This window comes from Bufo bufo, chromosome 9 (assembly GCF_905171765.1).
Source record: "Bufo bufo chromosome 9, aBufBuf1.1, whole genome shotgun sequence".
NCBI lineage: Eukaryota > Metazoa > Chordata > Amphibia > Anura > Bufonidae > Bufo > Bufo bufo.
Window position 1 is genome coordinate 63,161,861 of NC_053397.1, and position 66,756 is coordinate 63,228,616.

The 66,756-nt window shown below is 42.7% G+C and overlaps 1 protein-coding gene across 1 annotated transcript; it reads left to right on the plus strand.

Annotated features, from left to right (window-relative positions):
• Positions 1 to 15,126: 15,126 nt before the first annotated feature.
• Positions 15,127 to 59,126, plus strand: LOC120978901 (calcium-activated chloride channel regulator 1-like). The gene is made up of 14 exons (XM_040407319.1): positions 15,127 to 15,285; positions 22,798 to 22,935; positions 26,545 to 26,695; positions 28,809 to 28,917; positions 37,837 to 38,014; positions 38,103 to 38,327; positions 38,885 to 39,109; positions 48,437 to 48,617; positions 51,436 to 51,542; positions 51,694 to 51,915; positions 53,487 to 53,757; positions 57,354 to 57,521; positions 58,375 to 58,614; positions 58,690 to 59,126. Exons 1-14 carry the CDS (start codon positions 15,127 to 15,129, stop codon positions 59,124 to 59,126), a joined length of 2,811 nt encoding a protein of 936 aa, XP_040263253.1.
• Positions 59,127 to 66,756: the final 7,630 nt, after the last annotated feature.

Below are 66,756 nucleotides of genomic sequence, written 5' to 3' on the forward strand. Positions count from 1 at the left end.
TTCGGTCCGCCCCCTATACGTCATCATTGAGCAAACTTTGACCCTGTACCTCACAGTCAGCAGACACATTCCAGCCAATCAGCATACCCTCCCTCCCAGACCCTCCCACCTCCTATCAAATAACAAGGACAGCATCTATTTTAGGGACAGCATCCATCTTAGATTCATTCTGAAGCTGCGGTGTTACAAATTTGACTAAGTTGTAATCGCAATGCGATTAATACAGGTTATATTAATCGCTTAGCGAATTCAACTTGCTGGGTTCCTAATGGTTGTTGCATTGCTAGAATATACTGAAGATTGAGAATATAGTGCTATATTCGTTATATTTGTCAATTCTAGCAATACAACCATTAGGAACTCAGATCTAAGTTGTAATCGCAATGCGATTAATACAGGTTATATTAATCGCAATTGCGAATTGCGAGTTCCTAATGGTTACAGTGGCGTTGCTATGGCTGGTGTCACCCGGTGCGGTAGAAAATGGTGTCACCCCTGCCCCCCCCCCCTTCCCCGAAGCCATAATAAAGAGATAAAGAGAAAAAAAAAGAAGTCACTAAGTCAGCTCCAATCAGATATCTGCATAGAGCCAGAGTCTTGGTCTATGTGCAGATATCTGATTGGAGATGACTTCTTATTTTCTCTTTTGCACATAAACGTTTAAACTATATTCCTTAGTAAAAATGACCAGTCCACGCCATGTGGGTCTATATTTATGAGGGCCCCCCTGAGCAAAGATTAGTAAATGTGGCCGTCTCTATAATAATCCACAGTAATTTATGAATGGGGTTAGGTTTTTAACTTATTATTATTAAAATAATTTGGTCTATAAAGTCAGAGCCGCTCTACCTACCTCCTCCTCCCGGCACCAGAGACTCCTGCAGGGCAGCTGCCGCGGCGCCCCGCCGCTCACCAGGCTGCAGTGAGTCACCCCCCCGTCCCCCTTTACCACGTGACGGCGCGACCAATACAACCATTATGAACTCAGACCTAAGTTGTAATCGCAATGCGATTTATACAGGTTATATTAATCGCATTGCGAATTCAACTTAGAGCTGGGTTCCTAATGGTTGTATTGCTAGAATATAACGAAGATTGAGAATATAGTGCTATATTCATTGTATTCGTCAATTCTAGCAATACAACCATTAGGAACTCAGATCTAAGTTGTAATCGCAATGCGATTAATGCAGGTTATATTAATCGCATTGTGAATTCAACTTACCACACTCTGCGTCAACTACGTAATTTTCCATGGGAGTTTTTCCATGGATCCCCCTCCGGCATGCCACAGTCCAGGTGTTAGTCCCCTTGAAACAACTTTTCCATCACTTCTGTGGCCATAAGGAGTCCCTGTGGGTTTTAAAATTCGCCTGTCTATTGAAGTCTATGGCGGTTCACCCGGTTCACCCGTTCGCAAACATTTGCGGAAATTCGCGTTCGCCGTTCGCGAACGGAAAATTTTATGTTCGCGACATCTCTAGTGGGAAGGCCCTTCCACATAAATGGGCATCAGTACTGATTTTTTGGCATCAATTTTGATTCCTGATATTTAACCAAGATTTCTTAAGGATACTTGGACCCTTGTAAGGGACATATCTGCGTCTCCTGACAATAACAGTATATCATCAGCATACAACATTTTTTCAGAGTGAGATCCATATCCAAAAACTTTAATTTTCTTATTAATTATTATCATCACAGCTAATGGCTCTGTTCTCAAAGCGATCAACTAGGGTGACAGACGACAACCCAAGATTGGTAATTCTGTACTGTACTCTTCAAAATACTGTAGTTTTCAATTAACTAGTCCAGTACTTTAATAGATAAAGGCATCTCATAGCAATCACAGGTCATTGTAATAATATATTCTCTATTGGATCATAGCAGGAAGAAGCATGAGGAATGCAGTTCCAGAATGAGATTAACTTTGGTATGGAGAAACCAGCACTTACTCAGGTGCACGCTGCACGAGAGAGGACGTCAATCCACAGCAATATAAACAATGTATGTGATTAATCCTCTTGAGAATTTTCTTTTAACTTCCTTCTTATCACAGAGTGAAGCCGAAATACATCTTGGGTGGTTTTCTATTTGGATCCAGTGGCATAATTTAGATGGTACTCTACTGAAATTATTCTATACCTGTGACACAAATGAGACCCCATGATCTAGTTGTCTATCAAACAGTCTTCTCCAGTTTTCGTGTCTTGTACTATTAATAATATAGAAAAAGACAAACCCAACTTCACAAGTTACTTAGAAAACTCTGCATAAATCTCAGGTTACATTAACTCATAGGCTGGTTTTGTTGGAAATGGTACAAAGAGGCACATACTTTTACCGTTTGTAAAGAGGGTCACAAATTTATAATAAATTCTAATACCATAATGGTACCTATTTATTGAGTTTGGTTGTGTTCCATCCACAGCAGGTCAGTCTTTCAGTGACATTGTGACTCATGTCTGTGTTGCATGTCTGTCACATTTCAGCTTGTCCCAGGACCTACGATCATTCAGTGGGCACCTTTTGCAATCCATCTCATCATAGCGGTCTCTCCTGAAGCCCATCGTAACAGCAGCTCGTAGCATCCTACTTGACTCTGAAGATGTTTGGTCTCTTTCTCTAACCTGACTCCTTCTCATGATCCACACTCCTTTAAACTCACCCCTTACAGCAGACCAGGACATTTAAATATATACGTAAAGTATCCTTCACACGTCCATGACGATGTGCGTGACAAGTTGGTCTGTGATTCGTCTATGACAATGTCTGTGTTTGTTCTATATGTCCATTTTTTATGTCTTACATGTGTCATACATTCCCACATGAACTGATAGCTAAAAAAGGATTTCCCACCAATGGTCCGTGAAAACCACTGACAGAACATGGATGTTAGCCAGGTTCTGTCAGTGGTTTTCACAGACCCATGGACTTCAATGGATGTGTTTGGTCTGCATCATCTCCATTGTTTTCCCACCGACCCATTAGTTGCCTTAACAATATTTGAATTATTCCAGACTTTTGACCAGTCTAAAGACAAGGATTTCCTTTAATGGAGTTACTCCACTAGCAATAATTCTCCACCAATTACCCTATTTGAATTGTACACAACCAGGGCAATACAATACAACACAGCAGCAAACAAATTCCAAACACACCAAATTCAGTGGAACTACAGATTCCAAAAAACACAGAAACACACTAGACTATGTGTAACTACAGGTTCCAGAATACAAATTAAGCAAGAAAAAGATCATAACAATAGAATCTGGTGGAAAATGCACATGGAAAACTCTATGTCTGACAACCAGAATGAAATGAGACTTGGATATAAATACTGAAGACTCAACAATCAGCACTCCACCTTTATTAACTAGGCAAGTGTAGACGATATACAGAAGACACAACCTTTAGGTATATGTGTTTATTTTATATCAATATTTATAGCAGGAAACATCAGTAATTCCAATTGATCAAATATAAAAAAGTGCAGTGTCCATACAAATCAGTACTTATGAGTCCAATGTACAAGAAGACAGTTCCTCCAGAGGTAGAGAGATAGCATGTCCACCTGGTTCAGCATGTCTCTCTACCTCTAGACAAACTGTCTTCTTGTACATTGGACTGATAAGTTCTGATTTTTATGGACAGTGCACTTTTTTCATATTTGATCAATCGAAATTAACGATGTTCTATATGCCATTTGAGGGAAGGATTTGGAGAATCTCCGGTCACAATAAAGCAGTATTCTGTTCTCTTGAATTATTTATTTTGTTGATTTCAAGGCTAAATGATAACCAGAACCAACTTCAGATGCAAGGCAGCTGCGTAGTAGCTGCCCAAACAAAGTTAGTGACTAGGTGAACATGAAGCAACAGGAAGACACTTGTTTTTTCGTAACAAATCTAGAGGATGGGGTAAAATGATCTACTTGGTTCCAATCACTGGAACCCCCATCAATCACGAGAATGCAGCTCCTGTAGTACTCGGCAGTCCCATATAAGTGAAAAGAGTAGTGTCCATGCATGTGCACTACCACTCCATTCTCATGCGGCACTTCAGGAATTCTGTTCTCCTGATCACTGGGAGTCCCAGAGGTTAAACCCTAAGACCCCTTTCACACGAGAGAGTTTTCCACGCGGGTGCAATGCATGAGGTGAACGCATAGCACCCGCACTGAATCCTGACCCATTCATTTCAATGTGTCTGTGTACATGAGCGGTTTTTTTTCACACATCAGTTTTGCGCTGCATGACAAATGCAGCATGTTCTATATTCTGTGTTTTTTCAGGCAGCCCTGGCCCCATAGAAGTGAATGGGGCTTCAGTGAAAAACGCATTGCATCTGGAAGCAAGTCCGGATTCATTGCATTTTTCACTGATGGTTCCTAAGAGATGTTGTTTGTAAACCTTTGTTTTTTTAACACGCGAGTAAAAAACGCATCAAAACGCATTGCACCCGCATGGAAAAATACTGAACAACTGATCCAATCGCAGACAAAACTGACTGAACTTGCTTACAAAATGGTGCGGGTTTCACTGAACACATCCGAACCTAATCCGTCACACTCTTGTGAAAGACGCCTAAGAAAGTATATACAGTACAGACCAAAAGTTTGGACACACCTTCTCATTCAAAGAATTTTCTTTATTTTCATGACTATGAAGGCATCAAAACTATGAATTAACACATGTGGAATTATATACATAACAAACAAGTGTGAAACAACTGAAAATATGCCATATTCTAGGTTCTTCAAAGTAGCCACCTTTTGCTTTGATTACTGCTTTGCACACTCTTGGCATTCTCTTGATGAGCTTCAAGAGGTAGTCCCCTGAAATGGTCTTCCAACAGTCTTGAAGGAGTTCCCAGAGATGCTTAGCACTTGTTGGCCCTTTTGCCTTCACTCTGCGGTCCAGCTCACCCCAAACCATCTCGATTGGGTTCAGGTCCGGTGACTGTGGAGGCCAGGTCATCTGGCGCAGCACCCCATCACTCTCCTTCATGGTCAAATAGCCCTTACTTTCAAAGTTTTCCCAATTTTTCGGCTGACTGACTGACCTTAATTTCTTAAAGTAATGATGGCCACTCGTTTTTCTTTACTTAGCTGCTTTTTTCTTGCCATAATACAAATTCTAACATTCTATTCAGTAGGACTATCAGCTGTGTATCCACCTGACTTCTCCTCAACGCAACTGATGGTCCCAACCCCATTTATAAGGCAAGAAATCCCACTTATTAAACCTGACAGGGCACACCTGTGAAGTGAAAACCATTTCAGGGGACTACCTCTTGAAGCTCATCAAGAGAATGCCAAGAGTGTGCAAAGCAGTAATCAAAGCAAAAGGTGCCTACTTTGAAGAACCTAGAATATGACATATTTTCAGTTGTTTCACACTTGTTTGTTATGTATATAATTCCACATGTTTTAATTCATAGTTTTGATGCCTTCAGTGTGAATCTACAATTTTCATAGTCATGAAAATAAAGAAAACTCTTTGAATGAGAAGGTGTGTCCAAACTTTTGGTCTGTACTGTACATTTGTTAGTGTAATATCTCGTTTCAAATTTTTTCTATGAGTAATGTTAGTGCTGTAGTGTAATTTTATTGTCTTGAGACTTAAAAAGAACAAAATTTAATTTTCAATAATGACTCATCAGAAATTGATAGGTTGTAGGTAGCTGGATATCATTGGTTCCCTATGTCCCAGAAGGGTATATCTTGCTCCAGACATTTCCCATATTTTCATTTTTTTATTTTTTTTAAAACAAAATTTTTATTTATGTAAAATTGAGTAAGATGTCGCACTAAGAACACTCAAACGACACCAGGTGCTCCTGTAAATTGAGGCCACTCACTCAATTTAGAAAAGCATATACGTATATAGGTGAACAGGGCACTCAAGGATAGCTGCGACCGTGTATTTAAGGCAAAGATGAGCTTTATTGATAATATAAATATATTTGATGCATATAACAATCAAGAATGCAGTAGAATAAATAGGTTATTAACAAATAAATATAATGAATATTCGACAGAGCAAAGGCTATTATTCGATTAATCAGCAAATATTCAATAGTCCAATATTGTAAATCTTGGATCCAATGATTGTGAACATCCAAAGACTTGTTTGCAATAAGTCTATTCGTTTTTTACTTTCATATTGAGACAACAGTCATATGCTTTGCAGTTATTCAAATAGTCGCGGCGGCGTCCCGCCAAAGCGACGTGAATGGCAGCAACTCACTGCTGAAAAGCTTGCAAGCGAATTAAGTCCATTACCTTTGTATCGACCAAGTGTTCGTCCGAAATAATCACAAGAGCCTTCAAGTGTACTTACTCCCAGGATCTGCCTTTAGATATTTGTAGCAGTATTCAATCAGGAGATTAAAGCCGGCTCTCTGTTCGGTTATGGTCGATTTAATGGTAAGGTAGGTTTTTCAGTACAAAGATGGGGTGTAGCACCAGACGCGTTTCGGGGTCCAACCCCTTCCTCAGTGGTATGCTTCACCCCATCTATAACCCCTCTTTTATACTGGATGTTACTTGTTTAACTTGGTCTCAATCCAATCTTCATTTCCTGTCTGTCGGTACTCAGGTGTTCCACATTGTATCACAATCACAAAGAGAGATGTCAGATGTGGAAACTAAATAATACTTTTGCTGACTTTTGCAATGCATCATATTTCTGCAATTTCACCCAGTTATATACTTTAAATTTCTACATCCATTGATGCAAAAAACGCATCTGGACACCATGCGTTTTTAATGCGGTTTCCATGCGTTTTTCGCATTTTCACTTAAATAAAGATATAAAAATAAATTTTTATATCTTTTATGTCTATATTGACAGTTTTATAGAATTTGTGCATTTTAACATATTTATTTAGGAGTCATTTGGTAGATTATCATCCTGTCTATATTTCCCTTTTAAAGTTGTAATAGAGACTTTTAGTGGTATTTGATATTGTTCTTAATGTTTTAAAACTAAGATATATTGTGGATGGGCAATATGTGCCTTTATTTAAGTGAAAATGCAAAAAAAAAAAAAAAAAACGCATGGAAACCGCATCAAAAAACGCATCAAAAACGCATGGTGTCCATATGCGTTTTTTGCATCAATAGATGCAGAAATTTAAAGTATATAACTGGGTGAAATTGCAAAAATGTGATGAATTGCAAAAGCCAGCAAAAGCATTTTTTAGGTTCCACATATGACATTTTATTTTTTATCTTCCATATATGACATTTCTTTTTGTGATTGTGATATAATGTGGAATACCAGAGTATCACAGACAGAAATGGTATTTGATATTGTTCTCAATGTTTTAAAATTAATATATATTGTTGATGGGCAATATGTACCTTTATTTAAGTGAAAATGCGAAAAACGCATGGAAACCGCATTAAAAACGCATGGTGTCCAGATGCGTTTTTTGCATCAATGGATGTAGAAATTTAAAGTATATAACTGGGTGAAATTGCAGAAATATGATGCATTGCAAAAGTCAGCAAAAGTATTTTTTAGTTTCCACATCTGACATCTCTCTTTGTGATTGTGATACAATGTGGAACACCTGAGTACCGACAGACAGGAAATGAAGATTGGATTGAGACCAAGTTAAACAAGTAACATCCAGTATAAAAGAGGGGTTATAGATGGGGTGAAGCATACCACTGAGGAAGGGGTTGGACCCCGAAACGCGTCTGGTGCTACACCCCATCTTTGTACTGAAAAACCTACCTTACCATTAAATCGACCATAACCGAACAGAGAGCCGGCTTTAATCTCCTGATTGAATACTGCTACAAATATCTAAAGGCAGATCCTGGGAGTAAGTACACTTGAAGGCTCTTGTGATTATTTCGGACGAACACTTGGTCGATACAAAGGTAATGGACTTAATTCGCTTGCAAGCTTTTCAGCAGTGAGTTGCTGCCATTCACGTCGCTTTGGCGGGACGCCGCCGCGACTATTTGAATAACTGCAAAGCATATGACTGTTGTCTCAATATGAAAGTAAAAAACGAATAGACTTATTGCAAACAAGTCTTTGGATGTTCACAATCATTGGATCCAAGATTTACAATATTGGACTATTGAATATTTGCTGATTAATCGAATAATAGCCTTTGCTCTGTCGAATATTCATTATATTTATTTGTTAATAACCTATTTATTCTACTGCATTCTTGATTGTTATATGCATCAAATATATTTATATTATCAATAAAGCTCATCTTTGCCTTAAATACACGGTCGCAGCTATCCTTGAGTGCCCTGTTCACCTATATACGTATAAAATTTTTATTTAGATCTGGCATTTGGCAGTATTGTACAGATAGCAATATAGCACATACAATGGTCGATACAGTACAAAGAAATAGGATTTGAATATGCAATAGAATGACAATTCAACATCGAGCAATGCATGTTAAAGAAAATTCTGCCTAGATCCCTTTTTTTTTTTTTATTACAAACAACAACCTCCCACCCTCCTTCCCTCCCCCCAGAAGAAAAAAAAGAAAAGACAAGTCAAGATCTGAAGCATAAAAGCCAAACAAGTGGAGTGTTATATCAAAAGATGTCATTTATTATAAAATATAAAAATTGGAGAACAACAGGATGTTATACAGTTACACGTGTAACTGTATAACATCCTGTTGTTCTCCAATTTTTATATTTTATAATAAATGACATCTTTTGATATAACACTCCACTTGTTTGGCTTTTAGTTTACTCTGGATGTGGTACAAGTGGTCACTATAGCTGTCTAAGTTGACAGAGCTGCCTTTTTGTAGGTTAAAAGATCTGAAGCATCTTGCATACATTGGAATCTCTACAAGATAAATCTAAAAGATCTCAGGCATAAAGAAAAGTGGTTTTGTTATACTTGACTTCCTTTTTCCTATTCCCGTTGAACAGTGTCAACCTTCAAACTTACACATTAGCACTACAAATAAGCTAAAACACCTCAGATTATACCAATAGATCTCCCAAGCTGCCTGCTACTCTGGCTTTCATGTACCATGATGTGTCAACAAATGGTTTCATAACCTCTTTTTTCTCATATAAGGTGAGTGACTTGTCAATAAATGGCCTCCACTTATTAATAAAGGACTGTATGGGTGATTCCTTGTTGCGCTCCGCATCCAATCTATCCATGTACATGAGCACTTTTACTGTGCCAATGACTTCATCCACAGTGGGCAGCTGGGGCTGTAACCATTTCCTCAGTATACATTTTTTTGCCGCCAGCAATAGGACATGTGGCCCCTTGGTGCCCACTATGGGTGAGTCAGCGTCCTCCTGGTCCCTAGGAATGAATTGGAACACGCACTGTTGGGGTATATCTTTAACTTCAATCTTCCAAGTATCTTTGACATATGAACATATTTGTTCCCAATACATTCTCAACTTACTACATCCCCAGATCCCGTGTAGAAGATCAGCTTTAAACATACCACATTTGGGGCAGTGTCTCAAGTAATGCGCAGGCGCATTGTCATAGGACAAGTTATAGGCATAGGTTGCCCTGTGTATTATTCTGAAGTGTGTTTCTCTCCAATGCTCGCTGCTGATGGCACATCTTATCTTATCCATCCCCTCACGTATTTTAAAGGTAAGTTTGTCATCGGTTACCTGTTTCTCCCATTCTTTAAAGACTGTTTGCGCAACCCCTTCCAGTTTAACATTCATTAGTTTTCTATATAATATGGAAATAGAATCCACGCTGCTCGCCTGGTTCATTAAACTAGCAAATCTAGTTATAGCTGTCTCAGTACCCAATGTATTTGATTGGGCTGCGCAGAATGCCCTTATCTGCAAAAACTGTAGGTATTGGTTTGGGGATATGGAGTATTTGGACTGTACTTCGTCCCAGGGTAGTAACTTTAATCCATTAACAGTCAATAAATCTCCTAGGGTCCTAACGTTTTTCCTACGCCAATTTTGAAACAGGCTATTAGATCTCCCCTGAGGGAAAGATGGAAGGGACCACAGTGGCATGTAGGCTGAGATATAGATAGGTAATCTATATAATTTTCTGACATGTTTCCAAGTCGCTATTGTGTCCCTAAGTATCAGAGCTTGTTTGGCACTCTCTGGAAGTAGCGAGATTTTGGTATGTAACAGAGCATGTAGGTCAAAAGGCGCCACTAATCCTTGCTCTAACGCCCTATCAGTGTAATGTGAGGTTCCCCATACCCAATCTCGAATATACCGCCATAGTGCTGCCAAGTTGTAGCCCCAGATATCAGGCAATTGTAGGCCCCCCTCCCATTTTAGAAGGGAGAGTTTCCTATATGCTATACGCGGTCTCTTCTTCTTCCACAGGAAAGCTACAAACGCGGACTGTAACTTATTAATGTCTGTGTGTTTCAATAAAAGCGGTATCGTTTGCAGCGGGTATAAGAGCCTAGCAAAACTTGTCATTTTAATGAGGCTTGCCCTCCCTAATAGGGTCAGCGGGAGTTCCTGCCATCTCTGCAATTCTTGAATAATTTTAGCTATGAGTGGGTCATAGTTTAACTTGTACATCATGGCCGGGGATTTTCTTATTTTAATTCCTAGATATTTTATATAGTCTCGCGCTACCGTGATCAGACCTTCCTCATACCTCTCTCCTAAACCCTTCCCCACATGCAGCAACTGACATTTCGTTACATTGATCTTATACCCCATGAAAGTACCCACTTTGTTTAGGGTATCAAGGACTCTTGACAAATCCTTAGTAGGGTTACGTAAAAACAGCAACATATCGTCCGCGAAACATGTCAGTTTAATTTCCTTATTCCCCACCTTTATTCCTTCATAAACATCCGAACTTATCAGGTGCCTAGCAAGTGGTTCAAGAGCTATGTTGAACAAAAGTGGGGAAAGTGGGCATCCTTGTCTCGTGCCTTTCTGGAGTTGGAACTTATCTGACAAAAAACCCGGGAGACAGATCCTAGCTTGCGGGGCGGTATAAATTCCCTTGGCAAACGCCCTAAAGGGGCCTTGAATTCCTATCCTATCTAGGACTAGATCTAACCATTGCCAGTTAACGTTGTCGAAGGCCTTTTCGGCATCTAAGGCATCCTGAGGAGCCAATCTTGGACTGCCAAGACTGTTCGTATGTTAATTGTAGCTGATCGGCCTTTCACAAATCCAACTTGGTGGGAGCCAATGAGTTTGGGGAGGATGTTAGCAAGTCTGTTGGCCATTATCTTTGCTAGAATTTTTAGATCCTGATTTATCAAAGAGATTGGTCTATAAGACCCCGGAAGAGTGGGATCTTTCTCCTGTTTGGGTATCAGTTTAATATGTGCCAAGTTACCTGAGGGCATTACCGTATGTGTTTGGATAATGAACTGAAATAACAATAGCAAACTAGGAACTACCTCTGGGTCCAGGGATTTATAAAACTCCGCTGCGAAACCATCAGGTCCCGGGGCCTTCCCATTTTGCAAAGACTTTATCACCAGGTGTATTTCTTGCTTCGTGACGGGAGCATTAAGCATTGACCAGTCAGGCTCCTCAATAGACGGCAGAGAGACCGAGTCCAGGAAGGAACGGCCCTCAGTAATGTCACAAGGGTCCTGGGTATATAACTGTTCATAATAGCTTTTAAATATCTCTAGTGTGATTTTTGGATCACTAGACAGATCTCCCTCACCTGTTTGGAGCCTAGGAGGTGGCAATTGTGTTCTCTTCCCTTGTGCAAGCCTAGCCAACAATCTACCTGACTTGTTCCCAAATTTGAAAAAATATGCTGAAGAGTGGTCTGCATGGATCCTTTCCAATTTTTCTGAATAGTGGTCATAGTTATGTTTAGCCGTAACCCATTTAGTTTTGTGGGCCTCTGTGGGGTTCTGTTGGAACTCTGTGTAGAGCGCTCTAAGATTATTAGTAGCTTCTAAAAATTTGGAACGTGTGTCCTTTTTTTGAGCTATCGTGTAGGAGATGATTTTTCCTCTTAATACAGCTTTTGCTGTGTCCCAAAAAAGGGAAGGGTTGTCCTGATGTTGCCCATTTGTATCTTTGTATTCCCACCACCATCCTAACAGCTTAGATTTAAAAGTTTCATCCATGGCTAAGTATCCCGAAAGTCGCCATAGAATATCTTGGCCCTTTGCGGTGACTTCTCTCAATCTCAATAATACCGGTGAATGATCGGAAATCACCATCTCTTCTATCTTCACCTTACTTACTTTGGTGGTCAATAAGCTGGACCCTAGGAAGTAATCTATCCGAGACCAAGCACATTGAGAGTGAGAGAAGTGTGTATATTCCCGTTCCATGGGATTGCAATGTCGCCAGATATCCGTTAACTTGGTCGCGTCTATCATACTGGGAAGCATGGACGTGGTCTTTTGCTTATCTGCTTTGCTAGCCCTAGTTCGTTTTCTATCTTCAAGGACCGAGTGTACCATATTAAGATCTCCTCCAAGTAACACTAGGTCATTGGAATCTTGCAAGATTCGCCATTCTAGATTCCCAATGAAGGGACCTGCTTGTACATTTGGAGCATAGACATTATAAATTGATAATGTCCCTGCAGGGGTTTCAATGGTTAGGGTTACCAACCTCCCGCTGTCATCCGCTTCTGTTGTCAGTATCTTATAATTTAGTTTTTTATGCAGCAACACTAACACACCTGCCTTTTTCCCGTCAGATGGGGACCCTATCACTTCTCCCACCCATAACTTCTGCATTCTTTTAAAATCTGCCGCTCCTAGATGCGTTTCTTGTAACAAAGCAATATCCACATGTAATTTTTTCAAGTGACGTAAGACCATCATTCTTTTATGAGGAGAGCGTAGCCCCTTAACATTCCAGGTCACTATATTGACCATCTTGATACTATGCTAATTTCTATCACAAGGTACGAATAGAATATCTGCAGTGCTATAAAATCCGTCTCCCTCTCTTCCCAACTTGAAAAACAAAATAACCCCTTTATTACCTAGGGTGATTGCGAACTTATAACTTTCTGACTTCACTTTTTTCTCGTCTATCTAGAGACTTCGCTATCTCTTGTCTTCCTGTGCTCAATTCCAACAATGGGTATACAATCCCTAACCGCTATCCGGAAGAACCTTTGCTCAGTACCCATAAAAAACTCTTTGGAATTATGTTATTTCCCGACTTAATACCTAGACAGGTGATCAATATACGGTTCCATGTCAAACATCTGGCGGCGGTTTAACGGGGTAGCTTACTAACATCCGCCAATGAGAGCCATGGAAGTCGTCAGTATCATAGATAAATAACAGATAGAACAGTTGCCATAAATGTGATAACTCACTGACATGACTACCAATTACAGGTAAGATCAATTATTCCCAGAACAGGTGCATAGCGCTTTAGTCTCTCCTGGAACGACGATCTTCAAAGTTCCGATTCCCTCGTCGGCGTGGTGATCTCGGCCTTTGTGAGGTTGGCCTGTCTCGCTGTGACGATGGTGGCCTTCCAGATGGTGTAAGCGAGTCAGGCGTCCACTCTGCTGCATCCTCTACTGTTGGCATATTTACACTTTTCTCGGCCTCCTCTGGTGTCATGAAAGTTTCTGCGGAGCCATCATCCGTAAACACTTTCAGAATCGCCGGGTATAGCAAAGCGAACTTTCGCTTCTTCCTTGCCAGATTTGAGCAGATCACTGAGAAAGCCCTTCTCCTTCTGGAAACCTCAGCGCTATAATCACCAAATAGTAGAACTTTATAGCCTCTAACATCGACCGGCTTCCCTCTCTTCTTGAAGTGTCCCAAAATGTCAGCTTTTTCTGCGTAGATCAGATATTTAACAATAGTGGGACGAGGCCTTGCAATATGATCACCGTCGTTGTGCTCACCATTTTGGTCCGAACGCATCGGGCCTACACGATGTGCCCTTTCCACAACACAGGGGCTGCGGATGCCGAGGGCCTTTGGTATGTCCACCGCACAAATTGACGCAAGCTGGCTGGAAGGTATCGACTCTGGTAGGCCAATAATTGTTATATTGCTGCGTCGAGACCGATTTTCCAGGTCCTCTAGTTTGTCGCGGAGACCCGAGGTGGACTGCAGCACTGCCTGTAGTTGCCTCTGGGACTGGCCCAGGTCATTTTCTAGCGAGCTGATCTTGTCTTCCAGCTCAGAAATCTGGGATGAGTGCCTAGATACATCGGGGCCTGCAGCTGCGACAGCGTGGTTTCCACTGCAGCCTCAAGCGCAGCTTTAATGTCTGGGGCTAAAAGTTTAGCAACTTCCACTGCCAAGGCTTTACATCCTACCCCTAGTCCTTGCAATACCTCGGTCTCCTGGTCGGGGTTCTCCGCGTCAACAGCCGGTTCAATGGCCTTCAAGGTGATGGGGGGAGGCTGGGATGAGGATCTGGCTGAACGCATGAGGAGATCTGCAGCACCCGCCATCTTGTCTTCCCCTGCTTCGCCCTTCGCGTGCCTGCGGTATGCCGGGCTTCCCACACTGGCACCACTTCTGGTCAGGTATTTCTCCATCCACTCCGGAGGAGATATAAGGCAAGTGAGTGGGGTTTGCACCCCTCTGAAAGATGCTCGTGGCTTTGTAATCGGTTCTCTCTTCCCCTGCTGCTTCACATACGAGCGCCGGAACCGGAAGTCCATATTTTCATTTTGACGTTAGTGAAGGCTTAGGCCTGTTTAACACTGGCGTTACCCATTCCAGAAGGCGGTTCCGGCATGGAAACAGCATGCCGGATCTTTAACTACCGTGTACAGCCATGCGCTGCCTGAAGTCCGCCCGACCCCATTCACTATAATATTAGTGACTATATTATATATACTTTTGCAAAAGTAATCTAACATTAATTATCCTAAAATTTATCCTAATGTTTGAGTGGTTTCTGACTCTTCCTATTGACCAGGAACTGCTTCAGATGTCGTAATATTATTATGTGGAATGCACGTTTATGGTGCCAACAGGAAGACATAACGTACTGAGCTTTTCCCTGTCAAATTATGAATCATCTCAAATCACTAGGACGTAAAGATAACCAATTTCAGACTACTATGTCATAAGCAAAGTCAATGCACAATTATTGATAAGTCATAAGAGTATATAAACGTTGCATACAAGGAAACAGTATTCATACCACATTTTACACAGTTCTCGTAATCGTTGACAATGGCACCAAGAAATATTTTTGCATTAGTTTTAGTTTTTTACTTCTTTGCCAAAAGTGAGTGTTCCATAGTAAAGCTCAACAATGGGGGATATGAAGATATAGTTATCGCCATCAATCCTAATGTCAAGGAAGATCTGCTGATCATTGAGAATATTAAGGTAAGAATTGGAATTATTTTAGATTTTAGTGTATGGTAAACATGATATTTATTAATCTTAACAAGCTGCTCATTTATATCTCTTTGGATTAGAAGGACAATGGAGGCCATGGTGTAAAAACAAAAACAGTTCAGTCATATTGTTTTTGCAAGCTAGCCTTTTTCTCAGTAGTGCATTTAAGCATCAAGTGAGCATCCCAACTCAATGATTGCTTGTCTTTGATTTATCAGTGCAGTTCACATGGATAAACATAGGTGATAAATATTGATAGAGGCCCAAACACTATTCAATGGAACACGTCCCCACTCCCTATGAGTATCCTTTTTAATGGGAAGGATACTCATAGTTAGTGGGGCACATTTATACTCTGTGATGGTGGAGGATACTCAAAGGGAGTGAGGCATATGTATACTCCAGAGTGGGGCAGTATACATATGACCCACTACCTACGACTCAGTCTATGAAAGATACAAAAATAATCAAAGAGAATGAATACTGTATCTTCAATATAGTTGTACTGAGTGACCCATACACTTGGCTACCACTACATACGTTCCCTCACATTAAAGCCCACAGACACATAGGAAAAAAGTCAGCCAACCTTTCTCTTACATGTATGGGGGCCTCCTGAATCTTTACTGACAGATTAATTCAGGATCAGATATGTTGAATTTCAACATCCAATTTTTTGCTCTGGCTTGGATAAGACCCCACCAGAGGTGACTGGCAATGCCTTAAGGCCCTTTACACTGCTCAACTGAGCAGGCGCTTGTTGGGAAGGAAGACAGCGGGATCTGCTGCCAACAAACTATGATTTAGGTGACCACATGAAAGATCGAATTATCAGCTAAACAAGTGTTTTGTTCGTTCATCGGGTAATCTTTACATTAGCAGATTATTGCTAACCAGTAGAGAGGAGTGAATTTTTCAAAATTTAGATTCGGCCGGGTCGCCGAATTTTTTGAAAACATTCGGTTTGATCCGAATTTACTTGCGGCGGATGGGAAGGAAGACATCCTGTGTTGCACGGAGATGGAGAGGGTCTTCAGATTCCTCCCGCACTATACGGACGTCTCAGAAATGAACCGCTGCTCCCGACAGAATCTCCTGGGAAGGTCATGGACCGTCCTGGTCATAGTAACATAGTAACATAGTACATAAGGCCGAAAAAAGACATTTGTCCATCCAGTTCGGCCTGTTATCCTGCAAGTTGATCCAGAGGAAGGCAAAAAAAACCCTGTGAGGAAGAAGCCAATTTTCCTCACTTTAGGGGAATAAAAAATTCCTTCCCGACTCCAATCAGGCAATCAGAATATCTCCCTGGATCAACGACCCCTCTCTAGTAGCCATAGCCTGTAATATTATTACACTCCAAAAATACATCCAGGCCCCTCTTGAATTCCTTTATTGTACTCACCATCACCACCTCCTCAGGCAGAGAGTTCCATAGTCTCACTGCTCTTACCGTAAAGAATCCTCTTCTATGTTTGTGTACAAACCTTCTTTACTCCAGACGCAGAGGATGTCCCCTCATCACAGTCCTGGGGATAAATAGATGATGGGATAGATCTCTGTACTGACCCCTGATATATTTATACATAGTAATTAGATCTCCCCTCAGTCGTCTTTTTTCTAACGTGAATAACCCTAATTTTGATAATCTTTCAGGGTACTGTAGTTGCCCCATTCCAGTTATTACTTTAGTTGCCCTCCTCTGGACCCTCTCCAGCTCTGCTATGTCTGCCTTGTTCACTGGAGCCCAGAACTGTACACAGTACTCCATGTGTAGTCTGACTAATGATTTGTAAAGTAGCAGGAATATGTTCTCATCACGGGCATCTATGCCCCTTTTGATGCAACCCATTATCTTATTGGCCTTGGCAGCGGCTGCCTGACACTGTTTTTTGCAGCTTAGTTTGCTGTTTATTAAAATTCCTAGATCCTTTTCCATGTCAGTGTTACCGAGTGTTTTACCATTTAGTATGTACGGGTGACTTGTATTATTCCTTCCCATGTGCATAACTTTACATTTGTCAGTGTTAAACCTCATCTGCCACTTATCTGCCCAAGCCTCCAATCTATCCAGATCGCTCTGTAGTAGTATACTGTCCTCTTCAGTGTAAATTACTTTACACAGTTTAGTGTCATCTGCGAAAATTTATATTTTACTATGCAAGCCTTCTACAAGATCATTAATAAATATATTGAAGAGAATAGGGCCCAATACTGACCCCTGATGTACTCCACTAGTAACAGTGACCCAATCTGAGTATGTACCGTTAATAACCACCCTCTGTTTTCTATCACTCAGCCAGTTACTTACCCACTTACAGACGTTTTCTCCCAGTCCGAGCATTCTCATTTTATATACTAACCTTTTATGTGGTACAGTGTCAAATGCTTTGGAGAAATCCAGATATACGACATCCATTGATTCGCCGCTGTCAAGTCTAGAACTTACCTCCTCATAGAAACTGATTAAATTAGTTTGACATGACCGATCCCTCACGAAGCCATGCTGATATGGCGTTATTTGCTTATTTCCGTTAAGATGCTCTAAGATAGCATCTCTCAGAAAACCTTCAAACAGTTTACCCACAACAGATGTTAAACTTACCGGCCTATAGTTTCCAGGCTCTGTTTTTGGACCCTTTGTGAATATTGGCCCCACATTTGCCATGCGCCAATCCTGTGGGACATTCCCTGTCAGTATAGAGTCCACAAATATCAGAAATAAGGGTCTGGCCATGACATTACTTAATTCCCTTAGGATACGGGGGTGTATGCCATCCTGTCCTGGCGATTTGTCTATTTTGATCTTTTTAAGTCGCTGTTGTACTTCTTCCTGGGTCAGACAGGACACTTTTAATGGGGAATTTATTTCAACATTCAGCATTTCATCTGACAGTTTATTTTCCTCAGTGAATACATTGGAGAAAAAAATATTTAACAGCTTTGCTTTCTCCTCGTCGCTCTCTGCGAATCCTCCCTCATTACTCTTTAAAGGGCCGACACCTTCAGATTTATACTTTTTAACATTTATATAATTGAAAAACATTTTAGGGTTAGTTTTACTCTCTTTGGCCGCATTTATTTGTTTTTTACATGTTCTATTTTTTTCCTTATAGTTTTTCAGTGCTTCCGTGCTACCCTCCTGTTTTAGTGTTTTATATGCTTTTTTTTTTGTCATTTATTGCTTTCTTTACAGTTCTATTTATCCACATTGGTTTATTTTTGTTCCTTAACCTTTTATTCCCATACGGTATGTACCTCTCACAATGAGCTTTTAGGATGCTTTTAAAGATATCCCATTTTGTGGCTGTATTTTTATTTGTGAGGACTTTATCCCATTTAGTTAGGCCTATGGCCTCTCTTAGTTGGCTAAATTTAGCTTTTTTGAAGTTTGGTATTTTTGTTCCTCCCTGTAGAAACGCTCTTTTGAATGATAATTGGAAGGTTATTACTTTATGGTGACTATTTCCCAGGTATCCCCCAACCTGCATGTCTGTTGTTCTGTCAGGTCTATTGGTTAATACTAAGTCCAGTATGGCAGTCCCTCTAGTCAGGTCCTGAACCAGTTGGGAGAGGTAATTGTCTTTGGTTATTGCCAAGAATATGTTTCCTTTATGAGATATACAAGTTTCAGTTTCCCAGTCTATATCTGGGTAGTTGAAGTCCCCCATAATAACCACCTCATTATGATTTGCCGCCTTGTCTATCTCGTTTAGTAGTAGATTTTCTGTGGACTCTGGTATATTAGGCGGTTTATAGTAAACTCCTATTAGTAATTTATTGTTGTTTTTAGCTCCATGTATCTCTACCCACAGTGACTCCACATGTTCATGTCCCTCACTTATATCTTCACGGAGTGTGGGCTTTAGACAGGACTTTACATAAAGGCAGACCCCTCCCCCTCTCCGGTTTTGACAATCTTTTCTAAACAGACTGTAACCCTGTACATTAACCGCCCAGTCATAGCTATCATCCAGCCATGTCTCAGTTATTCCCACTATGTCATAATCCTCCTCACACATCACTAATTCCAGTTCACCAGTTTTATTAGTCAGGCTTCTGGCATTAGTATACATACATTTGAGAGGTTTATGTATATTTTTTACCCTACACCTTTCCTTCTGAACTGTTCTAGTCCCTCCTTCCATTCCTCCCCCAGTCCCACTACCTTGCCCCCGGTCTCTATCTGCACTATCTTCCCCTTCTATAGTGTAATTACCCTCCCCCAGTCCCTAGTTTAAACACTCCTCCAACCTTCTAGCCATCTTCTTCCCCAACACAGCTGCCCCTTCCCCATTGGGGTGCAGCCCGTCCCTACGATAGAGCCTGTAGCTGATAGAGAAGTTGGCCCAGTTCTCCAGGAACCCAAACCCCTCCTTCCTACACCAGTTCTTGAGCCACTTGTTAATTTCCCTAATCTCCCGCTGCCTTTCTTGTGTGGCCCGTCGTACAGGTAGTATTTCGGAAAATACTACCTTTGAGGTCCTTGCCCTAAGCTTTTGACCTAAATCCCTGAAATCATTTTTAAGGACTCTCCACCTACCCCTAACTTTGTCATTGGTTCCGATATGGACCATGAACGCTGGATCTTCTCCAGCCACTCCCAGTAATCTGTCAACCCGATCCGCGATGTGTCGAACTCTAGCGCCAGGAAGACAGCACACTGTTCGGCATCCAGCATCTATTCGCCCCGCTAAAGGATTATTTTGAAAGTGTGTAGAAACCACATGGGGCCCCAATGTGGCAATACCAGCTCCCATGCCACTGTCCTCATCACTACTTGCCCGCCTAGTGGAGGAAGCGGCGGATGTCTCCTCCACATCTTGGCTTGCCAGTAGCTGCTGACTGTCTTCTAGTAGCTTGTCCTCACTGTATAGTGGAGTTGAGCCCACAGCATACAATGCTTCCCTGGCTGAGGGAACAGAAAAGGACAGAGGCAGGTTGAGTACAGGTGAGGGCACATGGCCTGATCCCAGCCCATGCCAACTAAGGGTTGGGTCTGACTAACCCACTGATTTTTGGCTGGGGGTGTCTGATGTCACTTGCGACGAAGTTGAAAATCGAGTCAACCATTTAAGAACCGCTGGGTTGCTGGTCAAGACACGACCACTAGCTGACACTTGGAGCTCAGGCCTCGAAGTGACCCCTGCTGCCACAGCCCCTTACTTTGCTTCGACCTTTGCCTGCACCAGAAACATTTAGGCCTCTGCCATTCCTCTGTGCAAGGCCTGGCACTTCTCTGTCTAACATACTGTTAGATCAAATAAATTAAATAAAAAGGAAATTAAAACACCCCAAAAAAGTCTAATTTCCTCACTTCACCACACAACAGCTAATAAGCCGCCTCCCCCCCCCCCCCCACTAATACACACAAAAAATGGCTTTAGAACATATAACTGCACCGCTGAACGGCAAATATATTTTAATTTTGCCACTAATACACAACAAAAAGGGATTTAGAACATATAACTGCACCGCTGAACGGCAAATAGGCCCTTTTTTTCCCACTAATACAAGCCAGAAAATGCTTAAGAACATATAACTGCACCACACAAGGGCAAATAAGACGTAGAAATATTTCCTTGTAATAAACCCTGTTAATGGCTGTATCAAACAGCACTTGCACCCCAATAACAAGAACGGTTTGCTGGAATTACAGAGCTGTATAATGGCAATTTGGGTGCCAAGTCAGTGCAGCAAGGTGTAATAGGATTGTTCCTATTATCCAGGCTTTAACCACCCCTACAGAACCCTGTTCAACATAAATGCTGTGGAATGATTCCTCCCTATCCTTTCCCTACAGCTTGAATAATCTTTCCCTGAACTGGTATTTCGTATTTTTAGCACAATGATGTTTTTCCTAGCACTGTCCCTAGCGCCTGCTGACGTCTCTCCCTGCACTAAGTACACTGGAAAATGGCAGAATCCAAGATGGCTGAGGCTATTTATAGGGCTGTGACATCACAGGGCTGGCTGGCTGCTGATTGGCTGCATGCATGGCATTATGGGTGATCCCGCCTTCCCATTGTTCCTTTCTCCATGTCCTACCACATGCAGCACCCATTTTAGGAAAAAATGTGATTCGTTACCATGAAGCGTGAGGAAATTTGGCTTCGGTGCAAATCAAATTTTTCCTGAAATTCGGATAGAATTCTACTTCGTCCACTTCGATTCCCTCATCTCTACTAACCAGCATTCCTACGAACACTGATGTGCCAGATGTTGGTTAAAGGAGCATTCAGCCAACAGCCAATAAAGATGTATTGACACCATTAATTGGTGACATTTTAGAGTAAGGGGTTCTCCACACTAAAGATCAGATTTTTATATGTAGAGTGCTTTATTGTCCAACAATCTTTGTATCCAAGATTTAAGATTGAGATCAGTTATTAGAAACTATTTATTTTGAGGCTGAAAAACTTTTCTGACCAGATCCTTCTTTTTACAATGTGTCGGTCTTGATAAAAGGTCAGTCTGGAGAACAGGACAGGAAAGAAATGTAGGATGTCTTTGTGACTATTTTACAAAGGATTGCAATGACTGATAAATAGTCCTCAATATTGAGGCATTTCCCAAATCACAAGGCGCAGTGAGGGAAGGACGCTCGGCGGCTGCTGGCTTCCTCACTGCGCCTGCGCCGAATACCGCGAGATTTACACTGCAGACACGGCCGGCGGGAGGAGAGCAGCGCTGCCTGCCCCTGTCAATCAAGAGAAGAAGGGCCTGAAAAGAGGTTGGGCAAACGGAGCCTCTAGGAGCAGGTTCAACGCCCCCCCCTCCTAGAGGCTAATTAGCATATTATAAAAGTTTGTTTTTCTCAATAACGGCGGCAGGCAGTGAGATGGCACTAATATAGTGATGTTCAGCTGACATTAGCACATCGCTAATGTCAGCCAGCTTAATACCCATTTTTTAGACAGAAACCCTTTAATGGAGTGAGATCTTTAGTTTTTTCTATCACTACATAGTCCCTAGCACAAAGACTACATTTTAACAGTTCATTACACATTTGGGGCCAGCAATAAATGTTAGGAAATGTTAGCTCAAATGCCTTCAAATTGGATACGCAGGTCAAAAAGACTGTGACCAGGCCCCTCATACAAAGAATACTTACCTGGTTCCTGACACCTGTGTCCTTCCAAATCCCTCCATGGCCGTCGCTGCATCTCCCTATAGCACAGAACATCTGGCGATGGATGGTGCAGCCAAAAGCAGGTCGCCAAGGTGACCTGCCCCCTTGCATCATGCGTGACGTCACCCGTGACCCAAGCAGCGCAGCCTGCTATTGCCTGTACCACCTGTCGCTGGATGCTGTGATCTGCACAACGGGGAGACGGCCGTGGAGGGATCCGGAAGGCATTGTGGGGGTCGGGGGGAAGCTTTGCGAACCCCATTTAAACACTGTAATAACAGTTTAGTAATCAAATACTGGTAAGCTAGTATACTTGGTATTGGTAACTACCAAATAATTACAATCTTTTTTTTTTTTTTTTCCTAAAGGAAATGGTGAAAGAAGCTACAGAATTTCTATTTGATGCCACAGACAAAAAGTTCTATATACGTGGTGTGAAGATTTTGATTCCCAAGTCCTGGTCTAAAAATAACTATGATAAACTCAAAACAGAAACCTATGATAAGGTACAGTGAAATACAAGATGACTTAAAAGGAACAACTGATTTCATATTTTTTAGATTTGTTTCATTAATTAAATGTAATTCTGTGGAAGAGACATAGAGGGAATTTATAATGAAGGGAATTTTTTAAGTCAATTTTGCTTGAGTCTGTGTTGGTGTACTTTATGCCACATTTATTAAATATTGCATGTTTGATAAATTCGTCTTATCCTTAAACCTAAAACTTTTGTCTAGAAAAGCTACTCGAGTTTTCCTACCCCATCCTCCTAGTGGAGTGAGACTGTCGCTTTTTAAAAGGTGATAAATCAGGAGTGAAACCCGTTAACATAGCCAACCACACCCATTTTTTTTAACCTAAAATTGGAGCGAATGGTTAAAATGCAAAAAGTTGCACAATTTCTGTGCAAGTGAAGCCAAAAGGTCACTAAGGCTGGGTTCACACTTGAGCGTATTTGATATGCGCGTTTTTGTCGCTCATTTTTGCCCATAGTCAACGCGCGTATTACGCGCGTTTGTGTGATTAACAGCAGTGTCCTATGGCCACAAACGCGCGACAAAACGCCCCAAAGAAGCGCAAGAACTTTTTTGAGCGTAGGGCGTTTTTCAGCGCGTGCTCAAGTAAGAACCAGGGCCATAGGGAAGCATTGGTTTTCATGTGTTGAGCGTTTTACAGCGCGTTTGAATGCGCTGTAAAACACTCAAGTGTGAACCCAGCCTAAAGCCTCATGCTGCAACTTTTTGAAGCCAGAATTGTGAAGTGAAGGCATGATAAAACAGAGCCATGATTTGTTGTGTTTTAAAGGATTTGGTTGGTTAATAAGTAGTGAATAGTTAATAAAAAAAATTCCTTGCCTCTCCATTGGTCCCCATCATGTACATAATTCATGTGACCACGGCAGCCAATCACTGGCCTCAGCAATCACGTGCTGTACATGTAAGCATCACCACTGAGACCAGGGAATGGTCACATGAATGATATCATAGCTGCAGGACTGGAGAAGGCCACCAGAGTGGCAGGTGAATAGAGTTAGGCTACTTTCACACTAGCGTTTTTTGCAGATCCGTCATGGATCTATAAAAAAAAACGCTTCCGTTACAATAATACAAGCGCAGGCATCCGTTAGGAACAGATCCGGTTGAATTATGTCTTATATAGCCATGGCGGATCCGTCATGAACACCATTGAAAGTCAATGGGGGACGGATCTGTTTTTTATTGTGTCAGAGAAAACAGATCCGCACCACATCGTGGACAGAAAAACGCTGCTTGCAGTGTTATTCTGTCCGCGATGGGGACGCAACCAAACGAAACGGAATGCATTTTGGTGCATTCCGTTTTTGTTCAGTTTGCAAGTGCACTTCTCTCAGCTGAACAAGGCATAATGCGGCTAGTATACAGACACTTTTCATGCCCAACCTGTTGGCATAAAAACCGTGTTAGGCTGCGTTCACACGGGCGAGATTTCCGCACGGGTACAATGCGGTAGGTGAACGCATTGCACCCGCACTGAATCCCGACCCATTCATTTCTATGGGGCTGTTCACATAAGCGGTGATTTTCATGCATCACTTGTGCGTTGCATGAAAATCGCAGCATGCTCTATATTCTGCGTTTTTCACACAACGCAGGTGCCAGAGAAGTGAATGGGGTTGCGTGAAAATGTGCGGATGCGGTGTGATTTTCACGCACGGTTGCTAGGAGACCATCGGGATGGAGACCCGATCATTATTATTTTCCCTTATAACATGGTTATAAGGGAAAATAATAGCATTCTGAATACAGAATGAAAAGTAAAATAGCGCTGGAGGGGTTAAAAAAAATAATAATAATTTAACTCACCTTAGTCCACTTGAACGCGCAGCCCGGCATCTCCTTCTGTCTCCTTTGCTGAACAGGACCTGTGGTGACGTCACTCCGGTCATCACATGATCCATCACATGATCTTTTACCATGGTGATGGATCATGTGATGGATCATGTAATGACCGGAGTGATGTCATCACAGGTCCTGTTCCTGTAATGAATGCTCACCACAGGTCCTATTCAACAAAGGAGACAGAAGGAGATGCCGGGCTGCGAGATCAAGTGGACTAAGGTGAGTTAAATTTTTATTTTATTTTTTTTAACCCCTCCAGCGCTGTTTTGCAATGCATTCTGTATTCAGAATGCTATTATTTTCCCTTATAACCATGTTATAAGGGAAAATAATACAATCTACAGAACACCGATCCCAAGCCCGAACTTCTGTGAAGAAGTTTGGGTCTGGGTACCAAACATACGCGATTTTTCTCACGCGAGTGCAAAACGCATTACAATGTTTTGCACTCGCGCCGAAAAAATCGCGGGTGTTCCCGCAACGCACCCGCACCTTTTCTCGCAACCCCCTGTGTGAACCCAGCCTTATCCTTCTTTACCAGTTGGCTGAGAGGAAAGCACTAATTAGCCTATAGTGCATGCCTTTGAAGAGCCCCCAGGGATTTGAGTGGCTGTGACACCGCAGAGATACCTTAGTTTAAAGAAGTGAATTAATCTTTTTTTGACCTCCACTGTGCATGTACAGTGGAAGTCTGGCCTCTAAAAATGTTGCCTGCTTTAAACAGAAGACACCCAGAGTTAATGTCTGTGATTGGCAATAACACAGATAGCAGATATTTAACCCTTCAGATGCCTTGATCAATTTGTACCATGGCATCTGATGCGGCTTTCCCTGGGTCTTCCACAGCTTCCCCATGCAAAGATTGGGGAAGTTCTTGCTTCTTTATAAAAGCCTGGGTCTCTCTGAAGAAACCAATGCTTTTATAGCAGATGGCAGGGCTCCATAAGAACATAACAAATCTGCAATGCATTGCAATGGTAATCCATTGCAATGTATTTGAGAAGCTTGTTATAGCCACCTAGTGTAATTTAAAAAAGGTAGAAATAAAGTATTTTTATATATATATATATATATATATATATATAAAATCATATCACACCCTTTCCCAGTAATTAGAATAAAAACAAATAAACAATAAAAATAAATAAACATCATAGACATCACCACCTTCCATAAGACCCGCACTATTAAAATATAAATGTATTTATCCTGTACAGTGAATAAAAATCTAAATAGTCAATTTGCAGGGTGCTGAAGGGGTTAATAAATGAGGAAAACTTGTATCTGTCCTTTCTACTTTCTTCCCTTTTATGATCCACTCCTGATTGTAAAGTTACCTTTTCTTAAGACTAACGATTTGCACGCTGGTCTTAATAGCGTCTGTGGTGCTGGAGGGAGAAGCAAAGTTATGTGGAGGCACAGGCCTCTACCTAACTTTGTCGCTTTCTCCAGCAGGACATGCAACAATCTAAAATCTACATCAGCTCCCTTGCTGGCGTAGATTTAAGTCATTTTGCATGCCAAAAACTGGAGTACAAAAAGGTGAATGAGACGGGCCTGTCCCCTTGCTCGCCCACGCCACGCCCCACTTTTTTTAAGACCTGTCGGCAAAGTGGGGAAAAGTTGCAGATTTTTGTGGAAAAAATCTGCGACCCATATATGCTGAAAATATATCAGTTAATAAATGAGCCCCATTGTCTCCATAATGATAATGTATTTGTGTGTTTGTAATGTTAGGCAGATATTATCATCGCTGACCCTACCGTGCAGCATGCAGATGACCCTTATACCCAACAGTATGGAAAGTGTGGAGAACCAGGCAAATACATTCACCTTACACCTGAATTCATGACTGATGACTGGCTTATCTCAGTGTATGGGCCCCGAGGTAAATGGAGGGGTTTTTCTTTAATTTTCTTGATAGATGCATTTTATTCTTCCCATTTTTAAAGTTATTGAATGTGAAATTGTGATGCTAGCAATGTCAATGTTGGCCTGGTGTGCAACTGAATGAATACTTACGGTGATGCGCCTAATTGTATTTCTTTTTTGTTTGTCTGATCGGTTTGTTGAAATCATTAAATCACACCCTCACAAAAAAAAAGCATCTGGTAAAAACAATCATGAAACCTTCTCTCTATAGCCCATTAATTTGCTGATCACAATGGGCCCGGCTTAGGTAACATAGCTGAAACCCCTGTAAGCTAGTGAGACTGAAAAATGACATAAGTCCATCCATTAACCCTATATTGGTGCAATGTTGACCTAGATGAAGGCAATGCCCCCCAATGAGGCAAAAAACTATTTTCCTAATTTTAGGAAAAAAATTCCTTCCTGACCCTCATCTGGTATTCAGGTCAGAATAAATCCCTGGATAACTGATCCTTCTCTAGAAGTCTAGTAGCTCTAATTTTATTAGGCTAGTTGCAATTTTGTGGCACAGCGTTCTGGCGGGCTGTTCCGGCAGTGAAGAGCCTGCAGGAGTTCTCCGGATCCAGCATTGCCAAATGTTACTGGAATGTCTGTCAGCACCATTAACTAGAAAGGGGTTCGGTGGAGGTCTTGCCTATACCCGGCAAATATGCATGCAATTCAGAGAATTCTATGCCGAAACAGCCTACCAGAAGGCTGTACCACAAATCTGAAAGAATTACATCTAAGCCCGTAATGAATTCTTTTATCAGATTAGACTTGACAACCTCCTCTGGCAGAGAGCTCCATAGTCTCACTGCTCTTACAGTAAAGAACCCCCTTCTGTGTTGGTGTGGAAACCTTCTTTCCTCTAGACGTTGAGGGTATCCCCTTGTTATAGCTACATTCCTGGATATAAATAGATAATGACATGTATCTGTATTAATATATTTTTACATAGTTATTAGGTTACCCCTCAGCTGTTGTTTTACCACAGCAATTATTTTAATTTTGATAATCTTTCTAGACTGATTATTCTATTTAATGCTCACTTATGAATTTATGCAGTGTTATATCTGTGGCCTGTGCAAACTGCTGCCCCACAACCCTGTTTGGGCACAGGCACCATGACTCTCGCACTGCTACTAAAATAGACGGACCCACTTTCCATCCTCTGCCCATCTCCAGTGGGCCCAGCTGCCAGAGGCCAATGTCTCATCTTCCGCTGCAAACCGAGGCCTGAACTTCTCAGCCAGGTCTCCTCTGTCTGTAGGGTGCACATGTACAGAGTCCTCAACTCTTTAGGGACTAGCGCATGAGTACCCTAATTTTCCCCAGCCTATGACTGGCCACCTCTGGGTACTTAAGGCACCTTACCCTAGGGGAGGGTTCCTGAGCAATAGGTCTTCTAGTCCCTGCATAAGTCTTCTGTTCCATTTGTCTGCCCATGTACTGACCTTTGCCTGATTCCTTACTCTGACCTCTACTGCCTGACCTGAACTGATTGCTGTATTGATCCTTTACTGCCTGCCCTGACCTTGGACCTGTTTCACATATTCGCATGAACTCTGCCTGCCATGACCTCGGCCTGTTACTGACTATGAGTTTTTTCTGATTCCTCGGTGCTCTCTGACTCCTGTGGGTCAGCTGTCAACCACACTTGGACTACTCCAGGAAGTAGCAGCCTGGTGGCTTTCCTGCAGTTATGTCCAGATCCCTGTATGGGAGCTTAAGGGTGAATACCAGGGACTGCCAGGTTTAGCCCAAAGTCAAACCGGTTTCTTGATACAGTGGTTCCACACCCAATGATCATTATATGCAGCTATTGTGACTGAGGTAAAATGTGGCTTTGAGATCAAGAACCACTGTTGACAGCTGCTCTCTACTCAGAGAAGGCAGCATAAGTAGGACCTGACAGTTCCCTTTAAGTATTTTTTTAAGGAGTCTTCTGATTTAGATTATTTAAATGTCTAGTGTTAAACATTAAACACCTTGATTCAAAAAGCTAAAAATAAATCTTTATTTATATTTTTTTTATAATTTTCTTTCTGCAACAAATATGTAAAATGTATCATTTTTTCTACTTTTAGGCAGAGTGTTTGTCCATGAATGGGCTCACCTCCGTTGGGGTGTTTTTGATGAGTACAGCTCGGATAATCCTTTCTATATTACAGGGAATAGTGCTGTGGAGGCTACAAGGTGAGCCATTTAAATTAATATATTGCATAGAGTGCCAAACGCCAGCTACACATAACACACTAAACTTTTAAAGACAAACCCCAGGGTGGAAGAGACAGGTGTGGTAGAGACAACCCAGTCTTGCAACACAGGAATTAGCTGTGCAGGTTACTGTTCCACTTCTCCAAATGGCATTTATGATGTAGAGGAAGTAAATACCAAGCACTTACTAATGCATTGTGATTGTCGATATTGCCTCCTTTGCTGGCTGGATTCATTTTTAAACTGCTCGTATCCAGGGCTTACAGCCAAATATACAGGTATATACAGGTATGAACTGGCAGCTCCGGTCACAAGAGGCTTTTGCTTTTTCCTATAGCATGCAAAAGTGGCCACCGCTGCTGGATTGTGTAACGCCCCAGAGTGGTATTACCACTTCTGCACCTCACTACTATCTCCTGTGGTTAACCTAGTGTCATCCTGTGTATTTATTTCCAGGTCCTATATAATGTGCATTTCCTATTTTTCAACTATTTAACCACCTCCGGACGCGTCCTGGAGGTGGTTGTTTTATTCCACCTGGACGCGCCGGCGCGTCCTCTCGCGAGACGCGAGATTTCCTGTGAACGCGCGCACACAGGCGCGCGCGTTCACAGGATCGGAAGGTAAGAGAGTGGATCTCCAGCCTGCCAGCGGCGATCGTTCGCTGGCAGGCTGTAGATGTGATTTTTTTAACCCCTAACAGGTATATTAGGCGCTGTTTTGATAACAGCGTCTAATATACCTGCTACCTGGTCCTCTGGTGGTCCCCTTTGTTTGGATCGACCACCAGAGGACACAGGCAGCTCAGTAATATGTTGCACCAAGCACCACACTACACTACACCCCCCCCCTGTCACTTATTAACCCCTTATTCGCCCCTGATCGCCCCTGATCACCCCTGATCACCCCATATAGACTCCCTGATCACCCCCCTGTCATTGATTACCCCCCTGTCATTGATCACCCCCCTGTAAAGCTCCATTCAGATGTCCGCATGATTTTTACGGATCCACTGATAGACTGATCGGATCCATAAAAATCATACGGACGTCTGAATGGAGCCTTACAGGGGAGTGATCAATGACTGTGGTGATCACCCCATATAGACTCCCTGATCACCCCCCTGTCATTGATTACCCCCCTGTCATTGATCACCCCCCTGTAAAGCTCCATTCAGATGTCCGCATGATTTTTACGGATCCACTGATAGACTGATCGGATCCGTAAAAATCATACGGACGTCTGAATGGAGCCTTACAGGGGAGTGATCAATGACTGTGGTGATCACCCCATATAGACTCCCTGATCACCCCCCTGTCATTGATTACCCTCCTGTCATTGATCACCCCCCTGTAAAGCTCCATTCAGATGTCCGCATGATTTTTACGGATCCACGGATACATGGATCGGATCCGCAAAACACATACGGACATCTGAATGGAGCCTTACAGGGGGGTGATCAATGACAGGGGGGTGATCACCCCATATAGACTCCCTGATCACCCCCCTGTCATTGATCACCCCCCTGTCATTGATCACCCCCCTGTCATTGATCCCCCCCCCCCTGTAAGGCTCCATTCAGACATTTTTTTGGCCCAAGTTAGCGGAAATTTTTATTTTTTTTCCTACAAACTCTCATATTCCACTAACTTGTGTCAAAAAATAAAATCTCACATGAAGTCACCATACCCCTCACGGAATCCAAATGCGTAAAAATGTTTAGACATTTATATTCCAGACTTCTTCTCACGCTTTAGGGCCCCTAGAATGCCAGGGCAGTATAAATACCCCACATGTGACCCCATTTTGGAAAGAAGACACCCCAAGGTATTCCGTGAGGGGCATATTGAGTCCATGAAAGATTGAAATTTTTGTCCCAAGTTAGCGGAAAGGGAGACTTTGTGAGAGCAAAATCAAATAAAATCAATTTCCGCTAACTTGTGCCAATTTTTTTTTTTTCTATGAACTCGCCATGCCCCTCATTGAATACCTTGGGGTCTCTTCTTTCCAAAATGGGGTCACATGTGGGGTATTTATACTGCCCTGGCATTTTAGGGGCCCCAAAGCGTGAGAAGAAGTCTGGTATCCAAATGTCTAAAAATGCCCTCCTAAAAGGAATTTGGGCACCTTTGCACACCTAGGCTGCAAAAAAGTGTCACACATGTGGTATCTCCGTATTCAGGAGAAGTTGGGCAATGTGTTTTGGGGTGTCATTTTACATATACCCATGCTGGGTGAGATAAATATCTTGGTCAAATGCCAACTTTGTATAAAAAAATGGGAAAAGTTGTCTTTTGCCAAGATATTTCTCTCACCCAGCATGGGTATATGTAAAATGACACCACAAAACACATTCCCCAAATTCTCCTGAATACGGCGATACCACATGTGTGACACTTTTTTGCAGCCTAGGTGGGCAAAGGGGCCCACATTCCATAGAGCACCTTTCGGATTTCACAGGTCATTTACCTACTTACCACACATTAGGGCCCCTGGAAAATGCCAGGGCAGTATAACTACCCCACAAGTGACCCCATTTTGGAAAGAAGACACCCCAAGGTATTCCATGAGGGGCATGGCAAGTTCCTAGAATTTTTTATTTTTTGTCACAAGTTAGTGGAAAATGATGATTTTTTTTTTTTTTTTTTTCATACAAAGTCTCATATTCCACTAACTTGTGACAAAAAATAAAAACTTCCATGAACTCACTATGCCCATCAGCGAATACCTTGGGGTCTCTTCTTTCCAAAATGGGGTCACTTGTGGGGTAGTTATACTGCCCTGGCATTCTAGGGGCCCAAATGTGTGGTAAGGAGTTTGAAATCAAATTCTGTAAAAAATGACCAGTGAAATCCGAAAGGTGCTCTTTGGAATATGGGCCCCTTTGCCCACCTAGGCTGCAAAAAAGTGTCACACATCTGGTATCTCCGTACTCAGGAGAAGTTGGGGAATGTGTTTTGTGGTGTCATTTTACATATACCCATGCTGGGTGAGAGAAATATCTTGGCAAAAGACAACTTTTCCCATTTTTTTATACAAAGTTGGCATTTGACCAAGATATTTATCTCACCCAGCATGGGTATATGTAAAAAGACACCCCAAAACACATTCCTCAACTTCTCCTGAAAACAGAGATACCAGATGTGTGACACTTTTTTGCAGCCTAGGTGGGCAAAGGGGCCCATATTCCAAAGAGCACCTTTCGGATTTCACTGGTCATTTTTTACAGAATTTGATTTCAAACTCCTTACCACACATTTGGGCCCCTAGAATGCCAGGGCAGTATAACTACCCCACAAGTGACCCCATTTTGGAAAGAAGACACCCCAAGGTATTCCGTGAGGGGCATGGCGAGTTCCTAGAATTTTTTATTTTTTGTCACAAGTTAGTGGAAAATGATGATTTTTTTTTTTTTTTCATACAAAGTCTCATATTCCACTAACTTGTGACAAAAAATAAAAACTTCCATGAACTCACTATGCCCATCAGCGAATACCTTGGGGTCTCTTCTTTCCAAAATGGGGTCACTTGTGGGGTAGTTATACTGCCCTGGCATTCTAGGGGCCCAAATGTGTGGTAAGGAGTTTGAGATCAAATTCTGCAAAAAATGACCAGTGAAATCCGAAAGGTGCTCTTTGGAATATGGGCCCCTTTGCCCACCTAGGCTGCCAAAAAGTGTCACACATCTGGTATCTCTGTATTCAGGAGAAGTTGAGGAATGTGTTTTGGGGTGTCTTTTTACATATACCCATGCTGGGTGAGATAAATATCTTGGTCAAATGCCAACTTTGTTTAAAAAAATGGGAAAAGTTGTCTTTTGCCAAGATATTTCTCTCACCCAGCATGGGTATATGTAAAAAGAGACCCCAAAACACATTCCTCAACTTCTACTGAATACAGAGATACCAGATGTGTGACACTTTTTTGCAGCCTAGGTGGGCAAAGGGGCCCATATTCCAAAGAACACCTTTCGGATTTCACTGGTCATTTTTTACAGAATTTGATTTCAAACTCCTTACCACACATTTGGGCCCCTAGAATGCCAGGGCAGTATAACTACCCCACAAGTGACCCCATTTTGGAAAGAAGAGACCCCAAGGTATTTCGTGATGGGCATAGTGAGTTCATAGAACTTTTTATTTTTTGTCACAAGTTAGTGGAATATGAGACTTTGTAAGAAAAAAAAAAAAAATCATCATTTTCCGCTAACTTGTGACAAAAAATAAAAACTTCTATGAACTCACTATGCCCATCAGCGAATACCTTAGGGTGTGTTCTTTCCGAAATGGGGTCATTTGTGGGGTGTTTGTACTGTCTGGGCATTGTAGAACCTCAGGAAACATGACAGGTGCTCAGAAAGTCAGAGCTGCTTCAAAAAGCGGAAATTCACATTTTTGTACCATAGTTTGTAAACGCTATAACTTTTACCCAAACCATTTTTTTTTTACCCAAACATTTTTTTTTTATCAAAGACATGTAGAACAATAAATTTAGAGCAAAATTTATATATGGATGTCGTTTTTTTTGCAAAATTTTACAACTGAAAGTGAAAAATGTCATATTTTTGCAAAAAAATCGTTAAATTTCAATTAATAACAAAAAAAGTAAAAATGTCAGCAGCAATGAAATATCACCAAATGAAAGCTCTATTAGTGAGAAGAAAAGGAGGTAAAATTCATTTGGGTGGTAAGTTGCATGACCGAGCAATAAACGGTGAAAGTAGTGTAGGTCAGAAGTGTAAAAAGTGGCCTGGTCTTTCAGGGTGTTTAAGCACTGGGGGCTGAGGTGGTTAAGTTAACATGTAATATGCCTGGATCACCTGTAGGTGGCAGCATAAATGACAGAGCTACAGTTAGGTAGAATGGAGCTTTCCATTCCATTCTTACCCCCCTCTGTGGAGAAGTGGGTGAGTCCGATTTCTTGCAGGAAGGGTGGAGAGTGAGACCAGTTAGAAGCAGTTTAGCTTACCCCCTGCTAGGGGAAGGTAGCAGGGCCATGTCCCGGCTGGACGTGCCTTGCACAGGCCAGCTAGAATACCTTCAGCTTTGCTGGACATGGAGACAGAAGCTTGGAGCTTCTGAAGCCAGGAAGTATAATTCCCTGGACTAACCCAGAGTCAAACTATAAGAGAGAAGTTGCAGCATCCTGCAGAAGCAGAGACTCTATTTGAGTTTGTTTGCCTGCCAGAGTTTACAAGCTACCGCCTGCTGGGAACCAAGACAAAGCCTGAGACTGTTTGGAGAAATGTTCAATGAAAGTAAAGCTATTATAAACTTCATCACAAGGTCTGGATTCAATTTATTTCTCCATCGCCTTCATCATACAACCCCCCTTTTCATTGCTTCGGAGCCAACGCCTAGGGTCCAGCGTATCCAGGTAGGAGCACCGTGACACGTGAACCAACATTAAGGCCACCCTACACTACTCTGGCATTCCTACACCTGGATACCAACCACAGTATAACTAAAAGGGGCCCTGAGCCCTTGCTGCTTCAACGCAACCGGCATCACAAAAACAAGTGCCTTTTTTCCTCTTAAAGGGCCCTGGGGGGAGGGGCCCACGGAAATTTCAGGGTGGTCATAACCTCTGGAAACAAGCAGTGTAACAAGAACAAATACAGTAGTGTAAAATATTACTCAAGCCAGCAAAGGAGGCAATATGGACAATCACAATACATTAGTAAGTGCCTTGTGTTAACTTCGTCTACATGATAAATGCCATTTGTTGAAGTAAGACAAGCGCTTTAAGTAAGTTGTTGCTTCCCTATAAGTCAAGAAAGTATATATTTATTCATCTGATTAATACATTCTTTAAAAAAATGAGAATCATAGAAACATAGAAACATCTATGTTTCTATGTTTCTATGTACAACCAGCTCAGTGAGAAGGACATAAACTAAAAAAAAGAGCAAACAGCAGGTGGCTCTATACAGATACATTTTATTAGATAGCTCGCTGGCTATACTAAATTTTTAATTACAAGTTATTTCAAAAGTATTCATATCCAGGTGCTGGTTTGAAAAATGTTGAATATGATTCGTGACACAACCCTTTTAAGCTTGCAGCCATGCCTCCTGTCCTTACAACTAGATGGCATCATTCTTACAATGTCGCTATAGTTTCCCCGGTATGTCCAGCACTGCTAAGGCTTTGGCCAGTATTACACCAATAGATTATCTATCTGACAGATTTTCTGACCAATCATTGGTCAGGTGGCCAATTACATTCACAGAACTTTTGTTAAATACACCTCCTATTCGTCTGATTGGACAGATATTGGTCAGATAATCTGTTGGTGTAATACGTGCCTTTGTGAGGAAACACAAGGACTTGAACTTCAATGGAATTTAGTTGAGGGCTAATGTTGATGGACCAGGCTGTCTTTTACCCGGTCGATGACCTATCATTTAACAGAAATAAATTAGGGCTGATAGGGGAAAACCTTATCATTCCTCCCTGCTTTCGAAATGAAGCTTTAGCAGCCTAGTAGTAATAGGACTAGTACCCATTACGATTTTTATGGCCCCTATTAAAAAGTTATATTTTACCACCCGGTAGTATTCACTCATAAGGTTTTATAGCATGCTCTTGTTGGATAAACTCGGAAGGTTATTACCTTACCACACCTCTTTTATAAACACTGTAGTACAATTGACTCTAGACCTTCTTGCTCCCCATCACTTCCCCTCTCTTGGTCCCTGAAATGGTTGCATTACTGTACATGTACATCGTGAGTGGAGTGTACAGTATTTTCTTCAGATGGTAAACACACTGACTGTGCGTTAGGAGGCCAGTAGTGTTTGACAACCAGACTCCTGCTGCTATGGCAGGGTTCAGAGAAACCCCCAACCATTAAGCCCCTTAGATGCTACTGTCAGTAGGACACCCATGTTCAAAGCTTACTCTCTGTTAGTCTATTGGCACCCTGTTACATTGGCAGCTTACCACTGCCCTGCTATTTTGGGATGGTGCTGCTCCACTCATCTTGTGTCTCTTTATTGAACGTCATCTCCTGTGCAGTACTACATGGGTTACTATCTCCCATAGCTCTGTGTGCTGCTGCTAGGTTGTTTCCAATTTGCTAATTAGCTTCTTCTATATATGTTGTGCTGTTTCTCTCAGTCTTTGCCTGAGCAATCTTATTCCTTGCTTGCTAGTTCCTGCTAAGGTGTTTGTTCTCATTGTTTTCCTGTGTTCCAATCTTTGCCTGTTTTCTGCATCCTGATCCTCCACTGTCTGACCACAACTGTGTCTGCTTCCCGAGGTGATCCTCTGCTGTCGGACCTCACCTCAGACCTGTTTCACATATTCACATGAACTCTGCCTGCCCTGACCTTGGCCTGTTTTTCCTGATCCTTCAAGGCTTTGCACCAGTGTCTCTGACAACAGTACTGGGACTTTTCCAAGAGGTAGCGACCTGGTGGCTCTCCTGCAGCAAAGTCCAGATCCCTGCACAGGGGTTTAAGGGGGAATGTCAGGGCACTGCCAGGATAACACCCTTTGGTTTATCCCAAAGTAAAACCAGCTGGTTGACACAGTGCTTCCACATGCAGTGCAATAATATACCCATGGGGCCTAACAAAAGCCCCCAGGTCTGCCATGAATATTTGTCCATTTGAATGGGGTGATAGTGTGCATGTGTGACCACTGACCTATTTACTTTTATGTAGGAAAAAAGAGAAAATCCAGCTTCCAAACGACCAATTGAATGCTTTAATGCAAAAACGTGCTAAAATCCGAACATGTACACCAGGTGTACATGTCCAGATTTTAGCACGTTTTTGCATCAAAGCATTCAATTGGTCGTTTGGAAGCTGGATTTTCAATTTTTATCCGTGCCTCCTTCTCAGACCATGACCAGGTGAGCCTCGACTCCTGTTCCATTTACTTTCATGGGACTGTCAGAAATATAGCCTAGTATTATCCATAGAAGGTAATGGAGGTGTGGTCACGCATGTTCATTACTACTCACATGGGAATATGGCTGGACCCCTAATCAATCAGACAAAGGAAAGAGGGTGGTTTTTTTTTTGTGTGAGAAAACCACTTTAAAAAAAACCTCTTTAAAAAATATCCATAAAGAAAATTTCCCCTAAAGCTTTTGCATCCCCCCTCAAAAACATTTTATGAAAATGAATCTATAAATTATATGTACTATATCCCAAAATGGTAACAATAAAAATTACAACCCATGCGGTCAAAAATAAGATCTGATATGGCTTCAGCGATCAAAATCTGATCTGGGACCACACTGAAATATCTTTTTTCTATAAAACGTGAATTTATTTGTAAAAATACAAAAACATAAAACAAATCATATTTATTTGGTATTTTGTTACCACAAGAATGGTAAACAGCAGAATAAAGAGTGCAAAAAACAATGGCGGAATTGCTGGGAGTATGACTGTATCCACCTAACCCAACATAATGAAATGAAAGGACACAGTTGAGTCTGTTAGTATGATTCTGTCGACAAATAATACTTAATACTTGACATTTCAAGTAGCAAATAACAATGGATGGCGCATCACCTTCTCACTGTGTCACTGTGTGTTAGTAGTGGGAAAATAAGCTCTCATCCAGGGCCACAAAACCTGGTCCCCCGGTCTCTAGTGCCACCTGTTAGATGGCCATCCACTAAGTCAACCTCTGACTCTTTATCAGGTCTTGTAATATTAGTGTTTGAGCACTGTATGGTGAAATGTGTATAACTGCTACTTAGTACTTTTGCTTTATGGGAGTGGCAGCACTATATAGCGCTGTTATTTAGGCATCATAATGCATGGCGCTTATATTACACAGGGTATCATATAATGTAAGGCTGGTAATGCAACCAACTATCCCAATGGTTATCAGGCATAATAAATATTAATACTAAGTCTAACATTGTATTTTCCAGGTGCTCTGCTGCCATTTCAGGTGAAAACAAAATTCTGAAATGTGAAGGAAATTCCTGTAAGGTTACTCCATGTGCCCCCGACCCCAAAACCGGACTCTTTGAAGCAGGTTGTCTTTTTGTGCCTGAACAGTTTCAGTCTGTCCCAGAATCATTAATGTACATGCAGGCTCTTCCTAGTGTGAGTATAAGTAAAGGCTGACGTTCTGTCATACAATGCGTAAGGCATTTTCTTTTGGAAGATCTGAGCGCTGTGATTTCTCTTTTAGATGACTAAGTTCTGTGATGGAAGTAACCACAACACTGAAGCTCCAAACATGCAAAATAAAATGTGCAATTCCCGTAGCACATGGGATGTGATCATGAGCTCCGATGATATAAAGTCCACAAATACAAATCCTGGCCTCAGTATTCCTGTCCCCACAATCACACTCCTGCAGTTTCCAGATCGAGTGGTGACTTTAGTGCTGGACGTCTCTGGAAGCATGAATAATGTAAGTGGCCTCTAGAGCGCCTAATGTCTTGTAATTATACAATGTACAACATGAAGAGACTGCCTAATGGCAGCTGACCAAAAAATTCCTTTAAGAACCCGTGTGAAATAGGATCCCACTGATCTGCTGGTATAGTAGGGGTCTCCATGGCCATATTCCTTTAAAATTTAAATTCTTACTTTTTTTTTATTGTAACCTCACTTCTACATAAACTTTTAGGCTTTATCTACTCTGGAAAAGAGTCCCGGCCACCTGAGAAGAGTCCTGGTTATTCATGAGTTCCTGCCCACCTGCTGATGACTGACAGTCTTCTACCTAGTTTTCTCCCTTTCTCTCTAGGAGAGAACTGCCAATCATCAGCAGATGGTCGGGGAGAGCAGGAGATTATGTATAACCAGGACTCTTCTCAGGTAGATTTGACTCTTTTCTGCCCTCAGTGAGATCAGCATAAAGTTGATGACAGGTTCCCTTTACCCAGAATACAGAACCCTGTATGGATTGTAAAATTCTAATGAAAAATATAATTTAGGTGTCTTTGTGCTTTTCTTTGTTTTCAGTATAATCGTATTGGACGTTTGTACCAGGCTGCAGAAGCTTTTATCATTCAGGTTATTGAGATTGATGCTTATGTTGGAATGGTGACATTTTCAAGTTCTTCCACGGTTAAATCCACATTAATCCAAATAAAAAGTGATGCACAGCGTCAGCAGCTAAAACAACTCCTTCCAACGTTAGCGAATGGAGGAACAAACATATGTTCTGGGCTTGAGGCAGGCATTGAGGTAATGTACAATACATCTTTGACAAAATTATTTTGACATATCTTATGTGATTATCTTAAGGGGTAGTACAAAAATAGTTTTTTTTGGGCAACAACTTGCCCATTCTGCCAGGCCTGCAAAGGGAAGATGACTTACCTGCTGCCGGGCACCTTATTCCAAAGGCCTATTATGCTCCGCTGGGCTCCATCGATGTCAACATCCAATTTGACATGGCGTTAGCCAATCACATGCAGTGTCCAGCACCCCTTGCATCATGACAAATGGTCACAAGACACAAGGGGAGCTGGACACTACCCCGGCCTGTGACTGGCTGCAGGAATGTCGAACATCGATGTTGACATCGATGGAGCCCTGCAAAGGAGCCCATGCCTGCAGAAGAAGTGGCAGTGAGCCATCTCCGGGAAGCAGGTAAGTCATCTTCTTTGCAAGTCTGGCAGGATGGAATGGGGGGGGGGGGTGCCAAAAATATTCTAAGTAAAAATAAAAGTTGAACTAATATTGGTCTACAATCTTCATTCATGCTCATGAGGCACTGAGACTGCTACTCTGGCCACCCCCTGACTGGTGCTTACTGTGGATTAATCTCATCTCGGCCATGAAAGTCCAAGCTGGGACAACCCCTTTAAGGCCCCTTTCACACGAGCGAGTTTTCCGAGCGGGCGCAATGCGTGATGCGAAAGCATTGCACCCGCACTGAATCCGGACCCATTAATTTCAATAGGTCTGTGTACATGAGAGTTGTTTTTCACGCATCACTTGTGCATTGCGTGAAAATCACAGCATGTTCTATATTCTGCGTTTTTTCACTCAGCCCTGGCCCCATAGTAGTGAATGGGGCTGAGTGAAAAACGCATTGCTTCCGGAAGCAAGTGCGGATACGATGCGTTTTTCACTGATGGTTGCTAAGAGATGTTGTTTGTAAACCTTCGGTTTTTTATCACGTGCATGAAAAACGCATCAATGCGCATTTCACCCGCACGAAAAAAACTGAAATGCTGAATGAAATCGCAGACAAAACTGACTGAACTTGCTTGCGATATGGTGCGAGTTTTTCCCGACCGCACCCTGAACGCATCCGGACCTAATCTGTATCGTTCGTGTGCAAGAGGCCTAAGTCTTGGAGAACCCTTTGAATAGATGTCTGTCCAGAATGATTTTTTTTGTTCATATGTGGTGTTTTTGCTTAATTTAGTTAGATTATGTTTGCCTATGGCCTCATGCACACAACCGTTGTGTGCACCCGTAGCCGTTGTTCCGTTTTCCATGATTTTCTGCGGACCCATTGACTTTCAATGGGTCCGTTGAAAACTCGGAAAATGCACCGTTTGTCATCCGCCTCCGTGATCCGTGTATCCTGTCCGTCCAAAAAATATGACCTGTCCTATTTTTTGGACGGACAACGGTTCACGGACCCATTCAAGTCAATGGGTCCGTGAAAAAACACGGATGCACACAAGATTGGCATCCGTGTCCGTGATCCGTGTCCATAGGCTACTTTCATACAGACGGATCCGAAGATCCGTCTGCATAAAAGCTTTTTCAGAGTTGAGTTTTCACTTTGTGAAAACTCAAATCCGACAGTATATTCTAACACAGAGGCATTCCCATAGTGATGGGGACGCTTCTAGTTAGAATATACTATTAACTGTGTATATGACTGCCCCCTGCTGGGGCTGCCAGGCAGCAGGGGGCAGACCCCCCTCCCTCCCCAGTTTTAATTTCATTAGTGGCCAGTGCGGCCCCCCCCGGCCCCCCCTCTATTGTATTAATATCATTGGTGGCCAGTGTGCGGCCTCCCCCCCCCCCCCCCCGATCATTGGTGGCAGCGGAGAGTTCCGATCGGAGTCCCAGTTTAATCGCTGGGGCTCCGATCGGTAACCATGGCAACCAGGACGCTACTTCAGTCCTGGTTGCCCTGGTTACTTAGCAATATTAGAAGCCTCATACTTACCTGCTGCGCTGTCTGTGACCGGCCGGGAGCTCCTCCTACTGGTAAGTGACAGATCATTAAGCAATGCGCCGCACAGACCTGTCACTTACCAGTAGGAGGAGCTCATGGCCGGTCACAGACAGCGCAGCAGGTAAGTATGATGCTTCTAATATTGCTAAGTAACCATGGCAACCAGGACTGCAGTAGTGTCCTGGTTGCCATGGTTCCCGATCAGAGCCCCAGCGATTAAACTGGGACTCCGATCGGAGCTCTCCACTGCCACCAATGATCGGGGGGGGGGGGGGGGAGGCCGCACAGTGGCCACCAATGATATTAATACAATAGAGGGGGGCCAGGGGGGCGCACACTGGCCACCAATGATAATACAATAGAGGGAGGGAGGGGGGGCCGCACACTGGCCACCAATGATAATACAATAGAGGGAGGGGGGCCGGGGGGGCACACACTGGCCACCAATGATAAAACAATAAAGGGAGGGGGGGCCGGGGGGGCGCACACTGGCCACCAATGATATTCAAATTGGGGAGGGAGGGGGGTCTGCCCCCTGCTGCCTGGCAGCCCCTGATCTCTTAGCTGACCATTGCTTGAGAAGAGGAAAGGAATTTGGTCAGGTGTTTGCTATTGTGCGTTTGCTAATGAGCCTAGCTCACTAAGGTGTTACATTTGTTGCTGAGGGAGGAGCTTGTGAAGGAGTGTGTGTATATATAGAGACAGACTCATTAGCTGGCCTAATTCATTAGCTGCAAGTACTACCTTCAAGTACTACATTAAGTACAGTGTAGAGATATTGCAGGAGATAGTCAGGAGGTAGGCTGGAAGGTGGAAACAATACAAAAAAAAAGGTAAGATTTGTTTGATTTAAATTTACAATTTTTTTTTTCTCTTTAAAATGGCAGACTTGGTTCAGTGCAGGAATTGTTGTGCATTTATTTCATGTTCCACTCTTTGAAGATTCTGATGCTGTCAGATCTGTAGACAGTTCTCCTTACTGCAGCAGGAAATTGCATTTTTGAAATCTGAGATATTTAAATTATCTGTTAAACAAACTCCAGCTAGGACTGCTGCAATGCCACTGCCACAGAGGACCCCCAGAAATGGCAGATGGGTTACTGTAGGTTCTGAAAGACTTAGAGTGGTGGATAGAAGACATGTTCCACAGTCGGTGGTTCTCCATAATTCATTTGCAGCACTCTCAGAATGTAAGGACAACATGGATATGGACTCAAGCACAGAGGGTGAGAAACCATCGACTCTTATGTCTAATGTATGCAAGACTGCAGCCAAGGACAAAAAAGATAAAGTGAAGTCTCAAAGGAAGCAGCTGTTGCTGGGTGATTCAATCATAAGAAGTGTGGAGCCTAATGAAAATGGTTTTGTGAGATGTCTCCCTGGGGCTACTGCTAGAAGAGATAGAAGACGTATTATTAATATTGTTAAGCAAGCAAAGCAGGAAGGGGACGTGGATGTTCTTGTCCATCTAGAGACAAATGACCTGGCTTGCAATGAAGTGTCAGAGGTGAAAAAATCTTTTATCACACTTGGTAATGACGTACAGGATTTTGCATCCACCATTTCATTTTCTGAAGTTCTGCCTGTGCATAATGTTCAGAATGATAGGCAGAGGCGCATAAAGGAGTTCAACATATGGCTTGGTAAATGGTGTCAAGAGCAAGGATTTGGCTTTGTTTCTCATGATAGCTCTACTTGGAATAGAAAGGAACTGTACAAAAAAGATGGTTTGCATCTTTCTCTCAAAGGAACAAATGTACTTAGTGAACAACTCCAAGAATTTGCGGAAGAGTATTTAAACTAGGAAGGGGGGGCAAAAGAGTGAAAATAAAAGAGTCCAATTGCCCCCCGAAACAATGCCAGAACAGGTCAGAAGCACAGAGGTTAAGAAATGATAAGTCCTGTCTACAAATGCTTGCAGTTTAGGTAAAAAAATCAATGAACTTGGGTCAATAATGGCATCTGAGAATGTAGATTTAGTGGCTGTTACGGAGACATGGTTTAATGAAAGAAATGACTGGGACATAACCATACCAGGGTACTCTTTATACAGAAGAGACAGAGAAGGCAAGAAAGGAGGAGGAGTGGCCCTGTATGTGAAAGATAGCATTAAATCTAACCTAATACAAGTTGGTGAGGCCAACATAGAGTCAGTTTGGGTTACGTTGCAGTTTGCTAACCATGCAGTAACTCGTGTAGGTGTGATATATAGACCACCTGGTCAAGTTAAAGATCTAGATGATCTACTAGTTGAAGAAATAGCTAAAATGACAATGAAAGGAGAAGTTATCATTATGGGAGATTTCAATCTTCCAGATATAAACTGGAAAACCAAAATAGCAAGTTCTACCAGGAGTACAGATATTCTAAATTCCCTACTGGGGTTATCTCTACAACAAGTGGTTGAGAAGCCAACCCGGAGGGAGGCCATTTTGGATTTGGTATTCACAAATGGGGATTCGGTATATGATGTCATTGTAGGCGAAACCTTGGGATCTAGTGATCACCAGTCAGTGTGGTTTAATATAAGAACTGTGAAAGAGTCCCACCACACAAAAACAAAAGTTTTAGATTTTAGAAAAACAGACTTTTCAAAAATGAAATTAGTCATAAATGAGTCCTTATCAGACTGGAATGGATTACATGGAGTCCAGGAGAAATGGGACTACTTAAAAGGTGCATTATTGAAGGCAACAGAAAATTGCATTAGACTTGTCAGTAAAAGCAAAAAAAGGAAGAGACCACTGTGGTACTCAGCAGAAGTGGCCCAAATCATTAAAAATAAAAAGCTAGCATTTTGTAATTATAAAAAAAAACAGAGCAATGAAGATAAGGAAATCTACAAGATTAGGCAGAAAGAGGCCAAGCAAGTTATAAGAACTTCTAAAGCGCAGGCAGAAGAAAAACTAGCTCAGTCTATGAAAAAAGGGGATAAGACATTCTTCAGATATATAAATGAAAAAAGGAAATTAAAACAAGGAATAACTAAATTAAAAACAAAGGACGGAAGGTATGTAGAAGAGAATAAAGGGCTAGCCGACTGCCTTAATGAATACTTCTGTTCAGTTTTTACAAAAGAAAAAGAAGGAGAAGGACCTCCACTAGAAAGGATGACTAATAAATCGTTTGATGCATGTGTCTTTACAGAGGAAGATGTTCTAAGTTTGCTGTCTAAAGTGAAGACAAATAAGTCACAGGGGCCTGATGAGATACACCCAAAATTATTAAAAGAGCTTAGTGGTGAGCTGGCAAAACCGCTAACAGATTTATTTAACCAATCATTAGTAACAGGAGTCGTCCCGGAAGATTGGAAATTGGCAAATGTCGTGCCCATTCACAAGAAAGGTAGTAGGGAGGAATCGAGCAACTATAGACCAGTGAGTCTGACATCAATAGTAGGCAAATTAATGGAAACCCTATTAAAGGATAGGATTGTGGAACATCTAAAATCCCATGGATTGCAAGATGTAAAACAACATGGGTTTACTTCAGGGAGATCATGTCAAACAAATCTTATAGATTTTTTTGACTGGGTGACTAAAATAATAGACGGTGGAGGTGCAGTAGACATCGCATATCTAGATTTTAGTAAGGCTTTTGACACTGTCCCACATAGAAGACTTATCAATAAACTGCAGTCATTGAGCATGGACTCCCATATTGTTGAGTGGATTAGGCAGTGGCTGAGTGACAGACAGCAGAGGGTTGTAGTCAATGGAGAACATTCAAAACAAGGTCATGTTACCAGTGGGGTTCCACAGGGATCTGTACTGGGACCAATTTTGTTTAATATCTTCATAAGTGATATTGCAAAAGGCCTAGATGGTAAGGTTTGTCTTTTTGCTGATGACACAAAGATATGTGACAGGGTTGATGTTCCTCGAGGGAAACGCCAAATGGAAAAGGATTTAGGAAAACTAGAAGAATGGTCAGAACTCTGGCAACTGAAATTTAATGTGGATAAGTGCAAGATAATGCACCTGGGGCGTAAAAACCCAAGGGCAGAATATAGAATATTTGACACAGTCCTGACCTCAGTATCTGAGGAAAGGGATTTAGGAGTAATTATTTCAGAAGACTTAAAGGTGGGAAGACAATGTAATAGGGCAGCACGAAATGCCAGCAGAATGCATGGATGTATAGGGAGAGGTATAAGCAGTAGAAAGAGTGAAGTGCTTATTCCGCTGTACAGAACACTGGTGAGACCTCACTTGGAGTACTGTGCGCAGTACTGGAGGCCATATCTCCAGAAGGATATAGATACTCTAAAGAGAGTTCAGAGAAGAGCTACTAAACTAGTACATGGATTGCAGGATAAAACTTACCAGGAAAGGTTAAAGGACCTTAATATGTATAGCTTGGAAGAAAGAAGAGACAGAGGGGATATGATAGAAACTTTTAAATACATAAAGGGAATCAACTCGGTAAAGGAGGAGAGCATATTTAAAAGAAGAAAAACTACCACAAGAGGACACAGTTTTAAATTAGAGGGGCAAAGGTTTAAAAGTAATATAAGGAAGTATTACTTTACTGAGAGAGTAGTGGATGCATGGAATAGCCTTCCTGCAGAAGTGGTAGCTGCAAATACAGTGAAGGAGTTTAAGCATGCATGGGATAGGCATAAGGCTATCCTTCATATAAGATAGGGCCAGGGACTATTAATAGGATTCAGATATATTGGGCAGACTAAATGGGCCAAATGGTTCTTATCTGCCGACACATTCTATGTTTCTATGTTTCTATGTTTCTTACAGGGGGCTATGATACGCACAATTAACCCCTTCAGGTGCGGCACCTGAGGGGTTAATTGTGCTGATCACAGCCCCCTGTAAGAGATCGTGTGCTGCCAGGCAGCAGGGGGCAGTCATGTACACAGTTCGTAGTATATTCTAACTTGAAGCGTCCCCATCACCATGGGAACGCCTCTGTGTTAGAATATACTATCGGATATGAGTTTTCACAATGTAACTCAAATCCGATGGTATATGGTGATGGGGACGATTCAAGTTAAAATATACCATCGGATTGGAGAAAACTCCGATCCGATGCTATAATAGGGACTCCTGACTTTACATTGAAAGTCAATGGGGGACGGATCCGTATTGCACCATATTGTGTCAACGTCAAACGGATCCGTCCCCATTGACTTGCATTGTAAGTCAGGACGGATCCTTTTGCCTCCGCACGGCCAGGTGGACACCAAAACGACTTTTTCCTTCATGTCCGTGGATCCTCCAAAAATCAAGGAAGACCCACGGAAGGAAAAACGGACACGGATCACGGAACTACGGAACCCGTTTTTGCGGACCGAAAAAAAAAACGGTTGTGTGCATGAGGCCTATAACTGTAACACAAAAACTTCCATATGACTCCACATAAAATTGGAGGTACAGTAAGATCCATACATTAGTCTGGTGCCCTATCATGGAGTGTGCTCAAGGCCTGAGTCTTAATGGATATCTACTAGGTGCCCTAATTTAACATGCCTACAGACAATGGGGCTTTACCTGAAAGGAAGCAGAATGATTAAAGGGCTTCTGTCACCCCACTAAAGTGATTATTTTTTTTTGGGCTAGTTAAATTAGTTATATTGCGATATATGACAATATAATTGTGTTACTTACTTTGATCCAGCAGTTTAGTCAAAAAACGAAGTTTTATCATATGCAAATTCGGTCTCTACCAGCAAGTAGGGCGTCTACTTGCTGGTAGCTGCTGCAGAAATCCGCCCCCTCCTCTTGTTGATTGACAGGGCCAGCCGGGATCTCCTCCTCCGGCCAGCCCTGTCGGCATTTCAAAAATCGCGCGCCTCTGTTCATTCGGCGCAGGCGCTCTGAGATGAGGGGGCTCGTCTCCTCAGAGCTCCCTCAGTGCGCCTGCGCCGATGACATCATCGAAATAGAAGACGTCATCGGCGCAGGCGCACTGAGGGAGTTCTGAGGAGACGAGCCTCCTCATCTCAGAGCGCCTGCGCAGATTCAACACGGGCGCGCGATTTTTGAAACGCCGACAGGGCTGGCCGGAGGAGGAGATCCCGGCTGGCCCTGTCAATCAACAAGAGGAGGGGGCGGATTTCTGCAGCAGCTACCAGCAAGTAGACGCCCTACTTGCTGGTAGAGACCGAATTTGCATATGATAAAACTTTGTTTTTTGACTAAACTGCTGGATCAAAGTAAGGAACACTATTATATTTTCATATATCGCTATATAACTAATTTAACTAGCCCAAAAAAAAAAAATCCCTTTAGTGGGGTGACAGAAACCCTTTAAAGAAATGGTACACACTTTAAAAACCTGTTCTAAGAAAATTCTGAAGCTTTATATGGGAATACATTAGGTATCACTCAAACAGGAGCATGTAAAAGAATTGTTTTCATTTTTTTTTATGACAGAAAGTGTAGGATTCCATAATTCTGAACATCAGCTTAAGGCCTCTTGCACATGACCATATGGCTTTTTCTGTATTTTGCGGTCCGTTTTAAACTGATCCGTTTTTCCGTTTTTTGTTTCAGTAGTGTTTCCGCTTCCGTTCCGTTTTGCCATTCCGTTTTTCCGTTTGGTTTCCGTTTGTGATCCATTTTTTTGAGGATCGCAAACGGAAACTGAAGCATACAATAATGTTTAAACAGTAAGTACATAAAAAAATTGGGCTGGGCATAAAATTTTCAATAGATGGTTCCGCAAAAACTGAACGGATACGGAAGACATACGGATGCATTCCAGATGCATGCTGTTTTTTTTGCGGACCCATTGACTTGAATGGAGCCACGGAACGTGATTTGTGGGCAATAATAGGACATGTTCTATCTTTGAATGGAATGCATACGGAGAACCTTCCGTTGTTTTTGCGGACCCACTGAAGTGAATCGTTCCGCGCATGGACTGCAAACGGAACCCGCAAAAATGCAATGGAAACGAAAAAATAAATAATGTTTGTGCGCAAGAGGCCTAAAGGAATCTGAAATTGAAAGTGTAAAATCAAGATGAAAAAAAATTGTTTTCTATGGCCCTGATTTATCAAACTGATTTTGTCTTAATTTTGGTTTAAATTGTGACGTTTCTGTTGTTTTACTTGTACTTTTATCTATAGTCAGCGACAGGACAAAGTTATTCTGTGGGTGTTCCTATGGAGCACATTTGTTTTTGGCCTTATATATCATAGGGATTGTCTCAAATAATTCTCTTAGCTTCTGTCCACTCTAGTCTTGACCTGCCATAGCTGTGGCAGGTGGAAATAAGTCAGAATGTGATCATTTGCCTGTGCTTAATTTAAGAAAGTGCTGTGCTCCACTTTCATAGATTTGGCTCACAGAACATTATCTTTACACAAACAGAAAATAATCTTTATATCCCATGTTACCGCACAGGTAAATAAAGGACTGTCTGGTTCATCTGATGGAACTGAAGTCATATTAGTATCAGATGGAGAAGACAATTATGATACCAACCTTTGCGTCCCACAACTTTTAGCGAGCGGTGCCATAATTCATGTCATATTTCTCGGAGGGGCTGAAGAACCAAAACTAAAAGAGATTGCAAAAGCTACAGGTGAGCACAAATGTGGAAGTTAGGCCTCATGCACACCTAAACAGCCCTCTAATATGTCCAATATGCAGCACCCATAGAAACTCTGCAACTCTGTATGCCTCCAGCTTCATAAAGAGTTATGGATGTCTTTTTTTCTTGAAGATTTTGTATAAATCTGTCAGAACAAAATGCTCCACCGGACACCATTTTACAGAGCCTGTACAAATAGTTCTTGGAAAAAATAAAAATAAAGTAGACACAATGCTTCACTGGTTAAAGAATAAAAATAAAGAGTAAATTGAATAGAAAAAAAAAAATTTTGCACTAACCTTGTGGGTTGAGGAACAACCGTAAGCGCCTTTTAAACAGTTGTCTTAGGGAAGGTTGCTTTTCACACAGAAATGCATTGTCAGCATTGAAATAAACCCATGTTTCTTAAACTTAACTGTCCATTTGAACTGAATCTTGGGCGACACCACCGTTGAAAAAAATCAACTTTTGGGTGGCTGTCACACACCATCTCTGTAATACAGCGTAAGGCCTCATGCACACGACCGTTGTTTGGGTCTGCATGCGAGCCGCCCTTTTGGCGGCTCGGATGCGGACCCATTCATTTCAATGGGGCCGCAAAAGATGTCGACAGCACTCCGTGTGCTTTGCGCATCCGTGGCTCCGTTCCGCGGCCCCGCTAAAAAAATATAACATGTCCTATTCTTGTCCGCGCTTTGCGGACAAGAATAGGCATTTATATTGCCGGCGCCCGTTCCGTAAATTGCGGAAGGCAACACGGGCGCCTTCCGTTTTTTGCGTATCCGCGGTTTGCGGACCGCAAAAACGGCACTGTCGTGTGCATGAGGCCTAAGGCCTCTTGCACACAACCGTATGGCTTTTTCAGTATTTTGCGGTCCGCAAAAAAATTATCTGCAAAAAATACGGATGACGTCCGTGTGAATTCTGTTTTTTTGCGGAACGGAACAACTGGCCCCTGATAGAACAGTACTATGCTTGTCCGTTATGCAGACAATAATATTGTCTATCCTTGAGGGCTTGTTCACATGAACGTTTTTTTGCATTCCGTATATGGGTCGTTTTTGCGTTTTATGCCCAGCCCAATTTTTTTAATGTAATTACTGTATACTGTATATGCCATCCGTAAAAACGAAACAGAAATGGAAACACAACGGAAACAAAAAACGGAACAATGGATCCGTGAAAAACGGCCTGCAAAACACTGAAAAAGACATACGGTCGTGTGAACGAGCCCTGAACGGAATGGAAAAATGGAAATACGGAAACAGATGGCATACGAAGTACCTTCCGGTTTTTTTGCGGATCCATTGAAATTAATGGAATGCAAAAAACTGAAAAAAACACAAACATTTGTGTGCAAGAGGCCCAATAAAGCATCACATGGAGCATCTACAGGTACTAGGCCACAGAGATGGCGTTTGTCTCTTTACAGCCTCCAGCAAATGGCTCTAGAGCATGCACAAAACCTTACGGGGCAGATTTATTTAGAATGGCATTTTATACCCCAGTCTTAAGCAAAATTCTGTTGGATTAAAATACCCCAAATCTATTAAGAGATGAATGCCTCTCAATAATTTGGTGAATCATTATCCTATCTTAAACATAGAAAAAGAAATCAATGAACATATCAAATCTTGTACTCCAGAATTCTGACTTCAAAAAGTTGCAAAACAGGGTGTGGCATAAAAAAAAACCTGGAGTAGCACTTCAAGACTAAGGCCTCTTTCACACGGGCATCGCGTGTGAGGGCCAGACAAGATGCGGGTGTGTTGCGGGAAAATGCGCGATTTTTCCGTGCGAGTGCAAAGCGTTTTAATGCGTGAGAAAAATCAGCATGTTTGGTACCCACACCCGAACCCAGACTTCTTCACAGAGTTCGGGTTTGAGTTAGGTGTTGTGTAGATTTTATTATTCTCCCTTATAACATGGTTATAAAGGGAAAATAATAGCATTCTTAATACAGAATGCTTAGTAAAATGTCCATTGAGGGGTTAAAAATAATAAACAAATTTAACTCTCCCCATCCACTTGGTCGCGTAGTGGATCTCCTCTTCTTTCTACTTTCTTCGGGACCTGGCTAAAGGACCTTTGATGACGTCACTGCACTCATCACATGGTTTATCACATGGTACATCACCATGGCCGAAATATGGGCACGGGGCACACACGCTCGTGTACATGAGCCCTAACTGCATTGTGGCTGTGCTTTATTACTGCAGCACTGCTCCCATTCAAGCTGATTGTTGGGGGTTCCAGGAGCCAGACTCTTTAGATCTTGATGTTCTATTGTATAAGGATAAGTCATCAATCTTAAAGTCCTGGAAAACACCTTTAATTTATGAATAGTGAGTTTATAAAGTTAATAACTTTAACTGAATATTGGGGTAGGTACTGTCTAAAAGTAAGACTTAGTAGTCTTAAATTGTGCTTAGTTTATAAGCAGCAGATGCTGGAGGATACATCTGGCACATCTCAATACTGCCTAGTCCATCTTTACACTAGCTATTTGTTACTTTAGTTTACAAAAAAAAAATATGTCCAATTTTGGAGCTTTTTTTTTTGCATGATGGCATATCTAGCCACACCCCTTCATTGCTAAACCACAACCCTTTTTTAATAAACCAGCCCCTTTGAAAGGACCAGTTGCAAAAATTATATAAAAAGTAAATAAAAATTTAAGAAAGGTCTAAAAGTTAATAAATGTGCTAGTTTTAGCTAGTTCTCAAGAATTCTGCCACATTTTGAATAGTGAGTCTCCTTCAATGTGCCGACAGAAATATTTCAAAATTATAATTTTTATTTCTTCCAGGTGGAAAAACGATTTTGTCTACAGATAATTCGAATACACAAGGTTTAGTCGATGCCTTTAGTTCAATTTCAGCTAGTGATGGAGATATTACCAAACAGTCTATACAGGTAGATGTTCCCTTTTGCTGTATTATATAGATTATATGGAGTCTATCATATAGACGTTACAATTGATCACGATTAATGACTGCTACTGATTAATTTAGCTTTTTAACAACAAAAAAAAACATTTTTACATGAAATTTTCTTATTTTGACAGCTGGAAAGCACTGCCTCAAGTCTTCAACCTGCTAAATGTCTGAATGGCACCGTTTTTATTGACAGCACGGTGGGGAATGAGACTTTCTTTCTGGTAACTTGGCAAACTGCGGTACCGAATATAAATTTGGAAGATCCAAAAGGGATTATTTATACAGCAGCACAGTTTGTCAGTGACTCCACTTCTAAATCATCAAGGCTTGCCATCCCAGGAACAGCAGAGGTAACACTTTCTCATTTGTCATATAAACGTTCTATTTCAACTACAATTGTCTTAAAAGTTGTTTTTTTACCTCTGGGGGCCTTTCAGACACACTCCCCAGGGTGGCCTGGGGACCTGCAGTTGGAATCGGCAGTGATGTTCCCACCATGCATCATGTGACTACTATATATGATAAAGTAAAAAAAGAAAGTATACTTTCCAGGTATTTCATTGCTGTTTCCAACACTGTATCTCCTGTCCTCCCCACCGGGCTTTGGAGACCAGAGGTGCAGCTCTAGAAATCGAAGAAGAGTACCTGGTGATTATACCTTTTTTTATTTTATCACACTTAGTGGTTTTGGGCACTTTTTTTTTAAATAACCCAGACATCCTTTTTAAGTTTATTTTATTTGGTTATAAAGGTTTGAGCTCAGACGAGTGGTTCAGGGGAGAAGAGATAAGGGCTACAGACTGAGGCGCTTGAGAGCTTATAGATTTTACACTTTATTGGACTGAGCAGCCTGCAATGTACTAGAACACATGCATGCTGAAGACAAATGGTTAAACATTTTTAATAAAACAAAAATTATGTTTAGCCATAAATATCTGCATTTTCAATAATAAAAACATGCATACATTAAGTACTTTAAGACTAAGGGGGTCATTTATTAAATAGAAACACGGCTATATAAGGCGTATTTCTGGTGCAGATTGCGGTGCAAAGGTCTTTTGCACTTTAATCTTCAACTTTTCCCCACTCACACCAGGCCTAAAATACTGGGCGTTTTAGACGCCAGTCCTAATAACTCCTATAGCTGGCACCGGCACCGGCCTCTACATAACTTCTGCGTATCCTGCACCAGTCTAAATGTAAGACAGCTTCTTTGCTGGCTTACATTGAAACTATTTTTTATGGCTTAAACAGACATAGAAAATAAGGAATGAGACGAGCCTCCTGGTCCATCCTCTTCCCCACTCCGCGCCCACTTTTTTAGACCTGGCGTGAGCAGGGAAAAGTCGCAGATTGTGGCACAAATAACCTTTGCGTTGCAATCTGCGCCAGAAATACACCTAATATAGGTGGATAGTTAATGACCCCCTATGTGTTTAAATGTTCACTAGCCTTTCAACAAATCAATAGGTGCATGTAAGAAAAGTTGTAATATGCCTAATCAAAGAAAATGTCTCTTTCTCCTTTTAGCAGCTCACTCCACCTCGCCTCCCCTCTCCATTGTCCTCTATGGACTGCAATCTGATCCTTTGGTGAGCTGATAGCTGCCTTATCTTCCAAAGTGGATTTAGCAGAGCATGTTTGTTTAGGGGGAGGGAGAAAGAGGCACTTTTCTCTGCTAAGATTTTGACAATGTTTTTTTTTATATTCACCTTGGATTGATTATTGCAAAGTTTGAAAGGTTATGACCATTTAAACATCAAATGTCTTGATGGGAAAATGTTGCACATGTCCTCTACAGTGCCAACAACTGACAGCTTGGGTTGTTTATATATTACTTGGATGACGATTGATGTGAATTGTTTGTTTTGTGGCAATCTTCCATATTTTGTTGTTGACAAGGGTTTTCCTTCTGTTTCAGAGAGGACCCTGGAATTACAGTCTCTGCAATTCCCGTAGTTCAGTTGAAACATTAGGTTTAGTTGTGAATTCTAAAGCTTCAGATGCAAAAGTTTCTCCCATTGTTGTAAATGCTCATATGAACCAAGACACAAGTCAGTATCCCAACCCTATGGTTGTCTACGCCTCAGTAAGTCAAGGACTGATGCCTGTGACCGGAGCAAAGGTTACTGCAATGATTGAATCTGTCAATGGAGCAATAGTGACCCTAGAACTTCTGGACAACGGAGCAGGTTAGTATATGTGTTTACCAGGTGTTGTTATCATGGCCCCCTCTTTGTTATCTGTTATAATTACTGCATTAATACTGAGGCTGGTCTGTTGGACACATCTATTGTCCTTAACTGTGTATGTGTGTTCTATATCTTCAGAGGGAAATATTTATAATGCTGTCTTTTATTACCAATGTGTTTACATAATAAGATTATAAGTAATAGTACATAGAAGACGTGGTCAGCTACCTGTATATTGAGAGCTAGCCTATATCCATAAACATTTTCAACTAGCCTATATCCATAAAAAAAACTTGGTAGACTATTAAAAGGGGTTGACCCATCTCAGACATTGATGGCATATCATTAGGATAAGCCATCAATGTCATATAGGTGCAAGTCACAACTCTGGGAACCACTAGTATCTCCAGAACAAGGTAAAGCAGAGCACATTGTCATGCTCGGCGCACACTCTCCTTTCAGTGTTACGGCCGCTCTGAAAATAGTCAAACTAGTGCGCTCGGCTGTTTTCAGAATTCCAATAGCTGTGAATGGAGAGAACACTGCACAGCTTCCCCAGTATCCTCTTTAACAACCTACCCCTTTAACAAACTACCCAGTTTTGCATTGCTTGGCTGAAACAACTTCTAGGTACAGAGACGGCTCAGCCAGTGTCCTCTTTCCTCAGGAACCCACTTTCTCAAAGTTTTTGCAGGGATCCCCATAATCAAACATCTCATACCATCTTGCTTCTGCCCCCTGCTGTTACAGCAGGTAAAATTTTCATTTAGCTATTGTGGGGGTTCGCTCTGATAGGCAGGTTAGCGGACGCAGTATAGAGGCAAAGACCAGTTTATAACTCAAAAACTTCAGTGTTTATTCACACAGTATGACAGTTCAATTGCAGTATTGGTGTTCGTTCACACCCAGACAGTGCCAAAAGCAAAAACAGTCACCATTTATCCTGGGTGTTAATCCACACCCGGTCGGCATAGCACAGGACAGAGCAGTCCTCCCGGATTCAGGCCTCCAGCCTGGCACAAGGCTCAGATCCCACAGAGATTGCCAGAGCTCCAATGTCAGAGAGAGATCATCACCACCACCTGATACTGCTGGCTGTTTTTTTATAGGCCTCTCAAAACCCAGCCTGGAACGTGGGGAGTAGTCACCCACCCAGCACTTTGACTACTCCCAGTAAGAGCCGTCCCGAATCAGCTATTTACAGCCATACTAGATAGCAAGGTGTCAAACAGCAACTGCTGCTGACACATGAAAACTGGCTCTTACTCCACCGAGGCCAGGAACCTCGGTGACACATACCTATCATCCACGATGATTCCTTGTACCTTCTCACACTATGCAGTAATTAATTTTACTGGGTCCTAGGTCCATCTTTTAGACCATGACCATACAAGCTCTATATTATGGGAGTACCTAGATCTTCCAAGCACTCTCTTAAGTTTCCTGGGGCTACCAAAGGAAACAATTCTGAGGGTCCAACTTTATCTATACAACTAACATTTGTCTGTGCACTTTTAGCCCATATTATTAATATTGCATACCTTCGACATATTATTCATAAGGTCTATTGGGATACTTTTGAACAGTCAGCTCTAAATGAAATTGTCTTCTGCTGGAACTTTGTTGCCTGTGTATTAGGGCTTCATTCATGTTTCACAACCGGTGCCTCCCGGAGAATTCTCTGGTACTACAGTGGACCAATGTTATGGCAGAGGGTGTGGAACCACTGTATTAAACAACAGATTTAGCTTTGGGCTACTCCTAAGGGCGTTAACCTGGCAGTCCCTAGTATTCACCATTTAACCCCTGTATAGGGATCTAGACTTCGCTGTAGGGGTACCTCTTGGAGTAGACTCTCTGTGATTGACAGCTTACCCACAGGGGTGAGAGACACTGGTACAGGGCACCAATGAATCAGGGACAGGCGAGGTCAGGATGTGCAGTTTGTTAACTGGTCCAAGGTCAGGGCGTGCAAAAAAGAGTCAATACGGAGGTCAGGTCAGGCAGAGGAGGATCCAGGAAAAGGACAGAAAGTCAGGATACGGCCAAATAAAAAGAAACAGCAGGATACTAGTGCCCTAGATAACCTATTGCTCACACACCTGACAGGGGATTGCTTAAACTACCATAAGGTAGCCAGTAGGGGTGAGCGAATCGACTTCGCATGAAACATCCGAAGTCGATTTGCATAAAACTTTGTTTGAATACTGTACAGAGCAAACGCTCCATACAGTATTAGAATCTATTGGCTCAGATGAGCCAAAGTTATTACTTTGCGAAGTCTCGCGAGAATAACTTAAGAAATTTATTTCTACTGTAAAAAAACATTTACCAAACTCGGGTTCAGTTCCAAGGTACGCTCGGTACAATATTCAAACAAAGTTTTATGCAAATCGACTTAGGATGTTTCATCCGAAGTCGATTCGCTCATCCCTAGTAGCCAGCTAGCCCTTTAAGACCTGGAGGAGTGCATGCAAAGTCTTCCAGAAGAGGAGCAGAGGTATTGCCAGCAAGCAGGCTGCAGACTGCATGGAGGGACACAGCAACCCCAGCGGGCGAGCCATGTTGCTGGCCATAATTTAAAAAATGTGTGCAAATGATGGTTCATGGCCGAGTTATGTCTGGTGAATCTGTGATCCGCCATGTTGGTAAATTTTGGCTTTGGTGAGCCGAACCTACTTGTATATGTATGGCATGATCTGGGATCGGCCAAATTCTACCAATCATTTGCCATTTTCTCAAGAAAAAGGGAGTCAGTTCTTTTAAAAGTTTTGTCTGGCATGTTGTTTGCTGGGACCATTCAGCCAATCATTATGTCATGTCTATAGGCAGCTTCAGTGTTAGAGACAACAACAGAAGGTTGTGCAGGACGGATGTTTGTGTAAAGGGGGGGAATGAATGACTACTCTCACAGGTTGTCGAGAGCGAGGAAAGCATATACATGGCAGTCTGCGGGGCAGTTGGGGTGACTGCACAATCCTGAAAAAACAGATCCAGCATGTATTACTGGGTACAACACATCCAAATGAGAAAGGTCTGAACCCAGCCTCAAGGGGGCTCGTCCCTGTTGCGACCTGCTATTGGTTGGTTTTGATCCGAGTGATGAGGAGATGCAGCAGCAGCAGCCGTGCAGGAATCCGGAGCTACGCGGGTGCCGGGGAGCAGATAAGTATAATCCATCCAAGGGGTCTAGGCATTGGGGGGGATATTTTAGGTATCGGATAACCCCTTTAAGTGTTCCTAGAAATAAATTATTTCAAAGGTGATAATTCTTCCATTTGTATTACTGCACATTCTGCTATCATGTAAATGGAGTACAGTATGTGATAGTTTTTTTACACACTGGATACTTATTGGCGTACCAGCAATAAAGGCAGACTACACGACTGCTATGGGGCCGAGGGGAGGGAGAGTCAGCACGAAACTTGCTCTTTTTTCGCCGTGTGAAAAGTTGTATTTTTACACAGCCACCACTAGGGGGAGCTCAATGGAAACAGACTTTTTTTACAATAGTAATAGTGGGAACACAAATATGTCATTAGAACGAAGATGCAAACAGATGTAAATAAATATCTGTATAAAATGCTGTTTTTTAGGTCCTGATATTATGAAGAATGATGGAATATATTCAAAATACTTTACACAATTCTCAGCAAATGGAAGATATGGTTTAAATGTGCGAGTGGAAAACAATGCTAAGGGCAAGAGTCGATTGGTCCTCCCCAAAAACCGCGCTCTCTATGTTCCAGGATATATAATAAATGGTAAGAAGAGATTTAAAGGGGTTGTATCACTGTGTCAGCAAACAGCATTTATTATGTACAGAAAGTTATTATAAGCCATTCACTAATGTGTTGTGATTGTCCATATTGCTTGCTTTGCTGGCTGGATTCATTTTTCCATCACTTTGTACAATGCTCGTTTCCATGGTTACGACCACCCTGCAGTCCATCAGCAGTGGCTGTGCTTGCACACAACAGGAAAGAGCACAAGCCTATGTGAGCACTTTTTTCTATGGATTGAAGGATGGTCGTAACCATGGAAACAAGCAGTGTACAATGTGATGGAAAAATGAATCCTGCCAGCAAAGGAAGCAATATGGACAATCACAATACATTAGTAAGTGCCTTGTATTAACTTTCTGTACATGATAAATGCCATTTGCTGAAGTGAGTCAACTTATGGAAGGCAATTTTTTAACATAGAAATCAACTCAGAGAATAATTTTACAGCAATTTAAGTATTTTCAGTGAACACCAAGCAACCACTAAGAAGATGTGCCTCCAGTTATAGAGAGCAAGTGATGTGTAATATAAATACTTGCCAAAATTCTTATTGATTACATTGAGTCAATGAGACTATCACCAACTGTTATAACTAGGGTTCCATTGATTTTTGTTGGCCACATTTTGGCAAGAGAAATTGATTGGAGCCATAAGGACATAACGCTCTTTCCCTACGTTGTAGCTAACTTATGGTTGTCTGAGTCCACATGTCATTAGCTCAACAATGTAAATGGGACAATCCACATACATGTCTTCATCCAAACAATTCAATGATCCTTTTACTTCCTTATTATTTAAAATAATACAATACTTACTGGAAATCTCTTCGTAGGCACTGCGGTCATGAACCCTCCACGCCCTGAAATTGCAGATGAAGACCTTAATGTTGGAGAATTCAGCAGAACAGCTTCAGGAGGATCTTTTGTGGTATCTAATGTGCCCTCAGGTGGTCCTCCTCCTCAGCAAGATCTCTATAAACCTGATACAATAACTGATTTAGAGGCAAAGATTGATAATGATACGATTGTGTTATCTTGGACTGCCACTGGTGATGATCTGGACCAGGGGAATGGTGAGTAATATGTTTATTCAGAGGATAGACAGATGGATATAGACCAATCATTTATTATATGTTTCACTTCTGCAGCTTCAAGTTATGACCTAAGAATGAGCACAAACCCCAATGAACTCAGAACCAACTTTAATGGATCAGCACCGGTCAACATTGCCGCTCTTACACCTTTACCCGCCGGATCCAGAGAAACATTCTCTTTTGTGCCACAAAATGTTGTTATAAAAAATGGCACTGTCCTTTTCTTTGCTTTAGTTGCTGTTGATAAAGTCACTCAACGATCAGATGTATCAAACATAGCCCAGGCCGCTCTCCTCATCCCCCCAACACCAGCTCCTACAACTGAATCCCCTACAACCAAACTGACCACAACTGAATCCACTACAACCAAACTGACTACAGCATTGACAAAACCTGTTGATCCCCCCTCTAATGACAGCTCTGATGGACTGAACGTAACACATATTACACTGATAGTGTGTGCAGCTGTTATTGCCATTGTATCATTATAAGTATTACTATCTGCATTGTCAGCTGTCAAAGGAGGAAAAGTAATCCAGAAGTGAGAGTATGAAACAGAAAACTCTCCAGATTTGTATATTAAAGTGTTGCATTAATTAGTATTATGTGTGAATACATTAAACATTAAATTATCGTATTGATGCAAAGTTGCATTTTCTTCATCTCCCAAACGTTTTTAGTCCCCCTCCTCTTCTTCCAGGATCTCTGTAAGTTCTCAGAAACCTCCTAAAGCAGGGTTTACAAGCACAGATTTCTGACCAATTAGACCGATCTGATTTTACATGGCGCCAATCAACATGATTAGCACTCGTTTAAGGAGCTATTACATGAGGTGATGCAAACTCTTTTGGGGCAAACAATCATTAGTATGATCATTCCCCATATAGTGCGTATTGTTGGCGGCACTTCCTGTTTACACAAGGGGATGCGCTGCCAACATGATGATATTCGTGACTGCATAAAAGACCCGTTCAGTCAACAAGCGAGGGTTTGCTTATTAGTTGGCTGATTGGTGTGATGTTTAGACAGGCCACTGATCAGCGGAAGGAAAGTTCCTATGAACGGTCATTACTGATTATATTTCTTGCAGATAGATCTCAAACACTGCTCTATAATATACAAGTCAAGTAGCACTTGTTTAAAAGGGCATTTAATACAGCCCAACACAAAGGAAAGAGGGACAAGCGATTGTTATTGTGAATGCTGTTCTCCTACTGTCTTTACATATTGTTGGTAGAATATCCCCTAATTACATAGGCCAATGTGCTGCTGACATCACCAGCTCCAGCGCTCCAAGTCCCACCTCCTGATCTCTGTACTCTCCTGGCGGGTCCAGCCACCAGGGTACCTCTGTCCTTCTACTGACTCCAGACTGTTTGCCAGCCAAGCCCCTTATCCTGCCCTTAGGGCACATGTTTGCTGCCCCTCCAGCCTATGGCTGGCCACCTTGGGATACTTAATGCACCGTCATCAGTGGAAGGTTGCCTGAGTAATCAGGTTCTTAGTTTGCTAGTTCCTGCAATCTCCTTGTCTGTCTGTGTACCAGGATCTTTACTGATTTCTGACTCTGCCTGACATGACCTGTGCCTGACCTCTGTATTGACACTCCACTGCCTGCCTGACTTAGGACATTGTAAAGAACATACTCTGTCTGCCCTGACCTCGGCCTGTCCCTGACCCCTCAGTGCCCTGCAACAATGCCTCTGAACCCCATAGAACAGCTGTCAATCACAAAGAGACTACTAAAGAAGATAGTGGCCAGATGCTCTGCCTGCAGCAAAGTCCAGATCCAAGAACAGGCGTTAAAGGATCAAAACTGGGAGACTGCCAGTATAATGGCCTTAGGAGTAGCCATAAGCCAAATCTGTTGGTTGACATAGTGGTTCTACATGCACCACCATAACACCTTGCTTATGTTCTACAATATCACATATTTTGTCTACACAATGAGTGTGGCCCTTTTGCTGAAAGAACCTCTTAGATATCTCAAAAGTATGAAATAAATACAGTGCCAACAATAGTACCAGTAGTAGTACGCACAGTAGCATCGGCCAGCTTTACCTCACTGAATCACAAGGCATTTTTGTAGCAGAAGAAATCTTACTGATTGCTTATACAGTGACCCCATGAAATAGGGGCGTTTGGGTCGGCAGCCCCGGGCCCATTGACTCTATGGGGCTCATCGCCGCCCGAAACGCCCCTTATTGGTTTGCAGTCACACAGTATAAAGCGCAGCACTGCCATGAGGAGACATCCCAACCTGCAAAAACTCATTTCAGGGAGGTGCACTTCTCATTTCAGGGAGGTTTTAATTTTTTTTCTTTCACAAACTTTTTATTACATTTTTCAAACATATGCAGTATCTGCACACTTTGCTCTATGGTGTGGAGGACTGGGCTCATTTCCCTGCCCCAAATCATCATATTTATGTATATGATTAAAGGGATTCTGTCACCACCTATAAGCCCTGTGAGCTAAACATATGCTCATGTCCAGGGTAGCATTCTGAATTCTAAGATGGCCTTATAAAAGCAATTTGTGGCTTTATTCTGCAGAGAAACAGGTTTTACTAACCTGTCAATCATTGAATTAAGGTGCCCAAGCAGGGGAGGTCTGTGGATGCATGGTGCCCGGCCGCACGCATCACCGTTCGTGCCCAGCGCCGCCTTCTACTTTTTAATGCCGCCTCTCCCTCCCTCCCCCTCCTCCCGCTTTGAGATCCCGCGCATGTGCACAGGCTCAGCCGCTGAGCGCCGTTGCAGACTGCTGGCATCGGCTTCTTCTTGCACTGTGCGCACGCGCCGAGAAGGGGACACTGCTACAGGTTGCCGGAAAGGTTTACTGCGAGTAAACTAGAGATGGGAAGTTCGGATCTTTCACATGAATCGGTTCATTTGAATCAGTTCATTCAAATGAACCGATTCATGAATTGAATCTTCGGTTCATTCGCTGAGCTGACAAGAAGCAAGTGAACCGAAGCTTAGGTTGCGCAATGCGCATGCGCGGATGCTTCGATTCACTTGCTGACTCGCTGAGTCGGCTCTTGGTCTGAGTCAGGAAGTTTATTCCTTAAAACCCTGTGTGTAATTATCTACCCCACTGTAGGAAAAATTTAACACTGGGGTAAATAATATAATTAAAATGGAGGGTTAAATGTGTAAATGTATTTTAAAAAAATACATCTCTCTCAATAGTTATATAGCTACTGAATGAGACAGAAGAAGGGTTGCCTTTAACATATATATCTCCTTGAGAAGCCAATTTGACCCTAAAGGGTTAATTCAACCTGTAATCTAAACTCTGTCCTGTCACTTCTCTTATCTCTCTGCTCTGCTATCAGTAAACCTTTCCGGGATATATTGTTTCACATGCGGGTGTCAGGGAGCCGCTATCTAATAGCGGGAGACTCCCCGAACGTCCGGGAGACTTGAGATCCCTGCATGAGCCGCAGTGCCGCGCCGTGCTAACAACTTACAGCTAGGCCCAGAGTGGATAATGTCCTGATACTTGAGTCAGGATGTTCTGTATGGGACTTAAAGACAGCACGCCTCCTGGCCAGCTGAAAGAGCAGGAGCCTTGCGGCAAGAAGAGAAGACGGAGGTGACGGGTCACAGCTTCTTTGAGGGTGAACACAATGTTCAGAGCACCACACGGAACACAGAGCACTTGTGGGCAACTTCAGCAGTCAGGCACTGCCCTAACACAGTGCTGCTTCAAGCCTGCAGTTCATCAGTGCTGGCTGCAGCTTCAAGTGTGAGCTGTGTAGTATGGGACAATGTGGGGCTGGGAGTTACAGGCTGGGAGGGACATTTTGAATGCCAGTCAGCCATATGTGTAATTCTGCAGTTACATAACCACTGAATTTAGTGACCTTTTAAAAAACAGTTTGTCCAAAGGGCTCTTCTGATCTTCTCTCATGTTAGCCATGCAGTTTCTTGGGGGGCAGATAAGTGGCCATGCAAAATGGCCACAAAATTCACTGTTTATGTAATAGCAGAAAAATGGTGGATTGGCGTGCAAAATTGTCTCCAAATGATAATGACACTGCTGCACTTGTATGTGAGGATGCTGCAGAATAAAAAGATACCTTTATGTGCAGTATTATACATGTATACCCCTGTTTAATCATCTTCCCAGTAGTAACCCTTAATTAGCATGATTATCCACCACCCTACCACCACACGACTCTGTATGCCAGCGATATAGTCTTTAAAAACAGCAGACACCCCACTAATATGCGTTTTTTAATGTCTTTTCATCTGCCTAAAAAAATGAATAAAAATGTCATACACAGCAAATTGGTAACAAATGCGGTGTCGCTATAATCGGACTGACCTGGAGAATGATGGTAACAGGTCATTTTTACCGCACAGGGAACGCTGTACAAACAAAACCCATGCAACCTATGCAACCCATGCAACCAGTGGCGTAGGGATCGCCATAGCAGCCATAGCAATGGATATGGGGCTCTACGCCACTGGGGGCCCGCCGCCGACTGGGGATTAAAAAAAATAATAATAATTCATGTGGCGAGTGGGCCGAGCCCGGGCGTGGCGCTGTGATAGGGGGCGGTCGGACTTGGAGCCGGAGGCAGAGAGGCAGTCTGGGCGGCGGTTCGCCGTAAGTGGAGGAGGCGGAAGTGGCACTTACAAGGAAGCTACGAGATGAGCTGCTGGAGTGTGGGTGGCTGGCTGGCTTGGCGGCGCGCGCAGTACAGTACGGTTCGGCTTCACCGTGTCGATCGGTTCAACTGGCTGAGGTGAGGGCTGGCTGGGGAGTGGGACTGAGTCTGTCCCTGTTGCGATGTGTGTCCGACCGAAGCGGCAGGTGGCAGCGGCAGTCAGTGAGTGGAGTCAGACGTGGAGTACTGTAACTGGAGACTAGAGTGGACAAGTATTACAGACCCCTCAGATAGGGTTAGGTGGCTGTGTCTTCGCCAAAATGCCATTAACCATTACCACACCACAGACCACACTATGAAATAATGCAGCTGTGCCTGCCAGGCTTGAGCAGGTATATGTGTGAATAGGGAAGATGCTGAGATCCGGCTGTACCTCACTGTGACTCTGTGAGGATCTCAGCATCTTCCCTAATCCCTATTCACACATATACCTGCTCAAGCCTGGCAGGCGCAGCTGCATTATTTAATAGTGTGGTCTGTGGTGTGGTAATGGTTAATGGCATTTTGGCGAAGACACAGCCACTTAATCCTATCTGAGAGGTCTGTAACACAAGAAGGTGAAAGAACATATTGTGGGGTGTGTATGTGTAAGCCGTGTACCGGGGTGGGCTCCCCAGGATACAGCGAAGTCACAGACAAGGAAGGCGACACTGACACCAGCAAAATATGCAAGAACAGAAACTTTACTTATGCAAAAAGTAATATCACAAACATAACCAAAACAATGCAAACATGCATAGAAAAACGCTATATCCTGGACCCACAGTCAATGTCCCTGCCCACTGGACAGGCCTAGCCGATGGCGGACACAGCAGAGCCTGCAAGTCGTGCTGTGCCGCTACAAAGGACTGACCTAGCCGATGGCAGACACAGCAGAGCCTGCAACGTCAATACTGCGCCGCAGAACAGTCCCGAACAACCTGGCAATAACACAACTCTAACTAGCTATCTATTTTCAGGCCTAGGCTTAGTCTCTGTTTTTCAGGCGCCACTAGTGTAAAGCATGGAGTAAACGGGTGTACTGACCTTCGTCCGTTCTGGGCCCTAGGATGCCGCTTACCCGGGATGGCCACCAAGCTCTCAGCAACCGTGCGGCCTTGCTTGATGAGGCTTTCTGTACACACACTGAATCTGGTTTTCCTGGGACAACCTCTCTTTCAAAGAGCTGGATTCAGTAAGGAGATGACAGTTACTCTCCTTCCTTTGAGTGTCCATTCACTGCCGGACATCTGCAAGCCAGGATGGAATCGGATTCAGTCCCTCACAGCACAATCCTTCCACCAAGTCAGATCAACACTTCCTGGTTCACTCACAAGCAGCATGAGTCATCACCTACTTTACATATGCATTCCCAGAGCGTGCTGGTTGTAGCTGCAAAACAGTGGCCTCTAGTGCCCAGAATGCTAAATGACAGTTTAAGTACACTTTAAACTTAAACCTTATACAGGCAGAGCTTATTCACAATCTCACATGCCACCCCACTAGAAGTTGTCGCCCTTAGCAACTCTCCCCATACAAACTCATCCTGGGCATAGCGCTGTGGAGGCACACCCGCATTGGGCCTCGCTGGCCTTCTCAGATTGGGGGTTTCAAAAACACTGGGGACATCAGGCATATTTGACAAGAGAGGAGCTGTTGATTGCTCAGCATTGCATCTGGGTGGCAAACCTGCCACGGCCGGAACCTCTGTGGACACTTGGGCAGGGACGACCCACCATTCCTCCTCTTCCTCATCTGAGGGACTTTCCTCCATACCCTGAGCGTGAGGAGGCACCCCCTCTACGCACACCGGTTCATCAAAATTGCAACGTCTCAACATATTACGGTGTAAGTTCCGTGAGGGTCCCTACTGGCTCTACCTCATAGACCGGAATAGCGGGGTCTACCCTTCTCTTCACCGTGTATGGAACTGCCTCCCACCGTCCAACCAACTTCCCTGACGGCCGTTTGGCTTTGACCATCACCCGATCACCAGCGACATACCCATCTTTCTGCACTGGTCTTGGGTTAGGGTGTACCACCTGTCCCAGGCGCTCCCCCACAACCTTGTGGACCGCTCTCAGCCAGCGGCGGTGCTCCTGCACCCTAGCAGTGGTACTTCTCGGTGGGGGCTCCATCGCATTAGGCATGTGGAGATCTTCAATCTCCCGTCCGGCTCGTCCAAACATGAGCATGTGTGGAGAGTATCCGGTGGTACTGTGTACTCTGTTGTTATAGGCCCACATCAACTCAGGTAGGTACGCGGGCCACTGGGCTTTCTGACTGTCTTCCAGAGTCCGCAGCATCTGAAGCAAGGTGCGATTGAAGCGTTCACACGCCCCGTTTTCTTGTTGGTGATATGGAGTGGTTCGGGAGCGTTCAATTCCATACAGTTGGTACAGTTCATTCATTAGAGTACCCTGAAAGCATGCTCCCTGGTCAGAATGTATCCTCCGTGGACACCCGAACACCTGTATAAAGTGTTTACAGACAGCTTCGGCAGCCGACTCTGTGGTTTGGTCTCTGGTGGGCACAGCCACCGCATACTTGGTAAAGTGATCTGTCATGACTAGACAGTACGAGTGTCCCGAGGTAGAATATCCAATCTGTACATAATCGATCATCAGAAGTTCTAGGGGCGCTGAGGTGCGGATGGTCTGCACAGGAGCCTGCTGCTCAGTACTTTTACTCAACCCACAGGATCGACACTTAAGACATGCCGCGGCCACCATGTCGGCCAGATCTGGACAGTATACCAGCCGTTGGAGCCACTTGAACGTTTTGTCGCTCCCAAAATTAGCTCTGTTGCCGGTACTGCAGCTCTGACTGTAAGTATATGATCCGGCACAGGAGGCCCTGGGTAATTGTCAGCTTGTCCCACTGCCTTAACAACTTTTGACCCTCTGGGGTCAGGAGGGCTCGTTCTTTTGGCCGAGGCCAGGACTTGCTCCGAACCCATTCTTTCACTTTCCACAAATCTCGACAGCTATCCTGGACTCTCTCCCAATCAGTCAACGTTTTCCACACCAACAGCGTCATTCCAGACGCCACCCCACTTGAATGTGCCACATTCGGGAACAGAGGTAAGCGACCAAGGTCAGGAGTTTCAGTATCCTCTAACTCCTCATCGGCTCCTACTGGAACTCGAGAGAGTGCATCGGCGTTGACGTTCTCCCTACCGGACCGGAACTTGATGCGGTATTGGTACTTAGAGAGGCGGGCCAACCATCTTTGCTCAAGTGCGCCGAGCTTGGCATTCTCTAGTTGTGCCAATGGGTTGTTGTCCGTCATCACGGTCACTTCTGCACCAGTCAGGTATTCTGCAAACCTTTCGGTCATGGCCCACACCAGTGCCAGTAGTTTCAGTTTAAAGGAGCTATAGTTATCAAGGTTGGGTTCTGACTCTCTTAGGGACCGGCTCCCATAGGCGATGACTCTCTCCCGTCCATCCTGGACTTGGG

Coding starts and splice junctions, on each gene's coding strand:
- LOC120978901 (XM_040407319.1), top strand. CDS start 15,127: ATGGCACCAAGAAATATTTTTGCATTAGTTTTAGTTTTTTACTTCTTT. Junction 28,918..37,836: donor AGTGCTGTGGAGGCTACAAG/GTGAGCCATTTA, acceptor TGTATTTTCCAG/GTGCTCTGCTGCCATTTCAG. Junction 57,522..58,374: donor TCCAGGATATATAATAAATG/GTAAGAAGAGAT, acceptor ATCTCTTCGTAG/GCACTGCGGTCATGAACCCT.